A 55,385-nucleotide genomic window follows, 5' to 3' on the forward strand; every position below is an offset into this window, starting at 1 on the left:
TGTCTATTAACTGTTTTTCAATAAAACATTACAATAACCGAAAAATAAAAGAAAATATATATAATGTACCATTGTGTATGTCTAGCAAATACTCTTCGATTTACATCTCAGCAGCGAATGTACATCGTGTTTGCAATTAAATACCAAACAAATAAGGTTGATAGAATTTTGTCACTCACAAAAGTTATCACCATTCAATATATACAGGCGTAAAAGCCATGACAAATGTACTTTTTTAAATTTTCATTCGTTATTTTGACTCCAGTGCCAATTGCCGCTCTATTCTACACGTACTTCATTGTATTTCAATTGTCTATTATGCATTTTAAGAGTGCTGTTATTCTCTGCGTGGTGTATTTATTTACACCAGTATGGGTAAGTTATTCGTTCAAATAATTAAAAAAAAAAATCAATAATCGATGAAACAGCGAGTATTTATAAAGAGGGTTATGGGTGGATAAATCCCCCCCCTTTGCCTTTTAGAATAGTTAGTGAAGAGATAGACTTAAATAAATATTATATCGAGAAATACGGAAAACTTAACTACAAAGAACCATAAAAAGAGGTCAAGGGAGAGGATCTATCCTGAAATCCTATAAGATATTGAGTGAACCACATTACACAAAAGCATCCTGTATGCAAACATAAATATGAAAAATATATCACGTTCACTAATCAGTGTTACTCTACGTCATAATCGAACTCAACCAATTCAAACTTTGTTTTCGATGTAATGATATGTTTAAGTTTTTATTATAAGTAAAGGGTACACATTAGGTACAACTAATTGTCCAAGGTAAAATGATACCTACATTAGAAATACTCATCGTAAAATAAATAATTTGAAGTGTTATTTATTTTCATAGAAATTTCATCCAATAACCCTTAAAAAGTGCATAAAATAAAATAATTAATTAATAAATTTTGGTTTTGGTAAACAATTTGTTTTATTAATACTGGCTCATACATTTTTAACGGACCTAGCAAACCATTCAAAGTTTCGTTTCGGTGTGTTGATAGTTTTAAGTTTTGATTATAAGTAAAGGGTACCATTTAGGTAACACTGGTTGTCGAAGGTACAATGATACACTAAATATACTCATCGTAAAATACATTATTTTTCAAGTGTTATTTATTTTCAAAAAAATACCCAACAACCCTTACAAGTGCATAAAATAAAATAATTAGTTATTAAAATATTTTCGTATACGAACTCGGTTCAATACACGAATACACACAATCAGTCCTCGGATTACGTTTATTTTAGGCCTAACCTGAGTATTATAATAGTATCTATTTCAATGTACAAATGACCAGTGTTTCTAGACTCGTAGGAAATCGTACCGTCGGCACTCCTGACCTAGAGCTAAGTATGAAAACTTAGTTGCGCCAGTGGCTGTTTCGTACGTTCTTTATAGAGTTGGAGACCAATATTTTACTACAAGGAAACCTATTATAAATTAACTCAGTGACTGTTATTTTGTATCACACCTTTTGTAATATTTAAATTAAAGGGGAAAAAAGGTATCTCTTTTTAAAAGTAAAATAATAGTAACTTCAAAAAGATTTGCATACAACAAAATATAATTTGCATTCAAACAAAGTAAGTTAAAGTACACAAAACGATATTAAACGCGAAGTATACACCCCTCGTATAAGCGATCATGTACGAGAGAGTGACTATTCCCCGGGCTAAGCCCAAGAGAGTGCCTCTTGACATAACAATTTGTGCGGCTTTAAATAATAGATATAAATATCATTTTCACCGTTTGCCATTCGGCCTAGATATTATATTGCTTAGTTTCATAATAATAATACTATTTTTCCTCGCTCTTACTACAATATGTATTTCTAACATTTAAAACAGGTTAATATCTTCTTAACTGTCGAAAATCTGTGGTTAATATGCATAGGAGTGGTGCAACGCCTAAAGATTTGACGGATCCAATCTGGTTCGACCTTCTGAAAAAAGGCTCAGGACTTATGAAAACAGAATTTGGAGGACGATATGTGGACCAACTTATGATAGCGAAAATGCAACTTGGAGAAGACAATTTAACAAAGAACTGCAAGACGAATTGTGTATTGCGTCATCGATGCGAAGAAGTGAGGATGATATATGTAGAGCAGTCTTTAACTGGAAACCAATAGGAAAAACACCTTGAGGGGGGCCAGGAAAATATGGCTGGTTATTGTGGACGAAGACCTTGGTACAAGAATGGAGCGAATTAGTACAGGATCGAGAGAAATGGAGGGAGATTGTGATGGTGGCCAAAACTCTTAGAGAGTATCAAATGCCAGAGGAAGGAGAAAATTATTTTATGTAAATCGAATTAAAGCTCGTGGAACCGGAATAATAACATTTGCCCTTGTTTTCCTTTCGGCCTGGAAATAATAGCAAAGTTTCCTGTTTTCCGTTCGGGCAAATGAAATGAGAAAAACAAAAAAAACCAAACTCTTGTACAATATCATGTGACATAGTATTGTTAAGTAAAATTGTGAAATTAACAACAAAACACGTTATAACTTTAAGAACATTCAATATAAACTATATCTACATAAATTTCAACGCAGCGATACATATTTTTTACAGTTTGTTTACCAATAACAAACAAACAAATATTGTACCACGTTAAATTTGTTTGACTTCGGTACGGACTTTCCTATTAAAAATGTTTTTTTTATTAATTAACAGATGTTCGCGTTTTATTATTACAATATGGTGTGAATATAAAAAATAATTATTTTACAAATATAATATTTGTTATATCGTTTCAAAAACCATGTTATCAGCTATTTTAATCTTTTTTTCCCCTGGAATGTTTTTAAGCACATTTTATATACAGTTTAAAACCAAAATATATTGAGTTAATATTAAAAAAAAGCCTGATAAAGTATCAATAAAGATACTATGATTTATACACCGCATTTATTGCTTGTATCCAAAAAGATATTACAATGCCCTCATAGTAAAAATCTTAAAATTTCATAAAAATTAGATACATTCTAATTTTTTTTTCTTTAACTTGTTCTAATAAGTGTGTATTATTTTATTACGGTCAATAGAATGCCCTTTTTTTTTAAATGCAAGTGCATTTTTAACTTTTTTCTTTTTATGCAATTTCAAACGTTAAAAAAACATTTCTTTACAATAGTATAAAATTATCAAACTAAATATTTGGTAACTTTATACTATTTTAAATAAAAGTTTTTTTTTTAAAAGTAAAACTATAATATTGAAATAATTTCCCCAGCAAATGAGTGTCTCACTAATGAGTGTTAAACTATAAGTCATTATATTTTATTTTAGAGCACTGGGCTAAATAGTGGTCAAATAGAAAAATGTATTGAAGTATACAAAAATAGGGAGGATATCCCAAACTTTATGAAGCAAGATTTCGGTATTAAAAATCTGGAAGAATTTTTTCAATACAAGCCAAGTAATATATTATTTAAATAGCTATTTTAGTAATTACATCTATAGACAATAATTAATGTTGCGTTATTGCTTTAATAGGTTTATAATTGGTTAGTTATATACTATTAACTCCGACTATAGCCGACCAAGTTCTTGCTACTAACACTATAATAAATTGTCATGTGAACTTTTTTGTATAATTGTAACTATCATTTGTGTTGAAGTATGATATTAAGTTATACATGTTAAGTATACATAATTTAATTTAATGTAATATATAAATCATAAAATTGTCAAGCTTTGTTGAAAACTATTATATTTGTTAATAAACACTAATTGCATATTATTTTATTTATATAGACGAAACTTATTATATAAATGCTATGCGGTCACTTATGGCGTTAGCGCATGCAGGAACAATTGACAACTTCGAGGTATTTGTTCATAAAAAATCTAATTTAACTTTAAACCATAACAACTATTATGAAATATTATAATATTGAAATTATATTATTGCTAGTATGTTTAATATTGTACTTAGGAGCCAACGCTGATGGCGATTGAAGTAGAGTTTTACGTTAAAAAGTTCTTTAAACGCACCGAAGACACCGGACAACATGGATATCTTAATCGTGAACAACTATTAAGTTTATTTGAAGATTTAAATATTCAAGGAGACGAAATGTTAAAAGCTTAACAATTAATCACTTTATCAAAAAATGGTGATGTTAAATTTAGGTCAACGTAGCGGTTTACATCAAATTAACAATCTTAATTTATTTAATATTAGGTGGAGTTACAGTTACTCCAGAGGAATTCTTGTTTATCATGTTAAAAATTTTACCGGAAGTAAGCAATTATTTGTGCAACGTAAAACAGTATCCCTAGGGACATTAAATGGAAACCATATATTGAAGAACGAACGAAAACCATTATATAATAAATTGGAATACCTAGTTAGGACTTTTAAAATCAGGATTTTCAAATAAAAATGAATAAAAAAAAAAAAGACAGTAGTTTGTAGTTGTTGAAAATTGACCATATATATTGTTCTGGGTGAAAAATTAAATTTGAAAATGTTGTTCTAACAGTTAAAGAATCATTAAAAAATAGAAATTCATAAATCGCTAAATATTATACAAACGCTTAAAATATAAAATGCGTTGATTACAGCTTACTTATATTCATCGTGTTTGCTTACATTTTAGGGCAATGGTCTAAGCCAATATCAAATAAATAAGTTCATTAAATTGTATACATTACCTAAAACTAGAACCGGTAGCATTGGTCCTGAGCATACTCGAAATTTCTTCAATTTGTTTAATATGTGTACCAGGCCGCAAGAAGAGTTATTTAAATCTTGCCGTAAGAATAAAATATAAATATATTCACGTTCGATATGCTCTTAATTCTTATACAATAATATATAATTGAAACTTGCACAGGACCCGCTGCTATAGAGTTGATGGAGTTGATGATCATTGCGGCAGAGCGTTCTAAGATAGTTCACAAAAATGACGTAATGTAATTTATTTTTAACACGAATAAAATATTTGGCTGGGGTGGAAATTTTGTTACGATTTCGCGTCATCGACATAGTCAGAGGTTTATTAATTAAACAATAAATGTTTGATTCATTGTAAAAGATCTCCTTGTAATTGAATTTGGAAATAACGAGCTTAGTGTAATTTAACGTGTATTCATTCAGTGAGTTTTTTTTTTGCATTTGTTAGAGATGCTCCTCTTTAAAAATGAATGATATAAATATATTTCTAGAATAATATAATAACACAAAGCTAAACTTGCCCAGACACACCAAACTAAAATGTACATTTTTTAAGCCATGCTTCTTATGGGACGCTTGTGCGCTGGGGGTCAACGAAGAAAAACCATAACTTGGGCATATGTATGTATGTTTGTCTTTTACGCATTACTACACCATTCATCCGATCACCGTGAAACTTTGGGAAGTTGTTGAGACACTCCCGTGAAGGTTTCTGGCATGGTACTTTTTGAAGATTCCACCCCTAAAGATAGCATTAAACACAAATTTTGTACTTTAAACACAAATACGAATACCATGGTAACCGCGATAACCATAGTAACCGTATGATTCACATATTCTAAAATCTAAATTCTAAGCACAGCTTTTGACGGGGGTCCTGTGATCCTTACAGCTTATTTAGAAAGAAATATAGAATAAAATAACTAGAGTTTTTTAGATTTAAAATTATTTTTCGTTACGCCATCTACAATTTTACTTTTTCTATTCAGGAGGTTGTGTTAAGTACACAAAAGTCAGAGAATTGATATCTGGTTTCAAAAATCGTGACATGGACAATAGCGGTCTGCTCTCTGATAACGAAGCGAAAACGTTCCTGAAAGAATTACTCAAAGAAGATTCAAAAACGATTCGTTATAAAGATTGTTTCTTCAAAGTGCCAGCAGCATTAAACAAATTTAAAAAAAAAATAAACGTTGCGGAGTTCTTGATAGCGTACTTAATAAATCAAACAAATGATTAATAATAATCATAAAAATGGTATTTGAAATATTGAAATCTTTGAACTCATTTATTAATTATAACTACTAAAATATTGCGTTTTAATGCGTCTAACTACAAAAATAAAATTGTATGTTTTTTTTTTTTTTTGTCAAAGAATATGTAATAATAAGTATTAATATGCTGATTAAACTATTTAGTACCTAAATGTAATTGTTTCTAATTAATTAAATAATCTATTTTAGTTTTTATAACTCCATTTTTCCACAGTCATTTCAGTGTCTCTCATTATTTCAACACACTTTTATTGTATCGGGTTATTTCTGTTATCCCCTTTTAGACAATACGGAATTAAATCTAAAGTGTATGGGCTACTGTGTTTTGAGACAACTGAAAAATTACGAAAAAAGTTTTAGATAATGAACAAATTGATTAATCTGAAAAAATATGTATATGTTAGGTCATCTATGTATTCGAATCTTGTATAATACTATGTCTGATCGCAGAATATTGTCAGCTTATGATTTATTACTAGTATAACCTTAGATTTTCTAAACTGTTGCGTTGTTATTATATTTATTTGACGTCAGACGTCAGATTGGCAAATGCACAATTTACCCAAAAAGTAGGTTGACCTAAAAATGTTGATAACCTAATTAGTAGGAATGATTTGCATAATATAGTTTGGTCGAATAGTACTAAAATAGTGTTAAAAAGGTTATCAAATGTTGAAATACATTTATTAAATTTACTATGCAGGTTAGTAGAGTGCTCAAAAACAGAAATAACGAATTTTTATCCGGTTTAAAATATTTTTATAGGACAAATATCATTTCATTACGATTTACATTTTCGAGAGTTTCAAAAAATGAACAAATCTGATCTTTTGAATAAAAATACCGGATCTCAAATTATATATTACATTTTGTTTTCTTACATTCGTTATAAGACTTTTTTTTTTCAATGCGAGATTTTTTTTGTCACACGTTTAAAATAATATAACTAAGCGTAGTCCCAGATGTCATAAAAAATTGTCATAGGAACACATAGTCATTTTCTGTATATTTTACACGGGGTTTATGAAAAGTTAAATACATTTTCTTTTACGAATAATCCAACGATATAGCAGTTGAAAAAAAAAACATAGCAACACATCTGTTAATACAAATCCTAAAAAAATATATCTGATTCGAAAATAATGTCAACTTACGACGTATTACTAGTAAAACCTTAGATTTTTTCTAAACTATTATAACAAGTACTTACACAAACACAATAAAAAAACATACTCGGACGAAATAATGTTATAAGGGATAATGTTTATTTAAAGGCAATAATATAAAAAAAATGTAACAGATACATTATACATTGTGTATTTAACGACGGATTGGCAAATGGACAATCACCTAATAATGAGTAAAAACGTTACCTTTGTACGCAATTGCAAAAAGTGTTTTTCAATAGAAAATACACAGGTGTCACAGGAGGCCTCTGAATGTTGCCAAGGGGGATTTTGTTTCGTTGCTTTAAACACGGTCTATGTATTAACTCCGGTAGCTTAAATACTCGGCGTAAATTTAAAATGAACTTACAAAAAAAAAACAAATACCCTCTTTCCTTCGAAGAAAACACATTGGAACATAAATATGCCTTGTGGTCTTAGCCTTCCTAAAACTAAACTATCAGGAGACGATCGTCCAAATTATTTGTTTATATTTTATTAGTATAGGTTTTTATTTTCCCAAAAATGTTTTCTAAAAATATTACTAAAGCCATTTTGTAGAGACTCTTATTTTCATAAAAGAGGAGACTAGTTGTTGAACGTACCGTTGTATACTAGAACTTGGTTAACGGTACTCCAAGACACTCCTGGAAGGTTGAAGTCCCCACAAAATATACCAAGTTCACAGTTTGCTAATTCCCAGGCAATGTTGAAGGAATTTACGTAACTATCATATAATGATTTCTTGGAAGAGGGGGGAATATATGAATGGAAACCCGAATAAATAGTTGTTCAACATTTAAAACACCAGTGGAAACAAGCATTGGATTAAGAGATTCCTTAACGGCGATTAGAACACACGGGAGCGAATACAAGTGTTCAGATTTCTGTCACATCTAAATATTATGTAACCGGTAAAATTTAATTCGGCATTGTTTGTATGTTTATTGATTATTGAATGTCTTTTTAAGGGAATCATTCGGTAAGATGCGCCCTTATAATGTTTCAACGGGTCTTGTAGTGTTAGCCATAGAAAGCGACCACATGTTGTTGGGATTTAGTTCACTGCATTTATTTCTTATAATATGTTTCTCGTACATAATATAAAAAACAATATATTAAAACGTAAAATATAAAATAATTTCCGCAATCGTACATTGTGGTAATGTACTCTTTGTGTCAATATAAGAAAATATGTTTGCAACTGATTGTTTACAACAACAGAAGTAATAACTCCTCGTCAAAGTAATGTAAATAAGGAAGTATATCGAAAAACGCAATCCCGTTTAAGTTAAAGATATTTTCATAGGCAACTTTGTATATTACGTTTAGTTTGTTTCGTTCAACATAATATCAAGCGCTGTAAGTACGCCTTTAATATATTTTTTGTTAGAATTATTTAATTTTTGTATTTTTATGTGTAGACTAGCGTTAACGTTTAATTGATATGCCAAAATCATTAATGTACTGGTAGATATTATATCAGAAATGATATAGACAACTTTGCACAAGACGTTTAGATTTTACAGTTTTTGTCGACTGGTTCTATTAAGAAGTGTATCTACAAGTGTTAAAAAAAAATTTTAAATAGTTCGACAGGATAAGATATGAGAGATAAAAGATAATAGAGGTATACATTTATTAATATATTTTTATTATCAAATATTTATAAAACTGTTACTATCGGCTTGGCAACAACAAAAATCTTACCTGACAATCGAATGAACCCAAGTTGTATCTGCACTTCGTAGAGGTTAACTGCTAGCTTAACAAATACATCCCGTTTCAATAAGTTTATTTCAAGAGTCCAATTCATCACTGTGACCGTGGTTTTAAGCAAATAGCATGTCTAAAATAGCGGTGAAATAAAAATAATAATTTTCTCAAAATATCAAACACAACACTAATATATGTAAGAAAGCAAACTATATAAACAATCCGCTTTTATAGCGAATATTTACTAAGGTAACAAATATATATCGAGAAAAAACATAGCAACAAGAAATTATATTTAAAAAAAAAAGAATCCTATACTTGAAACATAAAATCTGCGAATTTTTAATTTTTGGGATTACAAAAGATAGTACAGTTGGTTAATAGATGTTTTAGAAATGTCCTGCATAATACACACACACAATAGTTTTAGGTACCTCAACAATTGATATAAAAACTATTCAAGAAAAAGGAGTTGTTATAAGTTGTTCGACTAATGCATGTAAAACTATATTAACTGTATATTGTCTAAATATTCTATTACTATATTATCCGCCCAGTTAACTTGAATGAATGGTTAAATTGATTTAAAATAACTAACCAAGTGAATGTTGCTAATAAATCAATCAAGGCCAAATATTAAAAAACTACTAAAAAAACTTTTGGCCAACAAAAAAATTTAAAAATCATCAGAAAATTAGAAATGTAGGAAATCTTAAATTAACATTTACTCGGTCATAAGACATACACATGTGCCTAAGACGTATCCGCTTGTAGTGTGGATACTTTGAATTTTTTTTTTTTTGGTCACTGTATTAACATAAAATTATTGAATAATTATTAAAATATTTGCAGATAAAAATGAGTCTTTTACGTATATTAATATCGTTTGCTTTGGTAAATGTTTTGGTAGCTAAACATAAAGGTGATTATTTCATTTTTTACTACACAAACTATAAAAAAAAAAACTCAACATTTATCTTTTTTTTTTACAGATGAAATATATAAAAGGCAGGTTTACCTAACCAGTAAGCAAACATTTTTTTTTTAATAATTTTTTAAGTCTAGCATTATATATAATATATACAATTTATTCCAGACCAATATATCCATTGCGCTGATCCCGTAAACAATATGTTTTCTCTGACCAATGAAGGTAAAATATATTTAAAATTTAAATAATAAAACACAATGTTTTTGATATTTTTGTCTAACTATCAAATGACTTTTGAATTAAATATTATATTTTCTATAAACGGTTTAGATTAAAAATGAATGAGGTGTAAAGTATTAAATTGTGATTGAAACCAGAGTTTTATATACTTAATTGATGTAAATCAAAACATATATATTGATACTCAAAAAAACATTTTCTTCTTCAACTAGAAATTACTCCCAATTTTTTTTTTAAAAACATCAATTTTTTTTAATTATCTATAAACCTAAGTAATGCGTTAAGTGTTTTCCAGCCTTTTTTTATTTATTGCTCAACTTATTTTTGTTAATTTTAGTTGGTTTGATGACAGTATTGAAAAACATTGTTCTTGGAGACTATACGATGGGTAATCATAATATTGTAAAAAAATAATAATATAATAATAATGATAAAGTATGATATTAGAAGAAAATATTTAAAAATTAAACATATGATTTTTAAAATCTTAAATTTCACTTTAAAATCAATAAAAAAACATTCCTATTTCAGCCGAGTCTGCAAACACGATAGAACATTTTCATGTCGCGTTGAAGTACCGAATAAATTTCAGGATAAATAGGTTAGGTTAGTTAACGAGTCACACAAGTCGAAAGGTTCCAAAAAAATTTCAAAGTACAAGTGGCGAAAGAAAGTAGTTTTTATATTGTATAAAATACATAAAATTAATATGCGTGATACAGTAATGTCGTTGCGAATTTATACGAGTAAGAGAGCGAGACGTCGGAACTGGTTGGACGCTGTAGGTGATGGTTGAATCCTGGCGGTATTAAAAAAAAAATGATTTTATTAGTCGTTTGCGTGTTACAATGTACATGGAAGTGGCAACCACGTTGTATATGATTATGTATTTACTATTTATAATAATAATTCGTGAAATTCCATGGAGCTTCCAGTTACAGCATAAGGCCAAGGAGATTACAAAATTTTGTACACTCAAGTTTCTGGCTAATATTTTATTGTTTTCATAAAATCTGGCTTGAACAATTCGACCTCTTAAATTGTATTGAATTTATTATTTAGTTCTAATTTGAACGTTGAACGTACAACATATCTCTTATCTCAAATCAGATAACAGCGTAACAGATTAACACTCGAAATAGATCCGAAATGGTCATTCCGATAATTGTCTTTCGTCGTCGCTTCGTAGCTTTTGTTACCTTGCGGCGCGTGTCAGCGTAACGCTTTTTTGGTAACACTTTTTTTCGGTTATGCACCGGCTAATTCTCCCCAACCCCATTCCCATTTCCCCCCCAACCTCATCATCAACCCCATTTCTTTTTTGGTAACGCTTTTATGGTATCGCTTTTTCGGTTATTTGCCAGGGTCATGTGCCAGAGCTAAGACATGAAAATGTCAAAAAATTTCTATCAAAGAACGCTAATGTCACAAATTTTAACCTACTCTAATCATTGTATTTTATTTGACTCGAAACAATTGCTTCAGTTCAGCCATTTTACAACCATAATCTCTACTCAATTTACTATAACAAATCCAATCATATTTTTCTCCAAATTTATAAAATATATATACGAGTATACTTGATTTTTGTCTTAAGTTTTATATTAAAATTAAAAATTAAATGTAATGTCATCAATAATACATTCATTTTATGTTAATTTCAGTGGAAGTAGCATTAATGTTGGTAGAACCGGGTAATAATTTTCTTAACATATTATGAAAATATACCTACAAAGATTTGATATTCATTAAGTTTAAAATGGTTGTATTTTAATTTCAGAAAACCAAGAAGTCGTATTTATAGAGCAAGGTAAATGTTTAGTAGTTATTTGACCATATGAATTGAGAATAATGATTTATTTGTACATTGATTTCTACTATAGTGAATGATATACATTCACCAAATTTTGCATGTGATCATTTCAATATAGTTACTTGATACTGACTATTAAGCACAAAATTATTTTATTTTAATTCCAGAAACACAAGAGGACGTAGCTAAAGAGTGTGGTAAAGGTTTAGTAGTTAAATATTCATATGATTTGAATATAATCATAGTCTATAATATTGATTTCTATCATAAGGAATTATGTATGACTAAATTATCAGTTGTTAATTATTTATTTAAAGTATGTTAAAAGTAAGGGTAACACGAAATAATTAAATACATGTACCTTAAATTCATTTTTTTTTTTGTCACTGGATATGGTAAGGCCTATAAATATCAAACAAATATTTACCAAACGATTTCCTCTACAGTACAGTTAATTGATATTAACTATTGAGTACAAAATATTTTTATTTTAATTCCAGAAACACAAGAGGACGTAGCTAGAGAGTGTGGTAAATGTTTAGTAGTTAATTATTCATATGAATTGAGAACAACGATATATTAGCACATTGATTTCTATTATAGTGAATGATGTACATTCATCAAATTTTGCATGTGATCATTTCAATATTGTTACTTGATATTAACTATTAAGTATAAAATGTTTTTATTTTAATTCCAGAAACACAAGACGACGTAGCCATAAAGACTAGTAATTATTTAGTAATTAATAATTTATATGAATTGAGAATAATAGTAGACTTTTATATTGATTTCTATAATAAGGAATGATGTATGTTAACATTTTTTTTGTTTGAAATTTTAGATAAGTGTCTGCAATTGAAAAATTTGGTATCAAAACTAAAGCCTAAAACAAGTAAATTTTAAATTTAACTTTTTTTACGAACAATTATTAAATTTTATTGTTCAATATTTCTTAAAATAAATGATAAATATTTTATTGATATCCAAAGTCTATAAATATTTTGCTTAAGTTTTCGTGGATAGATCAAAACATAATTTAAACCGAAAATTAAAACACGTCTACTAAAAGTTTTTACATTGACTTATTTGTCTAAAAATTCTCAATTATAAGATTACTGCTATACAGGGTGATTCATTAATAATGGCGGTATTAAAAAAAAAATGATTTTATTAGTCGTTTGCGTGTTACAATGTACATGGAAGTGGCAACCACGTTGTATATGATTATGTATTTACTATTTATAATAATAATTCGTGAAATTCCATGGAGCTTCCAGTTACAGCATAAGGCCAAGGAGATTACAAAATTTTGTACACTCAAGTTTCTGGCTAATATTTTATTGTTTTCATAAAATCTGGCTTGAACAATTCGACCTCTTAAATTGTATTGAATTTATTATTTAGTTCTAATTTGAACGTTGAACGTACAACATATCTCTTATCTCAAATCAGATAACAGCGTAACAGATTAACACTCGAAATAGATCCGAAATGGTCATTCCGATAATTGTCTTTCGTCGTCGCTTCGTAGCTTTTGTTACCTTGCGGCGCGTGTCAGCGTAACGCTTTTTTGGTAACACTTTTTTTCGGTTATGCACCGGCTAATTCTCACCCCCAACCCCATTCCCATTTCCACCCCCAACCTCATCATCAACCCCATTTCTTTTTTGGTAACGCTTTTATGGTATCGCTTTTTTCGGTTATTTGCCAGGGTCATGTGCCAGAGCTAAGACATGAAAATGTCAAAAAATTTCTATCAAAGAACGCTAATGTCACAAATTTTAACCTACTCTAATCATTGTATTTTATTTGACTCGAAACAATTGCTTCAGTTCAGCCATTTTACAACCATAATCTCTACTCAATTTACTATAACAAATCCAATCATATTTTTCTCCAAATTTATAAAATATATATACGAGTATACTTGATTTTTGTCTTAAGTTTTATATTAAAATTAAAAATTAAATGTAATGTCATCAATAATACATTCATTTTATGTTAATTTCAGTGGAAGTAGCATTAATGTTGGTAGAACCGGATAAAATTATTCATAACAAACTATGGAAACATATTATTTACAAAGATTTGATATTTATAAAGTTTAAAATGGTTGTATTTTAATTTCAGAAAACCAAGAAGTCGTATTTAAAGATCAAGGTAAAATTTGAATAGTTAATTATTTATATGAACTGAAAATAATCATAGGCCTTTTATATAAATTTCTATCATAAGGAATGATTTTTGTTAAAATTTTTGTTTATGGAATTAGATTTGCTATCAAAAATAAAGCGTAAAACAGGTAAATATTAAATTTAAGTTTCTTATACGAATAATTATTAAACTTTGTTGTTGTATATTTCTTAAGAAAAATGATACATATTTGACTAAAATTCGAAGTCAAAATATGTATTGTATGCTTAAGTTTTCGTTGTTCGTTCTCAACATGTCTACTGGAAGTCTTTACAATATTCTACATTGATTTATATGTCTTCTCAATTATAGGATTAATAATATACAGGGTGATTCGTTAATGATATGACAATCATTTTATCTTAAAATAGTTGCAAATTTGTAGTTTTTCTTGTTGAACACACTTTAGTTTATCTAGTTTTACATAATATTTCAATTTTGTATTAAGTTTGTGTATTTAGTTTTAAGATTTTATAGAGTTCTAGGAAATACCATCAAATGTAAACGATTAGTAATTTTATTTTATTGTAAAATAACAAACAACAATGTTTTAGAAAGAAACATTACAAAACTGCAATTATATTATGATATTTCGATTGTGTTACCTTTAATGAATCACCCTGCAGATTAAAATAAAATCTGATTTTTCTAACAAAATAATTTATTGATATTCTATATTTTGGTTATAGGTACAAAAGCATTTGCAAGCAATACAAGTAATCTCAACCATACATTCATAATTTTTGATACTCATTATGTATAAAACGTTTTTTTATTTTAATTTCAGAAAAACCAAAAGTCTTACACATAAAGCAAAGTAAATTTTTAGTAGTGAATTATTTTATTTGAGATAATATATTATTCATATAATGTAATGAAACAATCATATACTTGCATATTGATGTCTATTGCAATGGAAGATATACATCTAATTATACTTTGTTTTAGAAAAGTTATGGTACCAGAAAAAAGTGCAACAGGAAATAGAAACTGTACTAGGTAAATACAACCGAAAATCTTAAAATTTGGATTTAGAAAGCTACATTGGAGTTTAACTTTGTTACTGATTGTCTTACCCTTGAAAAATCGCACGGCTGAAAATATTAAAAACTTGTTTTTTTAACAATGTAATTTATTTATATTTTGGTTATAGGTAAAATGTGCTCTAACCTTTCAATAAACGAAGGTAATCACAATCAAATATTACATTTTCTTATTTATAGCTAGGTGAATTGGTAGTGTACAAGTTCAACACAACAAAGGCGAACACTAAACTTTGCTGTGGGTTAGTCTGCATACCTTAACCCTCTGTTGCCACAATTTTGTTTTAAAATTATGAGTCCTTATAACTACACTCATAAAAGGGAAATAAAAATAAAGTTTTAAGGGAAAGGGTTTAATATGACAATATTTTAGATTAGTTATCATTTATGATTTGCAATAGCGGTATAAAAATGTATTAAAAATTATCAAAATACTCTAAGTTCTTTAAGCATTTGGGACTTAAGTAAAAAATCTGTACTAATTTTAGGTTAGACAAACACTCGCAAAAATAAAGGTCTTTATTATAAAGTGTAATTTTATCACGCGCAGCTAATTACTTGTTTTTTTTTTTTGTTACAAAGAAAAATTAAGATCTGTTGATCTGAAAACGTTGGGACTAAACAGAAGATCTTTATTATTCCCAGCTGTAGTAGACTTAATCCATGCAGTTGTAATAGGTAAATATTCATGTAAAAATTTGTAAAATTGTATTTACGTACCGATTGTTGTACAATAATCGTCCTAGTTTTGTTGAATTATTCAAATACTATATTATAGCAAAAATCATAATTAATATATACTTGGTATTTCACAGTGATTCGACAAATTAAATAACTTTTGTTCTAATGAATATTTTTAAGATTTTAAGCGTGTAGAGATATTTTTATCTGCGACCATCTGTAGTAAAGTACTGCACTCCACCTCCCATCATACCCTTTATAACTTTAGTAACTTAAAAAGTAATTATCCAAATCTTATGGACCAGTCAACATTTTCAGGAAATTATTATTAAAAACGCTATCTTAAACTTAATGAAAAAAATAAAAATAAAATTTAAAAAGTAGAATGTTAAGTACAATAAAACCGCGATGCTTATAGCGCAAATGATTATAAATTAGTATAAAAATAAAATCTTAAAAACGTTTATTAGAACAAAAGTTATTTTACTTGTCGAATCATTGTGAAACACCTTGTAAATATATATCTATATATATTTACAGTCATTCATTTTTAACCGAAGATCGGAGAATTTAGATTTTATCTAAAAACAGTAGTATAAAGCCTTCACAACATGAGTGGTTAACAACTCTTTTCCCTGACATCATTCACTAGTAGTAGTAACATTATGATTAGACTTTGTCTTTTCAGTTTAGTTCGTGTTCTTTCATTGTTGGACTTTTCTGGCTTTAATGCCAATTCAATTTTAACCAATTTTTTTTATTATCAATGTTATTACCAAATTAGAAGTTCTTACATTTATAACATTTATTCTTCGCTAACTTATACACAATTCACAATCGACAACAGTGATCCTCTTCAATTACAAAATAATATATTTTTTAGTATAAAAGCTTCCTTGTTAAAGTTTCTAATAAAGTGAATTATTTTTAAAATTACGGCCTTTAGTTTTTTTTTTGGATGTTTGGCAGTGTTTTCTAATTTTTTTTTTTTTTTTTTTAAGGAGGAGTTTCCGACTTGAATTATTTATTAGGTTTTCCAGAGAAGTGTCGTTTATTTGGATTACGCATGAACTTATATAACGAATTACGTCATTTACCATTTATAGAATCTGCTATAGTTGAAGATGGAACTTGTATACTAACAGCTCTAGACAAAAGTGAAACCAAATACAAAATCATGCCTGACGGAATTTGGCAATATAACGCTGACGGTACTGAAGAAAATTTCAGTCAACGTGTTCTTATAAAATAAAATTGTTTTTCAACAGAAATCCTAAGGACAACTTATTCTAATGTATTCTAATTATTATATACAAATCACCCCTTTTTACCGGTTAATTCCCCGACTTTACCGGAGGGGTTTCCTCCCCCCTCCCTCGGAAAGAACGATTTCCTCACCGGGTGATCGGAAATTAACTCCGGTTACCGGTGATTCCCCACCGGAGCCTTCGGAGTTCTCCGGACTTCCGGTGATGGATCGGGCTTTCATTCGGTTTGTTCCGTCGGGGAACTCCCTTCGGGCACTTGTCTCCGGACCCTGCTCGGGTTCTTTGGTTTTTGTCGGGTCTACACCCGTGGAGACAATATCCAAAAGCCAATCTTCCGGCGCTTTCGCCTCTCGACCAAGCGCCATCGCTGAGGGAGTATTACCAGTAAGCCGGTTCTTTCGGTTACGCACTGCGAAGAGTATTGCTGGTATACAGCTGTCCCATTGGATGTGGGGGCGATCTACTAGTGCTGTGCGTAACCCTTTCTTCAGGTCTTGGTTCCGACGTCCTTCGGGTTGGCTAGTGGGTGATAAATTGGAGTAGTCCATCCTTCAGTACCCCACTTCTCCAGTGCTTTCTCCGTTTGTTTGGATACAAACTGGGGACCATTGTCCGATAGAAGTGCCCTCGGGTAACCGAAGCGTGGGAAGAACTCCCTTTCCAGTGTATCGGTGATGGTCTTGGTGGTTGTTTGACCTAGTGGATACGCCTCCACCCACCGACTGTAACAGTCCGTGGCAACTAATATGCACGTTTTGCCACGCTGTGTTCTTGGGTACGGACCCATCAAGTCAATACTAATAACCTCCCATGCTTGGCGAGGTTGTCTTGATCGCATCGGGTCTTCCGGTTTCCGATTAAGAGGTTTTACACATGCGCAAATGTGACACCTCGCGACGTATTGACGGACTGTATCGCGAATGTTGGACCAATAGAAACATTTGCCCAACGCTCTATAGGTTTCTTTCCAACCCGGGTGTCCGGCTATTTCATGGTTATGATACCTTCACAAAAGATGATCAGCCATTTCAGCCGGTTTCACTATCGCGTAGTCCTTTTCTTCGGAGTTCTCCGGGCCTTTCATAAGTATACCATCTTGCACATGATAATACTTGTGTCGGCGGCGAAATACTGGGTTCGGGCTCTGTATTTTCCGAATGCACTCGGAAATTTCTTTGTCTTCAGCCTGCCACTTACGTATTTCGTTTACGGAGACATTCTCCGGATAACTCTGGGTGACTTTCGGGTTTTTTTAAACTAAATTATTGTGATATTTGATCAATTTTACTTAGATGGAGATTTTAAAATTTGTGTTTTTTAATAATAGTGTAGTATCACAAAGTTAAATTTTCACGAGATTTGATCTAGTCATAGTATAAAGTATTATCATTCATGGTTTTTAATCATTATTAAAATATATCCTAATTTGAACATAGTAATAAAATAATGAAATGTTTGATACAAAATCAATGGGGTAATAATAAAATCATAAAGCTTTTTGACAAACTGTAAAACATTTTATTCAAATACTACTGTAATATTCCTTTTTTAAGTATAAAATTAACAACCATGTTTTGTTGTAATCGTACGTTAACTGAAACTACTTAGGACTACTATTTGTAAATGATACAAACATAATTCAAACGTTTATCGCAAACAAAATATGTATGTTTACCTTAAGGGCCTCTACAACTGCGTGTTTTTGGTCGAAATCAACTCGCTTTATTTCAAAAGTACTGTTCTTAAAAAATACTTCGATTTAAACTTTGAACAAATATTTTGAGTTCTTCAGAACATTATCTAGGCATTAATAGTGCCATAATTAAATTTAAAGTTATTTATTTTGTTGAAGTTTAAAATAGCAAGATCGATGCGTTGAAAATGTTAGGAAGAGTTCAAATGTTGTTTCAAACCTTCAAGTATTCTTAGAAACAGTACTTTCGAAGTATACATATATGTTTTTGTACAACAATAGATCCTACATGCGTTACAAAAATTAAACATCAAAATAGATCTTTCCTTCTTATGGTAATTTGTATTGTAATATATTTAAAAGCTTAATGTTAGGTTTTAGTGATAAGTTGCCTAAAAGCTAGTGTGGAGGCCACTTAAGTAAACTGAAGAGAAATCTGTATTTCAATGCTATTATTTATTTACTTATTTTTATTTTATTTTATACAAGTTACGGCAACTTAGGTCATTAGCTGTTTGTTGATTTGTTTGTATTGGTTTTTTTTAGGTTGGGTTGGGTTTGCGTTTGTGGTAACACGTGTGGTCGGGATTAAGCATCCGCGATAAAGGTGCCACCGATACAGCTTAAACTCAGGTACCACGCAACAGCTGGGGTATCCACAGCGCAACACCATGCCACTTATAATTTATTTAAATAGTAATTTTTTTTAGCTTTGGTGCGAATACCGGTTTACGCCGCAAATTAAAAGTTTGAATTAAAATGCGCGTGCTTGGGCAACCACTCAACGGCTCTCCGCATCACAGCTTATTGTATGGTTGGACGCCTTCGTCTATTGGACGGCACTAGTGCTCTGTAAAAAATATGTCATAATGATGTCATTGTGACAGTTCGTAGGAGCTGCATACAAGCCGATAATAACAATAATAAAGTTGACAACATTTTCAATAGAAAACCGCAGTATTAGATTATTAAGACAATCTACATATAAATATAACATGAATAACAAAATTATGTGATACCCACTAAAATATAATATAAATAAAAAAAATGTTGTTGCAAGTTTTTCCGACAGTTTTCCATTTTTATTTTTTCCAGTTTTGATTTTAGGTCATTGGCCACCAAATTCGTATATTTTTATCGGGTTTTATTAAATTATACAAATTTATTATGATTCGAATAATAGTATTGGATATTAAATGTTAACAGCACACTTTAAATCAAAGACTTTAAAATACTGAAAATGTTTTAACATAATGTAAAACTAAAAACCTACTTTGTTATTCGAACCAATCCTAAAAAGTATTACTCATCAAATAAATAATGGCAATGAAATACACAGTATATTCAGTTTACTTAAGGTATACATGCATTTGTTTGCGATTTACGTCCAAACCTTGTTTGCTTGATATACAAACAGGGAATGGGCAGCCAACTTAAGTAGTTTAAGTTAACGTAGGGTTAAAACTAAACTTAGTTGTTTTTTTTATTGAAGACCAAGAAATAATAAAGTCAATTATAAAGGTTTTAGTATAGTTATCGCCAAGAAAAAAAAACTCATGTAATAACAATAAAGTAAGCCATCAATTAAATTAGGGTACCTAATAAAATACACAGTTAATTTTAGTTTACTTTAGGCAAACTTGCATTTATTTGCGATTTACGTTCAAACTATGTTTGCGTGCTATACAAATAGGGAATGTACAGCAACCATACGTAGTTTTAGGCAACGTACGTTTATGACTAAACTGAAAAAGGAAAACACAATAGCATTTGAATAAAATGTTTTACGGTGTGCCAAGTTGCTTTATGATGTTGTTAATAATCAATAATTGGAAAATGTTCATATCATGTAACGACAATGAAGATCTAATTTTTAGACTCAACGGCATACTGAGCAATCCTGGATGGAGATTAATGAACCATATCAAAGGCAAACACCAATGCTCTAAAAATTCATTTTCCGGCATTGATCTGTTTGTACCCATCGAAGAACCCGATAGCTTCTACGTGACCGACGAAAATGTCTACGATAAATACTCGATGACGGCTCGATTGATGGAATGCGTGTACGCGAAGGCCATATTAGATTATGTATCCTTCATTCTGTTTATTATACACGAAAGCTCACGTGATGCAAAACGTGTGAGTAACGTAAACCGTATTAGAAGGTGTCGCCAAAAAGCAAAATTACAATCAGTAAAAAAACCGAGAGCTAACATTGTTTTGAACTATGACGGATTTTGGTATATGCTTAATTTAGCGTTGGGTCAAATAGAAAACAGTCATGTGATGTTTGACTGTATAACCGATGCGTTGAGTTTTCTAGAAGAATCGTTGGATATATTACGTGAGTGCCAGTCAGATTCAAATATAGAGCTCATAAAAAAAAGTATCTTTCTAATCCGCAACGTCAAGAAAACTTTAAAACATTACAACGGCGAAAACCGTAATAAATACAATTCGTTCACTTCGAGAATTCCCAGTAAATTGGAAAAATATATCAATGATCATATTGTAAACAAATTGATTCAATTCACAAACGATAACTGCGTAATACTACAAACCGCAAACACAAGTGAACCTCAGACTTCAAGTGTGCCTCGGGTCAGTATCATTCAGCCCGTTAAAGACGCTCAATTAGAAATTGAAAATCTCATAAACAAGGTCATCACTAATTACTACGGAGCATTAGGTTTCATGAAACAAGAAGAACTGCCGGAAATTAACTTAACGTAAATTGTTGTATTCCTAAATTAAAAAATTATTTCTATAGTATAATGGATGTATTATAATTGTGTTATATATATGTTATATAGAAATAAAGATTTTTTTAACAATTTAATACTGCGGTTTTCCATTAGTCTATGTTTAACGGCATATCATCAGTTGACGTTGCCAATCACTTTGAATTTAAACCATTCACTATTTATAATAACGCGCCGATGTATACTTACGTTATACAATTTACCTAAGGTAAACTCGTCCACCATAATTGTAACAGCAGTACTGTATCCTCTGCGACCCAACTTATGTTCCTTCATCTGTCTATGTTATTTTTGTTTTTTGTATTCGCAATGACAGTTGAGAAGTTTATTCGTTTACTTTTTTTTTTAACAGAAATACATGTACAGTTATTAAGTGAAAATTACTGTTTTGTACTATAAAATGTTGTTAACAATTATTTAGTAAAACATGTTTACAATTATACGCTAAATGTTAACTTGATGTAACTCATGTTACAAAATTACAAAACATTCTACAGTGTAACTCACTGTAGAATGTTTATATGTGACAGGATATATGAGTGTATACCGAAAAGAATACCAAAAATTATGATGGGGAACTTCAATGCAAAAGTCGGCATGAAAGTTTACATCAAATATCCAATGACAACGGGACAAGGCTTATTACGTTTGCAATGTCTAAAAATATGCTGGTCAGAAGCACATTATGTCCACACAAAAACATATACAAGCTAACATGCGTGTCGCTAAACGGAGCCATTAAGAACCAGATTGACCATGTGATAACTGACAATAAAATAAAGCAGTGGATCCAAAACGTAAGAAGCTACAGAGGCGAGGGATCCCACTCAGACCATTTCCTAGTCGTGGTGATGATACAAGTAAGGCTACTAAGGTAATGGACCGGAAAACGTAAAGGGAAGTTCTTCAAGGAGGGAATACACAAGCTCCTGTATCGGTACGAAAAGTATATTCAACGCAACAGCGGCTACGTCAAAAAATAGTTGAATATACATGTAAAAATAACCTGTCATTTATTTCTTGGAAAATAAAACAATTTAATTTTTAAAAATGTGGAAACTTTACATTCTGAACATGCCTCGTATACTTATTTCTCACTAAACCACACCGGGTGGAAGTTAACACCCATGTCAAATATTTCTTATCGAAATAGAAGTGAATAAACACAAAAAATCTTATCCCACAAATAAGTACGATTTTTGTTTTAATAAAAAAGGCATACACAAACGTGAAATGAAAACATTAATTTTAAGAGTGATTTCAAAATCAATAACTGAAAAGAGAATAGTTTAAGCTCTGAATTAAGGTATAGTACAAAATAAATATAATGTTTAATATATATTAAAATAAAATAGCATTGTAAAGAAAGTGTCTACAAAAACGATTTCCAAACTTTCTTTTGTACATCGTAAAAATCATCTCTATGCGGGATAAAAGGCCGATTGTTTATTATTGCTTTAAACATTATTATGAGTATTTATATTTTCTAATGAAAATTAAAAAAACTAATTTTCTAATAGCTTAATCAAAAACGGGCCTTATAAGAAACAGAGAAAAATAATAAACCTTACAAATAAAAATAAAATTGAAATGCACACTAAATTTTATGTATGTACCCCAGGTGGCCCAGGAAATATCTTATACGAAATATAATATTTTTTCTGTAGTCGAAGATAGTGGTTTTGTACTCTTTATGTCAATATGAGAAATACAGTTTTGCAACTGAATATTTACAACAACAGAATTCTAAGCCCCACGTCATAGTAATGTAAATAAGTAAATATATCAAATTTGGTCAAATTTACACTCTCCCGTAAACGATCGTCTGTTACGAGGGGAGTATTTCCTTAAAACTTAATACTTCTTTAAAATTATTACCTGTTCTCTCATCTCTGAACGGCGTTATGTATAGGCAATTGTGGTACATGAACGCATTGATCGGTTTTGGTTATATAGACACAAAGTAGGGCTCCGCCGCTAGACCCCCGTTGCTTTGAGATAGATTCCGAGTACTATAACCGGCTACGCTAGGCACGTTCACAGCCCTTCACTGTAAAGTATTTTTGGGGAGGTCACAGGTTCCAAAAGGGGGTGCCCGGTATGTGGAAGTCGCACGGTGTCGGGCCAGCGTAATACGTCTTAACCCTCCTTCGTTAGTGTGTTGCTATTTATTCCCGTCCTTAGTGTGTTAGGGTTTATTACACCCCATAAGTTATACCAACAACAAATCTTAAACAAATTTGAAAATAATGTTAAACATTTATACAGCTTAATTTCATAACAACTAGTATGTACTTGATTAGGTTACTACTACAAAAAACAATTTCTAGTAAACATTTTTTAATAGAAAATATTATTTTTGGTATTGAACATATAAATTAATTAATATAAAATTTAAAAAAACCGGTACAGTGAGGTCGGGGCATAGTGGGGACGGAACATAGTTGGATCGGGGCATAGTTGGTACGGGGAGGTCACAGGTTTACAGGAATTTTGTAATCTGAAAGTGATAATATCATTTTCGAAAAAACGCTTCGATGCAAATCGGTAGTTAGTATTTTCAAGCCAGTACAATTCAAACCAAGCATGGTGTAAGCCAGTAAAGTCAGAAAATATTAAATTGAATCGGTCATTTCAAAAACGACTTAGGTCACCGATTTTTCAAAAATGTCTATTTGTCAAATTTAATATTATATACTTATTTACGTATTCTGTGTGAAAACTAAATTTGTCAGACTCACTTCTTATATAAATGTTGAGTACAAGAAACTAGAATTACTGCAAAAACTATTTATGAAGTTTTTGTGGCTAGTGTAAAATTTCAAATTTGTGACTTGTGTCGTTTTTGAAATGACCGATAAAATTACAAAATAGAAGCATCGAAGCGTTTATTTGAAAGTGAGTTATTCACTTTTATTTAGAACAATTCCTGTAGAGTGTAGACCTGTGACCTCTCCGTCGCCTCGTTGCTTTGATTCCGTTATGCCTATATTCTACTTTACTAGGACTCTCGGATAAAATCACTTTCAAATTACGCTTTGATGCTTAAGGTATAAAGATGTCACATCTATATTACAGACATTTGGGATACAACACCGGAGAAGTGTTGGCAATTGGAACAAAACGGACGGGTGGAACAACTGTACTATCGTCGAGCGTGCAAGGACATTAATTCATTCCAATAATTTGGATGTGTCATTATGGGCAGAAAGTGTCAACACAGTGGTATACACTAAACTAAACAGGTACGAGTTCAATTAAAGATAAAACGCCACATGAGTTATATTGAAATCATACACCAAAAATTTAATCATTTAAGAGTTTTTGGTACGCAAGTTTTTGTCCATATACCAAAAGAAAAAAGGCAAAAATGGGACGCTTAAAGTAAACTTGGCCGATGAGCTCAAATATTTGTACAGAACTAAAATCCAATTATTTGAATTGTAAGTAGTCGTAATTTTGTCAGGCTTTTAGGTCTAGATTGATTTCTTGTAGAAACAAAATGGCTTTTTTTATACAAAAAATTGTATTAAATAAAAATAGTGCCTTGAGGCTTATACAAAAAAACGGGAAAAGAAATTGACGTGGTCGAAAATGATTAAAACCATTTATTACTTAAATAATGCCTATATAGAACCTCTTCCTTAATTAATTTACATTGAGTAGGTCTCTTGGCCTACTTTGAGGCGTCTGTTTGGATTACCCGGAAGTGTTTTTGAGTGCAGATGGGTGACAAGTCGGTTTGGATGGCATTGCATTTTGCATTTTAATCGGATAAAGCAGAATCAAGTTTGACTCTGAAAGACCTGTTTTCAAGATATGATTTGCGTAGAAGATATTAAGGCGCAGGAAATATTTGTTTAAATTTATATAGTAAGCCAGTGTGTCAGACCGTGTCAAACGCCTGCGAATCGTCAAGGAATAATGCTGAGCAGTATTTTCTGGTTTCGAGGGAGGTAGCAATAAGATCTACTGCTCTTTGAAGTCGATGAAAAGTAGCATGTTTTGGACGAAAACCGAAATGAAATTCAGGTTGGCGTTTTCCCCTTGAGCTATTGTACGTTATACCTTAAACTTTAGATGTCGTTTGTTAGTTAGTTAAACATTTTTGTATATTTACTATGATGTATTTTTTTATACTATTTATTATACATGAATTATACACACAATTTTAAATAAATATTGTTTACATAATATATCTAACTCATATAAGCTAATGTTTGTGATAGAGTCAGAGAGTAATATTAAAACAAATATAAATGCAAGTTTAAAGAATAAATTTCATTGAAATTCCATATGAAAAATGTTAATATTGGTCTAAGATGTTAATAATTACATACTAGTCGAACAAGGATTTTTTTATACAGGGTGATTCTTTTTATCATGAACCAGTCAACATCTCACTGAGTTTAGTTAATAATTGATTTTTTTTTTATAATGTTTTATAAAACTCAATTTTTCACAATTTCTTTTTGTTTTTACCATCCTCCCAACTTAGTTTTTTGATAACAACTTTTGAAACTTAAATGGTAATGTATGTATTTTCTTAATTTTTTAAACTGAGAATAATGTACTTAAAAATGTTGACTGGTCGATAACTATTTTCGGATAAATATTTTTGAAGTTATTGAAATATTGACTGGTTCATGATAAAAGAATCACCCTGCATGTAAAAAAATATTAAGGTTTGTTTTTATATGATATCACAATGTTTGTAAAATCCATCTTAATATCCAAACATTTATATTAGTTTATAAATATTCCACGAGAGATGGATTATATTCTGAAAATCTTTAAATATTTTTTTTTCTATACATTTATAAAATTGAACTCGGAATACTGACAATTGTCCTAAAATTTGAATTACTCAAGTAAAACATAAATGGACCAAAAATACAATAATAATCAAAATCGCTTTAACGTTGGGGACTTCAAATAAAATAACTAGGTCGATTTTGTTTTTGCTTTTGAATAGTTGGTTATTTAGTACATTGGTGTATGATAGTAACTGTTTGAACAAGCATACAAAACAACATATTTCAATAAATAACACCACTTATAGCGTGTTTTCAATACGTTGCCGTTTATGAAAGTAAATTCACAATTATTTAGAAAAGTATTGATAAAGCCATTTAAGATTTTTTTTAAATGTTTTTAAATGTGATTATAAAAATAATATAGAAACATTATTCATGACCGGATGTAGACATTTTTAGGTGCCATAAGACCAATAATTGTAGGAATATGGATAAAAATAAAATACAATAAAGAAAAAATAATCAATGTTTTCATAATAATTTATAGTTTTTTTATTATTACATAAATAATCGTTGATATTATCACGAGGCGCCCCCACGCCTTCTCCTAGGAACGTATTTTTTTATGTTACGGCAAAATTCCACAATGTGTCTAGAATTGTTGTTTTTATTATCAATATTACTGCTTTATGAAATCTATACATTTTTAAATATTTGTATGAGCGTATTTGTGAAAAAGTCTGTAATTTTTTTTCCCTAGTTTAAAATAAAATATTCGCTGAAATAAAATTTGTGATTTATAGAATTGCTATTCGAAAGAATTGGTCCAATATTAAAAAAGTTACATTGTTTACAGACAAAACAAAAGCCCAAGTCGTTGTAAACCAATTATATCGCTGCTACGCATTGAAGCTAAAAACCAAAGAGGATTCACATAAATTGTAATTATTTTATTTTTCCAGAAAACCGTCAACAAGTCGGGTTAACCATGTATTTCTTTTGACCTTGAATTTGTTATCGTCTTATAAACGTGTAAAAAGCGATTCCTATATTTTCATTTATGTAAACAGTGGAAATGGAAACGCACACCAAATCACCCTAGTGTTTTTCTAAAGTAAAAAAATTGTGTTTTCGAGCTAACGCTTAGGCGAGAATTCGTTAAATATTGCTTCCATAGAAAATCATATTTTTAAATCTTTGTTTACTTTTGAAACACACGTGCCAATGTGCGAAATTATACAAAACCCTCACTCTCTAATAAATAAAATAATTTATACACCTATTATCTTATCATTAATGACTTATTGGTTCGTATCAGCCATCTTTTATGATCACCGCCATTTTAAATATTTAGAAATTGATTGGAAAACAAAGCAATTGTGGCATTATTAAAATTGATAAAACTTTTTTTATTTGACACTAAAACCAAATGCTTTCGTCATAGTTTAATGATGGAATGAGTATAGTTAAATTTTCAAAAAACAATAAAATGTCTATGTAATTAATATTTAAAATGGTTACATGCAGTAAAAAAAAAATAAAGATAAACATACTTTGGCTGGTTAAATTAAATTTTTATTTTATTTAGGAGTAAAATTACTCATCTCATTTTCGAACTATGATGAAAACGTAGTTTTTATTAGTGTCCATAAAAAAAATTATGAAAAAATATTAACAATTTTATAATGTCTATCGAAAAATATTTAAAATAGCGACGACTTTAAAATTGGTGGGAAAATGAAAAAAATTAGGGATCTCATTTTAGGCCAAGGCGAACCAAGTCTAATGGTATTAGAATCCCACGGGGTGAGGCATTTTTATATATATATACTTATACATGTAAAAATAGGTCGCTTGTTTTTCCTTAGCATAATCGCAAATTTCTAGTATTTCTTTTTTGAAAATATTTTTGGTTATCATACTTTACAATATTGTAAAAATACTAATAATTAACCTTTTTTTTATTATTTTCTATAACCCTATCCACTTTTATAAACTTAAATAATAACGTATTTATTTAATTTACTATTTAAACTGCGAATAATTTTCGATGCACAAAAAGTAGTCAATGGAAATGAATATGGACAAATAACGACTGAAAACGCATAGTACTTTTCCTAAGGGTCTAAAAAGTTCCTTGAAGGTCGATTTTTAAATCTTAAATGGTAAAATATAAACTTGATTAACTTTTTAAACAAAAAATATTTTGCTGATATTTTAAATCGATACCTAACAGTTGATATTCTGATTATATTTCGATACTAATTACTTAGGGTAACAATAATTATTTTGGAAAACAGTGAAATTTTTATAAAAAATTGAACAATCGGTGGCAAAAGTTGACAGCTGCTATTAAAATATACTTTTGAAGAAAGACTCTTTTTTGTTTTTTTTTTGCGTTACAGCTGCGATGGCTGCCGTAACACAAAAAAATATACACCTACGTCGTGGGTCCAAATATATTTAACCGACAAATTGTAAAATGTTTGTACATTTTTTATGTAACAACAAATCACATTAAAATCCTATCTATCTTAATTTAATAGGTGAAAAAAAAAGAAAGAGAACAAGTAAAAAATGCTAAATTGTTGGAAAAACATTGAAAACTGCTTCCAAAAGTCCATTAGCGATTCCATTTTCTTGAAATTTGCAAATGTATGTTTATCGTTGCTCTTGTTCATCCCCGCTCGCCAGCGAAATTATTAAATTTAATTGCAACTTAAATCTAACGATAACAAACATAATATCGTCACGTCATTCGGGTAAAGTTAGAGGGGGCATTTGCCTTTCCTCCCTCATGTCCGGTCAGGCATGATGTTCAACCCAACTAACGTGGTCTATAATATATGTGTGTCTTAATTGAATTTCTTCGTTTAAAAATATATAATACTGCTACAATTTTTTATACTTAAGCATAATAAATCAAGACTGTCTCATTTCGATTTGATATAATAATTCCTAACCGGATGCCACCCGTGAAATAGTTACAAACTGCAACATTTTGTGTTGTAACAATAAATTAATTTAAAAAGAAAAACGAAATTGACACATTTCTCATTACGGCTAATAAAAAATTTGATTTGAAATGGTAAACTGCCACAAAAATCAAATTCGGCAGTTAGGTCTGTTAAAAACCCATTGCTAAATAGCCATAACCTCAAATTGTGGTGTCTGGCTGAGATCTAACTTGGATTTAGCTTGGAATTAAAATAAACATAAGGTAACAAAAATAATTGCAAAGTATTAAAATTAAAGCTTTAAAAGTTAAAATTAATCATTTGGGACCAAGTTCAACCCTTAAGTTATATTTCCTGTAAAACTTTATTTTTTGTGTTGTGACAGTTTTGTTTCAAGGTTGCGACATTAATCGTGTTAATTGTATATAATAATTATAGCCTCAATTTAAGTGCATTATTGTCTTTAAGTGCTTTTATCAATACATATTTATATTTTTACTATATAAAATATACTATCGGCGACAATGTCATATTAACAATTTTATGGATTTTAATGAAAATAATTTTATCTATTTTGAGAAAATTTGTCGAATCGAGTTGAAATTTATAAAGAAAATTTACTTAAGCCATTAGTCTCAAATTTAATTAATTCCCATTTGCCAGTTCCCACGGATAGTGGTTGGGGGTGGGAATTAGCTCTGGCAAATAACCGAAAAAAGTGTTACCAAACAGCGTTACGCTGTTATCTGATAAGAGATATGTTGTACGTTCAACGTTCAAATCAGAACTAAATGATAAATTCAAAATAGTTTAAGGGGCTGAAATTCTCTGTGAATTGTATTACGCCAGATATTAAACACTACAATATTAGCCAGAAACTTGGTGTTTTAATATACTAGCTTGTTACTGCTTCTTAATATACTATATCATTATTTACAATTCCACCACTATAAATTTATTCGGTACTTCAATGAGACATGAAAATGCTCTTTCATGGTTGTAGACTCGGCTGACAAACATTTTTTTCTTTGTGAATATCCTTTGATAGCCATACTTAAGATTAGGTTAGTATTTGTTTTACGGACTTTTAAAGGCAGTAGTTTAAAAAATATCTATGCGCAAAAACTGTATGTAAATAGTATATCTGATTTGATAACATTTTCAAGTTTTGACAATTCGCATGCCCTTCGAATTTTCAACGTAAAAAGTAACACTAAGATGTACACAAAAATGTGAAATTTGAACATTGACAATTTTATATATTGTTTTTGTCGTTAGATCGACGTATTTTTCTGCTTGAATTTATGAATATTTATCGATGGAAAAAAATGTACTAAAACATGCGTGCACTAGTGCCGAAATTGTATGATTTTTGAAAATATTTTCAATTTATTATAACCATAGAATTTTCTGTAGGTATACAAAATGTTATCGACAAAATTACACATGGAAAAAAACCGAAATTTCGACAACCCACCGGAAGAAAGGCTGAAAGTTTTTAAAATTTTGTTTGGCGCAATTTTAAGATTTTAGAATTGATATTAGCCTAAAGATAGGTCTAACAAACATTATCAACAAAGCTTTATCAGTGTCACTTAAAAGCAGGACAACGAATGATACGAATTTTTATTGTAACTATGTATTATTAAATCATAGTGATTTGATAAATTATGGATAAGTAGGCCCACGTGTATAGGCATATATTTCAATCATAATAACGCAAAGATTTCTAGTAATTTCAACCTAACAAATACACTTAGTTAACTCAGTGTAAATGGTCGCTAAGTAAAAAAAAAAAAAAATGTTTTAACATAAGCCTTAAAATACGTGATATAATATAGGAACTAATTAAATACTATAATGTTAATGGTTTAATGGTCGATGTATATTTATTATACATCGTTGTCAACAATAAAATAAGTCGACATATAAAACCATTCATGAAAAAATCTATATTTAATTTACTTGGCCGGAAGTTGTAAGTTTGTTTTCAAACTTCCTACATAGTAAATATAGCACTTTTTATCATAGGGACAAAGTTGCATCTTTTTCAAAATTATTGCCGCTATGAATGAAGCATATAACATCATTATCAAATGTACTCATTTGGGAGTTACGTAGATAATAGAAAGGAGATAAATAAGAAGAAAAGAAAAAAAATTCGGATACCCACCAAAAAAGTAAACCAATCAAAGTAGTGGAATCTACATTGCGGCCAAGTCTGTTTTAGCCTCATTCAGGTCATGCATCATTCGGATACTGGCCAAGCAATAAAAATAAAACAGCAGTGCTGCACATAAAAGTTTGAGTGAAGTGAGATTATTAACTAAAGAAATAACATACTGGCCACAATGTATATAACTACTTTAATAGGATGACTTTTTTTGGGAGGGGGTCTGGAACTTAACACTTTTTCACTGTTAGATTTTTGTTGGAGATTTAAGTACTTTTTAAGTTTAAAAACGAAAAATTTTTGAAAAAAATTTTAAATCTAAATGACTATAATTTGCGGTATGACTGATTCGAACCAGGTATACTCCACGTTATACTTAAGTATGCATTTTTGTCAACTTTAAGTAGTTAGAGATGTTTTAAAATAGATTTTCCACTGTAACTAAGTATTTACTATTTTCTGATTTTTGGACTTCTACATTTAATTTGTTGTCTTTGAATTAAAACAAAATGGCAGAAAGAAACGGATATTTATTTTTTTTAATTGAATTAAGGAGATACTTAGGTTAGTAAAATGTTGCCCGGTGAGGCACGACAGATAAAAAAAAATTACCTTTATTCTCAAAAAATAATACGAATTAGGTATAGCTTTAATATATGTGTAAAATAATAAAAAAACGTAGAAATATAAGCAACATATTTTCAATTTACATTATTTTAAAATTGACTAATATCATATGAGAGGATAATTCTGATACAAGAAAAATCAACTTGTCGAGAATGGCTGATAATTTTGTAATTTTGAAATATGATTAAACATAGTACTATAACGGTTGACGAACCAACTGAGCACAAAAATTAATAGTATTATTCTGCATTGATCTACATAAAATTGTTTTAATGATTTAATAACAATTTTTTTTAAAGATTTTAGGTATTTTTGTTAAAATATACGCAATCTGCGAAAACACAGTTTCCCGGCAATTAAAAAAAACTAGTGCCGAATTTGTTTTCCGTTTAATATGTTATGAATACATATGAGTTCTAACTACTGACAAATTTTAAACTTAAAGGTCCTAAAATTACGGCTAAAAAACTAAAAAAACTTGTACCCTCCCTAGGGGGGTGGGAAATGGGTATAATTTAAATTTGATACAACTGACGTGTGCGGACAAAACAAATAAATATTCCTAATAAATTTCAACTCGATCGCACTCTTTTTCTCGAAAATATAGCCAGTAAAAGTTCTAACTTAAAAACTCGTACGGTTTTTTTTTTTTTTTTTGATAAAAAAGGCATACACAAATGTGAAAAGAAAATATTCATTTGTAGAGTGATTTTAAATCAATAACTGAAACGAGAATAGTATAAGCTCTGAATTAAGGTATAGTACAAAAAAATATATATTGTTTAGTATAATAAAATAAAAATGCAGTATAAAAAGTGTCTACAAAAATTATTTCAAAACTTTCTTTTGTTTATCGTAAAAATCATCTCTATGCGGGCTAAAAGGCCGAATGTTTAGTATTGTTTTAAACTTTATTATGAGTATTTATATTTTTTAATGAAAATTAAAAAACTAATTTTCTAATAGCTTAATTAAAAACCGGCCTTCTAGAAACAGAGAGAAAATAATCAACTTTACAAATAAAAAGAAAATTGAAATACACATCTTATTTTGTGTATGTACCCCAGAAAATATCTTATACGAAATATAAAATATTTTCTGCAGTCGTAGCTTATGGTTATGTACTCTTTATGTCAATATAAGAAAACTATGTTTTTGCCACAGAATTTTTACAATAACAGAATTCTAAACCCCACGTCATAGTAATGTAAATAAGCAAATATATCGAAAAAAACAATCCCGTTTAAGTAAAAGAAATTTTCATAAGCAACTCTGCATAATACGTTTAGTTTTTCTGGTTCTTTCCTCATAACATCAAGCATTGTAAGTACACCATTAATATATTTTTATTAGAAATTTTAGTTTTAGTTTTTTTATTTTTGTGTTTAGACTAGCGGTAACATTAAATCACTAGGACGAAGTCATTAAATTACAAGTAGATATTATATCAGAAATTATATAGACAACTTTGCATATAACGTTTAGATTTTACTGTTTGGGCCGACAAGTCCTATTAAGAAGTGTATCTACAAGTGTTAAAAAAAAAAAATTAAAAATAGTCCAACGAGCTAGTCGATTAAGTAGATCTAGGGGTCTACAGCAATAAAATACATTTTCATTAAATATTTGTAATTAAACTTTTTTTAATAAAGGAGTAGTAAAAAATATGCTTTTAAAAATTATACGTGAATAACTTAATAAAAATAACCTCATAAATAATAGTGAAAACTTGTTTCAATGAGTATATTTTTCTTAGTCGGACATTCATGTTATAAGAACATATATAACTATTTTTCTTTGTATCAGGGAAAATTGGAACGAGTAAAACATATATTTTCTAACGTGTTTAGAATTTTTTAACCAGAGGCCCAAATTTAGGTTTCCAATTAGTATGACGTGTTAGGTTTTTATTTTGTACTCTGAATTTTCGCTTTATAAAATGCGCTATTTTATTTTTATGATAAACGATAGACTGTGTAAGCAACACACGGTAAGTAATATATATTTTTGCGTCTTATTTACCTTAACATCGCATCGATATGGAATAACAACAATAATGGTAAATATATATATATATATTTACTATCTTATACATGTAACGGTCACATTTAGCCGCCCGTTACCACTCGCCTTCATATATGCATTATTAGCAGTTTACCCGATTAGCATGTAAGACATTATAGGTAGGGGAGACAACAGACACACGGGACCATGCCAGAGGCACCGATGACCAGTTAGTTGATATACTACCATCTTCGGACCGCGACCTAATTATTCTAAAGCCATTACTTATTATTTCTTGTTACATTACTATTTTGTATTTATTTTAACTTTACCCGTACTCGTGTGTCCGTCGAACTTCGCCATTGCCTGGACTAACTACAGAGAACGCTTTAGAGGCCACCAGGTAGAGGTGTAATATATATGTACATAGCTTTACTTATTTATTTAAACCTGTTTTCGTTTCGTTACACACTTGAAAGTAAAGTTATTTATAGGTACGATCGCCTGTTAAGCTCCTCAGGCGATATAGAAAATATACAAAGGAAACTTTAGGGATTTTTGAGTGTATACGGCCTAGTCATCCGTCCCATCTTAGGATCCACTAAATTAACCTATCCACTGTCGTTTCGGCCTAGCCTAGCCACTAGCCAAACAGACACGTTACATACAAAAATATTGAAAACAGTTTTAAGTTGTGTTATTTATTAAAATAAGACGAAAAACATATTTTTGATCTGATGTTTTGTATGTTTGTCATACACTTATGTCCTAAATAAGAAATGTATTCAAAAACAAATAGTTATTAGAAATGAGAACCAAGACTGTTGGGTTATTTGAATTTTATTACTCTAAGGAAAAACTAACGCACAATAACTTATTTTTCTTGATATGGTCGACGGTGTTGTACCGCTTTTTTATGTATTTTAGCACTACCACAAATAATACTTCACGGGCTATACTAAGAGACCTTATGTACAACAACATGTTTTTCAACGATCGTGTCGCTTTTTATATATGACGACTTCTGCCTTTACGAATCCGTAATACAAATAGCGAGTTTTAATAAAAAAAAAATCCTTGCGTGAACGATTACTGACAATATCTCCGTGTATCAAGTATGGCTATCGACGGATATTCACAAAGCAATATACCATTACTATGGGGTTGGCACTTGAATTAGACCAAGCTGACTGAATATGATAAAAACATATTCAAACAAATGTTTCGATGCGAATCTGTAGAAATACGACTATCTATAATAGCCTTGTAATGACAATAGTGATTAATATACTTAATATTGTATTTTTACTACTAGGGTGTACCCAAGAGGGTAAACCACTCTTGGAAATCAGTGTACAAATCTCTAGAGATCTTTGGAAATCTCAAATCTGGTGTACAAATATTTAATGGTGGTCTACTCTCTGGATGGCGACGACTAGAGTTGATCTTTTCGACATAAGAATGTCGAAAGGTTTCCATTCCAGCACCGCTTTAGCCATATCTTCATCATTTCTGCGCATTACGTGGCCAAGCCGTTGTATTCGCTGGCCACTCATAAAGCTATTGGCTGGTGCCTGTCCCAACTCTTCCTGTAGTCCCCGATTGAATTTTCTTCTCTACGCACATATTCTGTTATCATAGATAGGACCGCAAATTGTTCTCCATATGTTATTCTCAAACGTTCTCATAATGATTTAATCACTTTTGAAAGCTTTAATGCTAATCCGTTTATAGTATAACTTAGCAAAGTCTAAATCAGTAGAGCTTAAACGTGTAGAGAAAGAAAAATCTTAAGCTTGTCGTTCCTGTTAACCCCTCGTTAACTACTCGTAAAATAATAAGCGAATGTAAGATATAAATATGAAAACAGAAATGATAGAATACAAAAGTACTTTAACCTTATCGGCTACCGCAACCTTTGACCCCTTTTTAAATAACTAATATATTTATACATTTTATGCAAAGGACCATGCGTCTCATAGATTAATCATTCAGCTACTGAGCAATGTATATCAAACTTTACATAGGACCTTGGAACTGTGGCCAGCGGCAACGGAGTTGGTTTTTGATTATCATCAGTAATGCACGCTATTACTCTGCTTTGTTCTAATTTACGAATATTTTAAGAAATGTTATAACTATTTGTTCAAAAAAATGCTAAAAACGTAAAGAGACTTAACTAAACAGTTACTGAGTCTTATATAATATGATTTAATGATTATTATTAATATTTTTCCAGATAAAAATGAATCTTTTTTGTATTTTAATATCGTTTGCTTTGGTAAATGTTTTGGTAGCCGAAGATACAGGTAGATTATTTTATTTTTAAATTACACAAGCTATAAAAAAACTGAACATACAACTTTTTTTTTCCAGATGAAACATATTATAAAAGACAAGTTTACGCAACCAGTAAGTAAACATTTTTTTTTTAATAAAACATTATTTTAAGTCTTGCATTATGTATGCTTACAATTTATTTCAGACCAACATATCCAGTGTATTATTGACAACCGTAGTAGAGTTTCTATGGACCAAACAGGTAAAATATATTTAAAATATAAATAATTAAACTTAACGGTTTTGATAGGTTTGTCTGATTATCAAAAAACTTTTTAATTTAATATTAAAATTTCTATAACCTGTTGAGGTTGTAAATAAATGAGGTGTTCAGTAATAAAATTGTGTTGAAACCAGAGTTTTAAGTACAATTTGGATACTACATTAATGTAAATCGAATAATTTATTTTAATACTCCTATAAATTAATAAGATTTTCGGGTATTTTTGTGTGTATAACAGAGAAGAATTAAAAATGTTGAATAATAAAAACATTTGTTAACTGCAACTTGGCACAGACACTCATCTTAGATGACAATACAATATCCTGTAATCATATTGGGACTCGGACATCCAGGTCGCCCTACACAGGGTCAAATGTGGGGGTCATTTTACTAAAATTTCATGTTTTTTTAAATCTTCTAAAATGAATTTAGTAATCTGTTCGCCAAATATTAAGTACCTTTAATAGGACTAAAAATTAAAAAATATAATTAATTAATAAAAAAAAAACTTTTTAAAAAACATGCTTTTCTAAAAATGAGTAAAAAGTGAACTAAAAAGTAAAAAATAATTTTATTACAAGAAAAACTTGCCAATCAATTGTAGCATATTTTATTTTAAATGTCAATTACTTTGAAAACAACCGAAAATTAAATACAATTTTAAATAATGTTAAACATCTTTAATTTTTGACTAAAAAGAAAAGCGTGGGCCCTAGTCAACAAAGACCCTAATAAATTTGTCAAATAGTGTTTTATATTGTAAGTTCTTTTGTAATTTAAATTTAATTTAATATTTGTGTGTGACACATACAATTCATTATACTTCACTCAATGAATTTGGACTTTGTTGAATAGGTCCCAACGTTTTTTTTTAGTCAAAAATTAAAGATGTTTAACATTATTTAAAATTGTATTTAATTTTCGGTTATTTTCAAAGTAATTGACATTTAAAATAAAATATGCTACAATTGATTGGCAAATTGTTCTTGTAATGAAATTATTTTTTACTTTTTAGTTCACTTTTTTTACTTACTATATATAAACCCAATTATTGCTTAAGTAATTTCCAGGTTTTTTCTATAGCTCAACTCATTTTTGTTTATTCTAGCTGACTTAATGAAAATAATTAAAAATATTGTTCTTGGAGAATATACGATGGGTAATTATAGTAATACATAGTAAATAATATAATTATAATGATAAAGTATTCTTGTGGAAGAAAATATTTTAAAACTAAATATATGATTTTTAAAATCTTAAACCTTAAAGTTTACTATATGATATATCATTATAATCATTCTATTAAACAACGCTTATGTTACGAATTTTAACCTCACCTTATCATTATTATTTATTTTACTCGTTACAACAACTTCAATTCAACTATTTTATTACCATCAGCTCTACTCAGTTTACTATAAAAAATCCAAAAAATATTGTTTTCCAAATTTATCGAGTATACTTGATTTTGGTCTTATGATTTTATTAAAAATAAAAATAAAATGTAATTTCATTAATAATACATTCATTTTATGTTAATTTTTAGTGGAAGTAGCATTAATGTTGGTAGAAACGGGTAATAATTTTCTTAACATATTATGAAAATATACCTACAAAGATTTGATATTTATTAAGTTTAAAATGGTTGTATTTTAATTTCAGAAAACCAAGAAGTCGTATTTATAGAGCAAGGTAAATGTTTAGTAGTTATTTGACCATATGAATTGAGAATAATGATTTATTTGTACATTGATTTCTACTATAGTGAATGATATACATTCACCAAATTTTGCATGTGATCATTTCAATATAGTTACTTGATACTGACTATTAAGCACAAAATTATTTTATTTTAATTCCAGAAACACAAGAGGACGTAGCTAAAGAGTGTGGTAAAGGTTTAGTAGTTAAATATTCATATGATTTGAATATAATCATAGTCTATAATATTGATTTCTATCATAAGGAATTATGTATGACTAAATTATCAGTTGTTAATTATTTGTTAAAAGTAAGGGTAACACGAAATAATTAAATACAGGTACCTTAAATTCATTTTTTTTTTTGTCACTGGATATGGTAAGGCCTATAAATATCAAACAAATATTTACCAAACGATTTCCTCTACAATACAGTTATTGATATTAACTATTGAGTACAAAATATTTTTATTTGAATTCCAGAAACACAAAAGGACGTAGCTAGAGAGTGTGGTAAATTTTTAGTAGTTAATTATTCATATGAATTGAGAACAACGATATATTAGCACATTGATTTCTATTATAGTGAATGATGTACATTCATCAAATTTTGCATGTGATCATTTCAATATTGTTACTTGATATTAACTATTAAGTATAAAATGTTTTTATTTTAATTCCAGAAACACAAGACGACGTAGCCATAAAGACTAGTAATTATTTAGTAATTAATAATTCATATGAATTGAGAATAATAGTAGACTTTTATATTGATTTCTATAATAAGGAATGATGTATGTTAACATTTTTTTTGTTTGAAATTTTAGATAAGTGTCTGCACTTGAAAAATTTGGTATCAAAACTAAAGCCTAAAACAAGTAAATTTTAAATTTAACTTTTTTATACGAACAATTATTAAATTTTATTGTTCAATAGTTCTTAAAATAAATGATAAATATTTTATTGATATCCAAAGTCTATAAATATTTTGCTTAAGTTTTCGTGGATAGATCAAAACATAATTTAAACCGAAAATTAAAACACGTCTACTAAAAGTTTTTACATTGACTTATTTGTCTAAAAATTCTCAATTATAAGATTACTGCTATACAGGGTGATTCATTAATAATGGCGGTATTAAAAAAAAAATGATTTTATTAGTCGTTTGCGTGTTACAATGTACATGGAAGTGGCAACCACGTTGTATATGATTATGTATTTACTATTTATAATAATAATTCGTGAAATTCCATGGAGCTTCCAGTTACAGCATAAGGCCAAGGAGATTACAAAATTTTGTACACTCAAGTTTCTGGCTAATATTTTATTGTTTTCATAAAATCTGGCTTGAACAATTCGACCTCTTAAATTGTATTGAATTTATTATTTAGTTCTAATTTGAACGTTGAACGTACAACATATCTCTTATCTCAAATCAGATAACAGCGTAACAGATTAACACTCGAAATAGATCCGAAATGGTCATTCCGATAATTGTCTTTCGTCGTCGCTTCGTAGCTTTTGTTACCTTGCGGCGCGTGTCAGCGTAACGCTTTTTTGGTAACACTTTTTTTCGGTTATGCACCGGCTAATTCTCACCCCCAACCCCATTCCCATTTCCACCCCCAACCTCATCATCAACCCCATTTCTTTTTTGGTAACGCTTTTATGGTATCGCTTTTTTCGGTTATTTGCCAGGGTCATGTGCCAGAGCTAAGACATGAAAATGTCAAAAAATTTCTATCAAAGAACGCTAATGTCACAAATTTTAACCTACTCTAATCATTGTATTTTATTTGACTCGAAACAATTGCTTCAGTTCAGCCATTTTACAACCATAATCTCTACTCAATTTACTATAACAAATCCAATCATATTTTTCTCCAAATTTATAAAATATATATACGAGTATACTTGATTTTTGTCTTAAGTTTTATATTAAAATTAAAAATTAAATGTAATGTCATCAATAATACATTCATTTTATGTTAATTTCAGTGGAAGTAGCATTAATGTTGGTAGAACCGGATAAAATTATTCATAACAAACTATGGAAACATATTATTTACAAAGATTTGATATTTATAAAGTTTAAAATGGTTGTATTTTAATTTCAGAAAACCAAGAAGTCGTATTTAAAGATCAAGGTAAAATTTGAATAGTTAATTATTTATATGAACTGAAAATAATCATAGGCCTTTTATATAAATTTCTATCATAAGGAATGATTTTTGTTAAAATTTTTGTTTATGGAATTAGATTTGCTATCAAAAATAAAGCGTAAAACAGGTAAATATTAAATTTAAGTTTCTTATACGAATAATTATTAAACTTTGTTGTTGTATATTTCTTAAGAAAAATGATACATATTTGACTAAAATTCGAAGTCAAAATATGTATTGTATGCTTAAGTTTTCGTTGTTCGTTCTCAACATGTCTACTGGAAGTCTTTACAATATTCTACATTGATTTATATGTCTTCTCAATTATAGGATTAATAATATACAGGGTGATTCGTTAATGATATGACAATCATTTTATCTTAAAATAGTTGCAAATTTGTAGTTTTTCTTGTTGAACACACTTTAGTTTATCTAGTTTTACATAATATTTCAATTTTGTATTAAGTTTGTGTATTTAGTTTTAAGATTTTATAGAGTTCTAGGAAATACCATCAAATGTAAACGATTAGTAATTTTATTTTATTGTAAAATAACAAACAACAATGTTTTAGAAAGAAACATTACAAAACTGCAATTATATTATGATATTTCGATTGTGTTACCTTTAATGAATCACCCTGCAGATTAAAATAAAATCTGATTTTTCTAACAAAATAATTTATTGATATTCTATATTTTGGTTATAGGTACAAAAGCATTTGCAAGCAATACAAGTAATCTCAACCATACATTCATAATTTTTGATACTCATTATGTATAAAACGTTTTTTTATTTTAATTTCAGAAAAACCAAAAGTCTTACACATAAAGCAAAGTAAATTTTTAGTAGTGAATTATTTTATTTGAGATAATATATTATTCATATAATGTAATGAAACAATCATATACTTGCATATTGATGTCTATTGCAATGGAAGATATACATCTAATTATACTTTGTTTTAGAAAAGTTATGGTACCAGAAAAAAGTGCAACAGGAAATAGAAACTGTACTAGGTAAATACAACCGAAAATCTTAAAATTTGGATTTAGAAAGCTACATTGGAGTTTAACTTTGTTACTGATTGTCTTACCCTTGAAAAATCGCACGGCTGAAAATATTAAAAACTTGTTTTTTTAACAATGTAATTTATTTATATTTTGGTTATAGGTAAAATGTGCTCTAACCTTTCAATAAACGAAGGTAATCACAATCAAATATTACATTTTCTTATTTATAGCTAGGTGAATTGGTAGTGTACAAGTTCAACACAACAAAGGCGAACACTAAACTTTGCTGTGGGTTAGTCTGCATACCTTAACCCTCTGTTGCCACAATTTTGTTTTAAAATTATGAGTCCTTATAACTACACTCATAAAAGGGAAATAAAAATAAAGTTTTAAGGGAAAGGGTTTAATATGACAATATTTTAGATTAGTTATCATTTATGATTTGCAATAGCGGTATAAAAATGTATTAAAAATTATCAAAATACTCTAAGTTCTTTAAACATTTGGGACTTAAGTAAAAAATCTGTACTAATTTTAGGTTAGACAAACACTCGCAAAAATAAAGGTCTTTATTATAAAGTGTAATTTTATCACGCGCAGCTAATTACTTGTTTTTTTTTTTTGTTACAAAGAAAAATTAAGATCTGTTGATCTGAAAACGTTGGGACTAAACAGAAGATCTTTATTATTCCCAGCTGTAGTAGACTTAATCCATGCAGTTGTAATAGGTAAATATTCATGTAAAAATTTGTAAAATTGTATTTACGTACCGATTGTTGTACAATAATCGTCCTAGTTTTGTTGAATTATTCAAATACTATATTATAGCAAAAATCATAATTAATATATACTTGGTATTTCACAGTGATTCGACAAATTAAATAACTTTTGTTCTAATGAATATTTTTAAGATTTTAAGCGTGTAGAGATATTTTTATCTGCGACCATCTGTAGTAAAGTACTGCACTCCACCTCCCATCATACCCTTTATAACTTTAGTAACTTAAAAAGTAATTATCCAAATCTTATGGACCAGTCAACATTTTCAGGAAATTATTATTAAAAACGCTATCTTAAACTTAATGAAAAAAATAAAAATAAAATTTAAAAAGTAGAATGTTAAGTACAATAAAACCGCGATGCTTATAGCGCAAATGATTATAAATTAGTATAAAAATAAAATCTTAAAAACGTTTATTAGAACAAAAGTTATTTTACTTGTCGAATCATTGTGAAACACCTTGTAAATATATATCTATATATATTTACAGTCATTCATTTTTAACCGAAGATCGGAGAATTTAGATTTTATCTAAAAACAGTAGTATAAAGCCTTCACAACATGAGTGGTTAACAACTCTTTTCCCTGACATCATTCACTAGTAGTAGTAACATTATGATTAGACTTTGTCTTTTCAGTTTAGTTCGTGTTCTTTCATTGTTGGACTTTTCTGGCTTTAATGCCAATTCAATTTTAACCAATTTTTTTTATTATCAATGTTATTACCAAATTAGAAGTTCTTACATTTATAACATTTATTCTTCGCTAACTTATACACAATTCACAATCGACAACAGTGATCCTCTTCAATTACAAAATAATATATTTTTTAGTATAAAAGCTTCCTTGTTAAAGTTTCTAATAAAGTGAATTATTTTTAAAATTACGGCCTTTAGTTTTTTTTTTGGATGTTTGGCAGTGTTTTCTAATTTTTTTTTTTTTTTTTTTAAGGAGGAGTTTCCGACTTGAATTATTTATTAGGTTTTCCAGAGAAGTGTCGTTTATTTGGATTACGCATGAACTTATATAACGAATTACGTCATTTACCATTTATAGAATCTGCTATAGTTGAAGATGGAACTTGTATACTAACAGCTCTAGACAAAAGTGAAACCAAATACAAAATCATGCCTGACGGAATTTGGCAATATAACGCTGACGGTACTGAAGAAAATTTCAGTCAACGTGTTCTTATAAAATAAAATTGTTTTTCAACAGAAATCCTAAGGACAACTTATTCTAATGTATTCTAATTATTATATACAAATCACCCCTTTTTACCGGTTAATTCCCCGACTTTACCGGAGGGGTTTCCTCCCCCCCTCCCTCGGAAAGAACGATTTCCTCACCGGGTGATCGGAAATTAACTCCGGTTACCGGTGATTCCCCACCGGAGCCTTCGGAGTTCTCCGGACTTCCGGTGATGGATCGGGCTTTCATTCGGTTTGTTCCGTCGGGGAACTCCCTTCGGGCACTTGTCTCCGGACCCTGCTCGGGTTCTTTGGTTTTTGTCGGGTCTACACCCGTGGAGACAATATCCAAAAGCCAATCTTCCGGCGCTTTCGCCTCTCGACCAAGCGCCATCGCTGAGGGAGTATTACCAGTAAGCCGGTTCTTTCGGTTACGCACTGCGAAGAGTATTGCTGGTATACAGCTGTCCCATTGGATGTGGGGGCGATCTACTAGTGCTGTGCGTAACCCTTTCTTCAGGTCTTGGTTCCGACGTCCTTCGGGTTGGCTAGTGGGTGATAAATTGGAGTAGTCCATCCTTCAGTACCCCACTTCTCCAGTGCTTTCTCCATTTGTTTGAATACAAACTGGGGACCATTGTCCGATAGAAGTGCCCTCGGGTAACCGAAGCGTGGGAAGAACTCCCTTTCCAGTGTGTCGGTGATGGTCTTGGTGGTTGCTTGACCTAGTGGATACGCCTCCACCCACCGGCTGTAACAGTCCGTGGCAACTAATATGCACGTTTTGCCACGCTGTGTTCTTGGGTACGGACCCATCAAGTCAATACTAATAACCTCCCATGCTTGGCGAGGTTGTCTTGATCGCATCGGGTCTTCCGGTTTCCGATTAAGAGGTTTTACACATGTGTAAATGTGACACCTCGCGACGTATTGACGGACTGTATCGCGAATGTTGGACCAATAGAAACGTTTGCCCAACTCTCTATAGGTTTCTTTCCAACCCGGGTGTCCGGCTATTTCATGGTCATGATACCTCCACAAAAGATGATCAGCCATTTCAGCCGGTACCACTATCACGTAGTCCTTTTCTTCGGAGTTCTCCGGGCCTTTCATAAGTATACCATCTTGCACATGATAATACTTGTGTCGGCGGCGAAATACTGGGTTCGGGCTCTGTATTTTCCGAATGCACTCGGAAATTTCTTTGTCTTCAGCCTGCCACTTACGTATTTCGTTTACGGAGACATTCTCCGGATAACTCTGGGTGACTTTCGGTTTTTTTTAAACTAAATTATTGTGATATTTGATCAATTTTACTTAGATGGAGATTTTAAAATTTGTGTTTTTTAATAATAGTGTAGTATCACAAAGTTAAATTTTCACGAGATTTGATCTAGTCATAGTATAAAGTATTATCATTCATGGTTTTTAATCATTATTAAAATATATCCTAATTTGAACATAGTAATAAAATAATGAAATGTTTGATACAAAATCAATGGGGTAATAATAAAATCATAAAGCTATTTGACAAACTGTAAAACATTTTATTCAAATACTACTGTAATATTCCTTTTTTAAGTATAAAATTAACAACCATGTTTTGTTGTAATCGTACGTTAACTGAAACTACTTAGGACTACTATTTGTAAATGATACAAACATAATTCAAACGTTTATCGCAAACAAAATATGTATGTTTACCTTAAGGGCCTCTACAACTGCGTGTTTTTGGTCGAAATCAACTCGCTTTATTTCAAAAGTACTGTTCTTAAAAAATACTTCGATTTAAACTTTGAACAAATATTTTGAGTTCTTCAGAACATTATCTAGGCATTAATAGTGCCATAATTAAATTTAAAGTTATTTATTTTGTTGAAGTTTAAAATAGCAAGATCGATGCCTTGGAAATGTTAGGAAGAATTCACATGTTGTTTCAAACCTTCAATCGAAGTATTCTTAGAAACAGTACGTTCAAAGTATACATATATGGTTTTGTACAACAATAGATCCTACATGCGTTACAAAAATTAAACATCAAAATAGATCAATAGATAAATTAAAAGTTTAAATTAAAATGCGCGTGCTTGGGCAACCACTCAACGGCTCTCCGCATCACAGCTTATTGTATGGTTGGACGCCTTCGTCTATTGGACGGCACTAGTGCTCTGTAAAAAATATGTCACAATGATGTCATTGTGACAGTTCGTAGGAGCTGCATACAAGCCGATAATAACAATAATAAAATTGACAACATTTTCAATAGAAAACCGCAGTATTAGATTATTAAGACAATCTACATACAAATATAACATTAATAACAAAATTATATGATACCCACTAAAATATAATATAAAATACAAAAAATGTTGTTGCAAGTTTTTCCGACAGTTTTCCATTTTTATTTTTTCCAGTTTTGATTTTAGGTCATTGGCCACCAAATTCGTATATTTTTGTCGGGTTTTATTGAATTATACAAATTTATTATGATTCGAATAATAGTATTGGATATTAAATGTTAACAGCAAACTTTAAATCAAAGACTTTAAAATATGGAAAATGTTTTAACATACTGTAAAACTAAAAACCTACTTTGTTATTCGAACCAATCCTAAAAAGTATTACTCATCAAATAAATAATGGCAATGAAATACACAGTTATATTCAGTTTACTTAAGGTATACATGCATTTGTTTGCGATTTACGTCCAAACCTTGTTTGCTTGATATCAAAATAGAGAATGGGCAGCAAACTAAAGTAGTTTAAGTTAACGTAGGATTACAACTAAACTTAGTTGTTTTTTTTTATTTAAGAACAAGGAATAATAGAGTTAATTATAAAGGTTTTAGTATAGTAATCGCCGAGAAAAAAAAACTCGTGTAATAACAATAAAGTAAGTCATCAATTAAATTAGAGTACCTAATAAATAAATACACAGTTAATTTTAGTTTACTTTAGGTAAACTTGCATTTATTTGCGATTTACGTTCAAACTATGTTTGCGTGCTATACAAATAGGGAATGTACAGCAACCATACGTAGTTTTAGGCAACGTACGTTTATGACTAAACTGAAAAAGGAAAACACAGTAGCATTTGAATAAAATGTTTTACGGTGTGCCAAGTTGCTTTATGATGTTGTTAATAATCAATAATTGGAAAATGTTCATATCATGTAACGACAATGAAGATCTAATTTTTAGACTCAACGGCATACTGAGCAATCCTGGATGGAGATTAATGAACCATATCAAAGGCAAACACCAATGCTCTAAAAATTCATTTTCCGGCATTGATCTGTTTGTACCCATCGAAGAACCCGATAGCTTCTACGTGACCGACGAAAATGTCTACGATAAATACTCGATGACGGCTCGATTGATGGAATGCGTGTACGCGAAGGCCATATTAGATTATGTATCCTTCATTCTGTTTATTATACACGAAAGCTCACGTGATGCAAAACGTGTGAGTAACGTAAACCGTATTAGAAGGTGTCGCCAAAAAGCAAAATTACAATCAGTAAAAAAACCGAGAGCTAACATTGTTTTGAACTATGACGGATTTTGGTTTATGCTTAATTTAGCGTTGGGTCAAATAGAAAACAGTCATGTGATGTTTGACTGTATAACCGATGCGTTGAGTTTTCTAGAAGAATCGTTGGATTTATTACGTGAGTGCCAGTCAGATTCAAATATAGAGCTCATAAAAAAAAGTATCTTTCTAATCCGCAACGTCAAGAAAACTTTAAAACATTACAACGGCGAAAACCGTAATAAATACAATTCGTTCACTTCGAGAATTCCCAGTAAATTGGAAAAATATATCAATGATCATATTATAAACAAATTGATTCAATTCACAAACGATAACTGCGTAATACTACAAACCGCAAACACAAGTGAACCTCAGACTTTAGGTGTGCCTCGGGTCAGTATCATTCAGCCCTTTAAAGACGCTCAATTAGAAATTGAAAATCTCATAAACAAGGTCATCACTAATTACTACGGAGCATTAGGTTTCATGAAACAAGAAGAACTGCCGGAAATTAACTTAACGTAAATTGTTGTATTCCTAAATTAAAAAATTATTTCTATAGTATAATGGATGTATTATAATTGTGTTATATATATGTTATATAGAAATAAAGATTTTTTTAACAATTTAATACTGCGGTTTTCCATTAGTCTATATTTAACGGCATATCATCAGTTGACGTTGCCAATCACTTTGAATTTCAACCATTCACTATTTATAATAACGCACCAAAGTATACTTACGTTATACAATTTACCTAAGGTAAACTCGTCCACCATAATTGTTACAGTAGTACTGTATCCTCTGCGACCCAACTTATGTTTCTTCATCTGTCTATGTTATTTTTGTTTTTTGTATTCGCAATGACAGTTGAGAAGTTTATTCGTTTACTTTTTTTTTTAACAGAAATACATGTACAGTTATAATGTGAAAATTACTGTTTTGTACTATAAAATGTTGTTAACAATTATTTAGTAAAACATGTTTACAATTATACGCTAAATGTTAACTTGATGTAACTCATGTTACAAAATTACAAAACATTCTACAGTGAGTTAGACAGGATATATGAGTGTATACCGAAAAGAATACCAAAAATTATGATGGGGAACTTCAATGCAAAAGTCGGCATGAAAGTTTACATCAAATATCCAATGACAACGGGACAAGGCTTATTACGTTTGCAATGTCAAAAAATATGCTGGTCAGAAGCACATTATGTCCACACAAAGACATATACAAGCAAACATGCGTGTCGCTAAACGGAGCCATTAAGAACCAGATTGACCATGTGATAACTGACAACAAAATAAAGCAGTGGATCCAAAACGTAAGAAGCTACAGAGGCGAGGGATCCCACTCAGACCGTTTCCTAGTCGTGGTGATGATACAAGTAAGGCTACTAAGGTAATGGACCGGAAAACGTAAAGGAAAGTTCTTCAAGAAGGGAATACACAAGCTCCTGTATCGGTACGAAAAGTATATTTAACGCAACAGCGGCTACGTCAAAAAATAGTTGAATATACACGTAAAAATAACCTGTCATTTATTTCTTGGAAAATAAAACAATTTAATTTTTAAAAATGTGGAAACTTTACATTCTGAACATGCCTCGTATACTTATTTCTCACTAAACCACACCGGGTGGAAGTTAACACCCATGTCAAATATTTCTTATCGAGATAGAAGTGAATTAACACAAAAAATCTTATCCCACAAATAAGTACGATTTTTGTTTTAATAAAAAAGGCATACACAAACGTGAAATGAAAACATTAATTTTAAGAGTGATTTCAAAATCAATAACTGAAAAAAGAATAGTATAAGCTCTGAATTAAGGTATAGTACAAAATAAATATAATGTTTAATATATATTAAAATAAAATAGCATTGTAAAGAAAGTGTCTACAAAAACGATTTCCAAACTTTCTTTTGTACATCGTAAAAATCATCTCTATGCGGGATAAAAGGCCGATTGTTTATTATTGCTTTAAACATTATTATGAGTATTTATATTTTCTAATGAAAATTAAAAAAACTAATTTTCTAATAGCTTAATCAAAAACGGGCCTTATAAGAAACAGAGAAAAAATAATAAACCTTACAAATAAAAATAAAATTGAAATGCACACTAAATTTTATGTATGTACCCCAGGTGGCCCAGGAAATATCTTATACGAAATATAATATTTTTTCTGTAGTCGAAGATAGTGGTTTTGTACTCTTTATGTCAATATGAGAAATACAGTTTTGCAACTGAATATTTACAACAACAGAATTCTAAACCCCACGTCATAGTAATGTAAATAAGCAAATATATCGAAAAAAACAATCCCGTTTAAGTAAAAGAAATTTTCATAAGCAACTCTGCATAATACGTTTAGTTTTTCTGGTTCTTTCCTCATAACATCAAGCATTGTAAGTACACCATTAATATATTTTTATTAGAAATTTTAGTTTTAGTTTTTTTATTTTTGTGTTTAGACTAGCGGTAACATTAAATCACTAGGACGAAGTCATTAAATTACAAGTAGATATTATATCAGAAATTATATAGACAACTTTGCATATTACGTTTAGATTTTACTGTTTGGGCCGACAAGTCCTATTAAGAAGTGTATCTACAAGTGTTAAAAAAAAAAAATTAAAAATAGTCCAACGAGCTAGTCGATTAAGTAGATCTAGGGGTCTACAGCAATAAAATACATTTTCATTAAATATTTGTAATTAAACTTTTTTTAATAAAGGAGTAGTAAAAAATATGCTTTTAAAAATTATACGTGAATAACTTAATAAAAATAACCTCATAAATAATAGTGAAAACTTGTTTCAATGAGTATATTTTTCTTAGTCGGACATTCATGTTATAAGAACATATATAACTATTTTTCTTTGTATCAGGGAAAATTGGAACGAGTAAAACATATATTTTCTAACGTGTTTAGAATTTTTTAACCAGAGGCCCAAATTTAGGTTTCCAATTAGTATGACGTGTTAGGTTTTTATTTTGTACTATGAATTTTCGCTTTATAAAATGCGCTATTATATTTGCGTCTTATTTACCTTAAATTCGCATCGATATGGAATAACAACAATAATGGTAAATATATTTATATATATATATATATATATATATTTACTATCTTATACATGTAACGGTCACATTTAGCCGCCCGTTACCACTCGCCTTCATATATGCATTATTAGCAGTTTACCCCTATTAGCATGTAAGACATTATAGGTAGGGGAGACAACAGACACACGGGACCATGCCAGAGGCACCGATGACCAGTTAGTTGATATACTACCATTTTCGGACCGCGACCTAATTATTCTAAAGCCATTACTTATTATTTCTTGTTACATTACTATTTTGTATTTATTTTAACTTTACCCGTACTCGTGTGTCCGTCGAACTTCGCCATTGCCTGGACTAACTACAGAGAACGCTTTAGAGGCCACCAGGTAGAGGTGTAATATATATGTACATAGCTTTACTTATTTAATAAACCTGTTTTCGTTTCGTTACACACTTGAAAGTAAAGTTATTTATAGGTACGATCGCCTGTTAAGCTCCTCAGGCGATATAGAAAATATACAAAGGAAACTTTAGGGATTTTTGAGTGTAGATACGGCCTAGTCATCCGTCCCATCTTAGGATCCACTAAATTAACCCTATCCACTGTCGTTTCGGCCTAGCCTAGCCAACTAGCCAAACAGACACGTTACATACAAAAATATTGAAAACACGTTTTACGTTGTGTTATTTATTAAAATAAGACGAAAACATATTTTGATCTGATGTTTTGTATGTTTGTCATACACTTATGTCCTAAATAAGAAATGTATTCAAAAACAAATAGTTATTAGAAATGAGAACCAAGACTGTTGGGTTATTTAAATTTTATTACTCTAAGGAAAAACGAACGCACAATAACTTATTTTTCTTGATATGGTCGACGGTGTACCGCTTTTTTATGTATTTTAGCACTACCACAAATAATACTTCACGGGCTATACTAAGAGACCTTATGTACAACAACATGTTTTTCAACGATCGTATCGCTTTTTATATATGACGACTTCTGCCTTTACGAATCCGTAATACAAATAGCGAGTTTTAATAAAAAAAAATCCTTGTGTGAACGATTACTGACAATATCTCCGTGTATCAAGTATGGCTATCGACGGATATTCACAAAGCAATATACCATTACTATGGGGTTGGCACTTGAATTAGACCAAGCTGACTGAATATGATAAAAACATATTCAAACAAATGTTTCGATGCGAATCTGTAGAAATACGACTATCTATAATAGCCTTGTAATGACAATATTGTACTTAATATTGTATTTTTACTACTAGGGTGTACCCAAGAGGGTAAACCACTCTTGGAAATCAGTGTACAAATCTCTAGAGATCTTTGGAAATCTCAAATCTGGTGTACAAATTATTTAATGGTGGTCTACTCTCTGGATGGCGACGACTAGAGTTGATCTTTTCGACATAAGAATGTCGAAAGGTTTCCATTCCAGCACCGCTTTAGCCATATCTTCATCATTTCTGCGCATTACGTGGCCAAGCCGTTGTATTCGCTGGCCACTCATAAAGCTATTGGCTGGTGCCTGTCCCAACTCTTCCTGTAGTCCCCGATTGAATTTTCTTCTCTACGCACATATTCTGTTATCATAGATAGGACCGCAAATTGTTCTCCATATGTTATTCTCAAACGTTCTCATAATGATTTAATCACTTTTGAAAGCTTTAATGCTAATCCGTTTATAGTATAACTTAGCAAAGTCTAAATCAGTAGAGCTTAAACCTGTAGAGAAAAAAAAAATCTTAAGCTTGTCGTTCCTGTTAACCCCTCGTTAACTACTCGTAAAATAATAAGCGAATGTAAGATATAAATATGAAAACAGAAATGATAGAATACAAAAGTACTTTAACCTTATCGGCTACCGCAACCTTTGACCCCTTTTTAAATAACTAATATATTTATACATTTTATGCAAAGGACCATGAGTCTCATAGTTTAATCATTCAGCTACTGAGCAATGTATATCAAACTTTACATAGGACCTTGGAACTGTGGCCAGCGGCAACGGAGTTGGTTTTTGATTATCATCAGTAATGCACGCTATTACTCTGCTTTGTTCTAATTTACGAATATTTTAAGAAATGTTATAACTATTTGTTCAAAAAAATGCTAAAAACGTAAAGAGACTTAACTAAACAGTTACTGAGTCTTATATAATATGATTTAATGATTATTATTAATATTTTTCCAGATAAAAATGAATCTTTTTTGTATTTTAATATCGTTTGCTTTGGTAAATGTTTTGGTAGCCGAAGATACAGGTAGATTATTTTATTTTTAAATTACACAAGCTATAAAAAAACTGAACATACGACTTTTTTTTTCCAGATGAAACATATTATAAAAGACAAGTTTACGCAACCAGTAAGTAAACATTTTTTTTTTAATAAAACATTATTTTAAGTCTTGCATTATGTATGCTTACAATTTATTTCAGACCAACATATCCAGTGTATTATTGCCAACCGTAGTAGAGTTTCTATGGACCAAACAGGTAAAATATATTTAAAATATAAATAATTAAACTTAACGGTTTTGATAGGTTTGTCTGATTATCAAAAAACTTTTTAATTTAATATTAAAACTTCTATAACCTGTTGAGGTTGTAAATAAATGAGGTGTTCAGTAATAAAATTGTGTTGAAACCAGAGTTTTAAGTACAATTTGGATACTACATTAATGTAAATCGAATAATTTATATTAATACTCCTATAAATTAATAAATTTTTCGGGTATTTTTGTGTGTATAACAGAGAAGAATTAAAAATGTTGAATAATAAAAACATTTGTTAACTGCAACTTGGCACAGACACTCATCTTAGATGACAATACAATATCCTGTAATCATATTGGGACTCGGACATCCAGGTCGCCCTACACAGGGTCAAATGTGGGGGTCATTTTACTAAAATTTCATGTTTTTTTTAAATCTTCTAAAATGAATTTAGTAATCTGTTCGCCAAATATTAAGTACCTTTAATAGGACTAAAAATTAAAAAATAAAATAAATTAATAAAAAAAAACCTTTTTAAAAAACATGCTTTTCTAAAAATGAGTAAAAAGTGAACTAAAAAGTAAAAAATAATTTTATTACAAGAAAAACTTGCCAATCAACTGTAGCATATTTTATTTTAAATGTCAATTACTTTGAAAACAACCGAAAATTAAATACAATTTTAAATAATGTTAAACATCTTTAATTTTTGACTAAAAAGAAAAGCGTGGGCCCTAGTCAACAAAGACCCTAATAAATTTGTCAAATAGTGTTTTATATTGTAAGTTCTTTTGTAATTTAAATTTAATTTAATATTTGTGTGTGACACATACAATTCATTATACTTCACTCAATGAATTTGGACTTTGTTGAATAGGTCCCAACGTTTTTTTTTAGTCAAAAATTAAAGATGTTTAACATTATTTAAAATTGTATTTAATTTTCGGTTATTTTCAAAGTAATTGACATTTAAAATAAAATATGCTACAATTAATTGGCAAATTGTTCTTGTAATGAAATTATTTTTTACTTTTTAGTTCACTTTTTTTACTTACTATATATAAACCCAATTATTGCTTAAGTAATTTCCAGGTTTTTTCTATAGCTCAACTCATTTTTGTTTATTCTAGCTGACTTAATGAAAATAATTAAAAATATTGTTCTTGGAGAATATACGATGGGTAATTATAGTAATACATAGTAAATAATATAATTATAATGATAAAGTATTCTTGTGGAAGAAAATATTTTAAAACTAAATATATGATTTTTAAAATCTTAAACCTTAAAGTTTACTATATGATATATCATTATAATCATTCTATTAAACAACGCTTATGTTACGAATTTTAACCTCACCTTATCATTATTATTTATTTTACTCGTTACAACAACTTCAATTCAACTATTTTATTACCATCAGCTCTACTCAGTTTACTATAAAAAATCCAAAAAATATTGTTTTCCAAATTTATCGAGTATACTTGATTTTGGTCTTATGATTTTTATTAAAAATAAAAATAAAATGTAATTTCATTAAATAATACATTCATTTTATGTTAATTTTTAGTGGAAGTAGCATTAATGTTGGTAGAACCGGGTAATAATTTTCTTAACATATTATGAAAATATACCTACAAAGATTTGATATTTATTAAGTTTAAAATGGTTGTATTTTAATTTCAGAAAACCAAGAAGTCGTATTTATAGAGCAAGGTAAATGTTTAGTAGTTATTTGACCATATGAATTGAGAATAATGATTTATTTGTACATTGATTTCTACTATAGTGAATGATATACATTCACCAAATTTTGCATGTGATCATTTCAATATAGTTACTTGATACTGACTATTAAGCACAAAATTATTTTATTTTAATTCCAGAAACACAAGAGGACGTAGCTAAAGAGTGTGGTAAAGGTTTAGTAGTTAAATATTCATATGATTTGAATATAATCATAGTCTATAATATTGATTTCTATCATAAGGAATTATGTATGACTAAATTATCAGTTGTTAATTATTTGTTAAAAGTAAGGGTAACACGAAATAATTAAATACAGGTACCTTAAATTCATTTTTTTTTGTCACTGGATATGGTAAGGCCTATAAATATCAAACAAATATTTACCAAACGATTTCCTCTACAGTACAGTTAATTGATATTAACTATTGAGTACAAAATATTTTTATTTTAATTCCAGAAACACAAGAGGACGTAGCTAGAGAGTGTGGTAAATGTTTAGTAGTTAATTATTCATATAAATTGAGGACAACGATATATTAGCACATTGATTTCTATTATAGTGAATGATGTACATTCATCAAATTTTGCATGTGATCATTTCAATATTGTTACTTGATATTAACTATTAAGTATAAAATGTTTTTATTTTAATTCCAGAAACACAAGACGACGTAGCCAAAAAGAATAGTAATTATTTAGTAATTAATAATTTATATGAATTGAGAATAATAGTAGACTTTTATATTGATTTCTATAATAAGGAATGATCTATGTTAACATTTTTTTTGTTTGAAATTTTAGATAAGTGTCTGCACTTGAAAAATTTGGTATCAAAACTAAAGCCGAAAACAAGTAAATTTTAAATTTAACTTTTTTATACTAACAATTATTAAATTTTATTGTTCAATATTTCTTAAAATAAATGATAAATATTTTATTGATATACAAAGTCTATAAATATTTTGCTTAAGTTTTCGTGGATAGATCAAAACATAGTTTAAACCGAAAATTAAAACACGTCTACTAAAAGTTTTTACATTGACTTATTTGTCTAAAAATTCTCAATTATAAGATTACTGCTATACAGGGT

General features: G+C 29.6%; 2 protein-coding genes across 2 annotated transcripts; both read left to right on the plus strand.

Annotated features, from left to right (window-relative positions):
* Positions 1–1,905: 1,905 nt before the first annotated feature.
* LOC126846038 (uncharacterized) lies at positions 1,906–4,115 on the plus strand. Its single transcript, XM_050585120.1, has 4 exons — positions 1,906–2,106; positions 3,311–3,440; positions 3,779–3,852; positions 3,960–4,115. Exons 1-4 carry the CDS (start codon positions 1,906–1,908, stop codon positions 4,113–4,115), a joined length of 561 nt encoding a protein of 186 aa, XP_050441077.1.
* Positions 4,116–9,721: 5,606 nt separating this feature from the next.
* LOC126846037 (uncharacterized) lies at positions 9,722–46,731 on the plus strand. The gene is made up of 19 exons (XM_050585119.1): positions 9,722–9,781; positions 9,852–9,884; positions 9,956–10,012; positions 10,368–10,418; positions 11,695–11,724; positions 11,811–11,840; positions 12,011–12,040; positions 12,344–12,373; positions 12,544–12,573; positions 12,688–12,738; positions 13,977–14,006; positions 14,119–14,148; positions 41,140–41,166; positions 41,238–41,267; positions 41,399–41,449; positions 41,604–41,636; positions 42,076–42,171; positions 43,176–43,385; positions 46,616–46,731. The coding sequence occupies exons 3-19, from the start codon at positions 9,991–9,993 to the stop codon at positions 46,630–46,632; spliced, it is 798 nt and encodes a 265-aa protein (XP_050441076.1). The 5' UTR covers positions 9,722–9,781; positions 9,852–9,884; positions 9,956–9,990; the 3' UTR covers positions 46,633–46,731.
* Positions 46,732–55,385: the final 8,654 nt, after the last annotated feature.

Source organism: Adelges cooleyi, unplaced genomic scaffold (genome assembly GCF_023614345.1).
Source record: "Adelges cooleyi isolate 19-005CV unplaced genomic scaffold, UGA_ACOO_1.1 ACOO_flye_CR_arks_rails_tigmint_CR_PRNA_834, whole genome shotgun sequence".
In the NCBI taxonomy this organism is placed as follows: domain Eukaryota; kingdom Metazoa; phylum Arthropoda; class Insecta; order Hemiptera; family Adelgidae; genus Adelges; species Adelges cooleyi.

Excerpts from the sequence above, each read along its gene's own strand:
- LOC126846037 (XM_050585119.1), top strand. The coding sequence starts at position 9,991 with ATGTTTTCTCTGACCAATGAAG. Across the intron at positions 11,725-11,810 it reads ATTAATGTTGGTAGAACCGG|AAAACCAAGAAGTCGTATTT; the intron begins GTAATAATTTTC and ends TTTTAATTTCAG. Across the intron at positions 41,268-41,398 it reads AGTCTTACACATAAAGCAAA|AAAAGTTATGGTACCAGAAA; the intron begins GTAAATTTTTAG and ends ACTTTGTTTTAG.
- LOC126846038 (XM_050585120.1), top strand. The coding sequence starts at position 1,906 with ATGCATAGGAGTGGTGCAACGCCTAAAGATTTGACGGATCCAATCTGG. Across the intron at positions 2,107-3,310 it reads TGCGTCATCGATGCGAAGAA|AGCACTGGGCTAAATAGTGG; the intron begins GTGAGGATGATA and ends ATTTTATTTTAG. Across the intron at positions 3,441-3,778 it reads ATTTTTTCAATACAAGCCAA|ACGAAACTTATTATATAAAT; the intron begins GTAATATATTAT and ends TTATTTATATAG.